Here is a 72,089-nt window from a genome sequence, read left to right as displayed (position 1 = left end):
AAAAGAATGCTCGAAGGTCTTTAAATGACATGGTAAGAGGGTGGATGTTTTCGGTGTGGAGAAGGTTAAGTAGTCTAGGTAGTGTACATGATGACATTTGCTCGCCATATGTTGTTTTGTATTTTTGTAGCATCCAGTACTCCGTGTTACGGGTGGGATATGCGGTCATTTTTGGTGTTAGGGACACAAGTTCCAGAAATTTATGAGCATTTTTTTCTACGTGTGATTTATAGGTTATACACAGTCGATATTGATGGAGACATGTTACAGGCATCAGACTCAGGCTTTTAAAAAGAGGCGCACTAGGATGGTCATATGGAACATTACAAATGTTTCTTAAAAACTTTTTTTGAAGGACAAGTATTTTATTTAAATTAGCATCTGTTGTATTTCCCCAGACTAGATGGCAATAGTCCACATGAGAAAGAAATAATTAATTATATAAACTAGTAATTTTACATGTTTTGGCAAAATATGGCGGTGACGGTATATCGCGCCAACCACGCGTGACAGCTTTACCAATACATAATTCACATGCTCGTCCCATCTCATTCGATCTGTGAAAATGACACCAAGCGTTTTGAAACTAGAAATAACTTCTATTATTTATGAATTTAGGATAATATCGCTGGTAATATTATTATTCTTATTTCTTGGACGAAATAAGATTGCTTTTGTTTTGCTCTCATTAATTTTTAAGGAATTAGAACTACTCCAGGTAACCAGGTCCTTGAGAGTTTTATTTGCTTTAATTACTAATTCGTCGCAGCAGTTGCCTGAAAAAATAAGCTCGTGTCGTCAGCATAGATTATATATTTAATATCTGGGTTTACGTTTACAATATCATTCACATACAGGTTAAACAAAAAAGGTCCCAAGATGCTCCCCTGCGGAACACCGGATAAGATTGGTTTTATATCAGAACAGAAGCCGTTAATGTGAACATATTGTTTTCGATGCGATAGGTATGACGTAATTAAAGTTGAGGCATAACCACGAAATCCGTATAATTCCAGCTTTCTGATTAATAGATTGTGATTTAAATGATCGAATGCTTTGCTGAAGTCGATGAAAATTCCGAGTGTCATCTTTTTATCTTCAAAACTGCGCAAAATGTAATATTTTTGTTCTAAAAGTGCAAGTTCCGTGGATCGGTTTTTGCGAAATCCAAATTGTGACGAAGTGATTATATCATGCTTATCAAAAAAATTCACTAGGCGTGAATGCAGAATTTTTTCTAGTCCTTTCGAAAAGACTGATAATATTGAAATCGGCCTGTAGTTGCCTATGTCATTCCTATCACCCTTTTTAAACAAAACACTGACCTTTGCAATCTGCATTCTTTTAGGAAATACCCCGTGCTGTAAGCACAAATTAAAGATATGGGTCAAAACGGGAGATATGAGATCTATAACATATTTTATGGGACTTATCTGCAGGTCGTCGGGGTCGCAACTTGTACTGTTTTTTAGCGATTGAAATGTCCTCGTCACTTCCATTTCTACAGCAGGCTCAAGAAAGATCGAGCTCACATTTCCACGCTGAATATATGCGCAAGCGTTTTCGTTAGGGGTTTCTCTAACTAAGTTTACGAAATAATCATTAAAGGCATTTGCTAGTGGTCGTTCTGTTAATTCTATGCCATTAAGATAAAGTTTTTCAATTTGCTTTGTACCGTGGGAACGGTTTAAAACATTGTTTAGTTTTTTCCATGTCACGTCAGTTCGCATTACAGAAGACATAAAGTAATTGCTAAAATACCTTGCTCTAGCATTCTTTAGTTCTTTTGTAAGTCTATTACGGTATATTTTAAAAGTTTTAAGGTTTTCAGGGTCCCTTGTTACAATGAATAGTTTATATAAAGCATTTTTTTTATTAATTTTTATTCGAAGTTCCTGAGATACCCAGGGCTTACGACTCTTTTTCGACGACCTAACAGGCTTATTGGGAAAACACATTGGTTCCTCGTAGTTTTGGCTTTTTTTTTTCTCCACAGAAAGAAATATACCCTGATGGTCACTGACGTCCGTGCTAATTATCCCCGATTTTAGATTAGCTAAGTCAAAATTTGTTATAAATAAGTCGAGTAATGTTGAGGATTCTGTCGTGATTCGCGTAGGCGATGTAATTACGTTTATACAACCACTACTGTTTAGTAACAGTTCTAGTTTTATTTTATTAGGTGTATCCTGCAGCATGTTAAGATTAAGATCTCCCCCCAAAATAACATCATATCCATTCTCGGTTGCAGATCTAAAGTAAGTTTCTAAAAAATGAAAGAAAGATACCACGTTTCCATCCGGCGGCCTATAGATTACGGAGATAATAATTTTATCAACCAGCAAGGACAGCACTTCGTAATCTTGACTGACACATGAGCCAAGGAGCCCAGAAAACCTTCCGGACTATTGCGTTGTCTGGAGATGGTCGTTGGCCTTCGCCCATAGTGACAAAGCCCCGAACAGTTATGCGAGGGCTGCGGAGACAATCGGCGCATTCCATTTCTCAGTCTGCGAACAACAGATGAGAATGAAAACTTCGCAATACCTGCCGGTTTTCGATAAATCGCATAATATGCTATTGTTGCCAGTTGCCCTGTTTTACGCGAAGAAATCTGTGATTTTGTGATTGAATCTCCGTTCTTCCCACTCTCTTTGCTGATACGAAACATATATGTCGGCTGTCGAGTTTTCAGCTACATTTGTTGACAGAAACTAACTGAAAGTTTGGCCACAAAGAACATGTTTCAAAGGCTGAAGATACATGAAATGTACCTTAAACCGATGCACTTTTTATCAAAGTTTGTTCTTTACTCTTCTTAGTTGCTTCAACGATGCGGCCCTTACTCTAGAAAACACGTGTAGTACGAACATGTATATTATGCGCAAGAAATGGTCCGGCTGTGTTTATTACGATACATGAATAAGTTGTTAAAATGCAACTCATTGTACATGCTTCGCCCTCTTACTGCAATATTTTCGACTTGTATTTACTCATGATGATTGCTTCGAACAAGACAACTAAATATCGATACAATCACTCTTCAGCGGGCCGTTGTTAGAACGACCGAGTTTCAGCTTTCTGGGTAGAGCTCAAAGTTCAGAAAAAAATATTCACCTTTTTCGTCTTCTGCTGCGATGTACAGGTTCTGTTCACTCAAGACAAATATGCGGTGTTGTAGCGTATATGGCCGCCTGCGGAAATATGTGAGTGTGTTTTAGAGCTAAAGAAAAAGAGCAAAAAAGAAACAAAATTACGGGAGAAAAGCAAGCTAGTCTCTAGCCGCCCCCCTTCCCAGCTCATATTCCGCGTGCGTAACTAATCCATTGTTATTTGGGATTTAAGCAGAGAACCTTGAAGGGTTACAAATATTTTGTCCGGGGTCCGGTATGCCAATTAGCTCTCGTGCGAGAAGGACGTGAAAAGCTAGGAGGAAAAAAAAAGAGGAGGAAAGGGGAGGAAGAAAAGAGGAGGAATTTTCTGCCACGTTGAAAATATTTTTGAGCGCCCCCCTTTAAACGAGAGTGTGAACAAAGTTGACGATCGACAGCTCGCCAACCTCCTTCCAATTTCCGCGCACGACTTGCGTGAAAGACTTCAAGAGGTGACTCTTCGGGAAGCGGTTTGTGCCGCGTCTCGAGGTTCCCACTCGTTTTTCACCGTCAACGTAGAGATGGCGCTGTTCCGAGACGAACGGGTAGTGTGCCTGGATTTCAGAGTGTCTCCAACTGATCGATCGGGGTCATCCCGTGGTTGATGGGCCACGTCTGCAACACGAGCGGCGAGAAGGGGACGAAAGCGTCGATCGTCTGGAAGCGACTCCGCCTCTCCGCGCGCTTTTCCCTTCGCTACGATATATGTACGCATGCATGCGCACTTGCGACCACTTTACGCAGGACGTGTCGACCATCAAATTGCAAGCGCCCACCTGGGTTTGAGTTGCTGCCTCTCTTAAATCTAGGCTCACCACGAAGGGCGCTGCACTCATATTTTATTATCGCGTGAAGTTAAAACAAAATTTCAAAAAAGGACTCCGTTTACGGATCGCGGTCTGCGATGCATCATCAGCAAGTGTCATTTCCCCATGCCACGTGTCACTTTTGTTTTCTGCTCATGGGACCTTCCCGTACACATATCCTTGGCTGTCTGTCGCAGTAAACGGTCAGTGACCTCAGTCCGCTCGTCCTGCGAGAGATTTATCTGTTTCCACGGTTCAGCATGTGTTTGTTTCAGAGTCCCTGGGGCACGGCTGTCGTTTGTTTCGCTCGTTAACTCTCTCCATCCAACCTCCCGCTGAACATTGCTGCATCGTCGTGCGCCTGCGGTCGTATGTCTCTCATGGAAACCCGTCAAACACGCAGTTACTAAAACCGCGTCGCGCGTGCGGCTCCAACTATTAATTCCCATTAAAAAAAAAGAAAAGAGACGAAAGTAGAGGTCTTTCTTTCCGCTACAGATTCAACCGCAGTGTAGCGGTGTCGTTACATCCGCCAACGGGCAGTATCACATAAACGTTCAAAGACATATACGCTACGCTGATGATGTCAGAAAGAACGCGCGCGTTAAGACACCGGGTTTCACCGAAGACCAATACTGCATAGATAATATAAAAGAACCGAGGTTTTGCCCAGAGGAAAGACACCCCACTTCTACGGAACTGATTCAGATTTAAAGCCTACACGTCATCGCATTAATGTCCGTGTGATCTAGCTTCCAGCCAAGGAACTTTAGGACATGCACACAATAAACTACGCTTTGGCGTGCAAAGCAGCGACAAACCACTCCTGTTTGGAGTTCGCGAATCACCGAACGTCCAACCCGTTTGTGTCGAGGCTAATATACACGAGGAGTCACCATTTCTAATTCGAAGAAGAGAATGCAGCCGGCTTTGCCCGGAGGACCATTTGCAAAGTGTGGTGCGCCGTCCGAGGCACCGAAAGGATTCCCGGGAATTACCTGTACAGAACCGACTGCGGCAGAAGAACAAGCCGAACTTAAAGGAGACGAATGATGCGCAAACTACTTTATAAGGAGAATACACTGTAATCCGCTCAATTGAATTAGACAGCGCGCCCACAGCCCCAATTATTTCCCAAATTGTTTTGAAACCCCGCCCCCGACAGAGCGCATGGGCATCATGCTATGCATATTGTCCAACAAGGTAGAGAGGCTTAGAGCGATAAACTGGTATCCCGTTCAGCAGGCAAAAGTGACCCCCAACACTGGCTGCCGCCATGTTGTGCAATTTTGACCACTACTTGCGTGACCATACCTGCCCTGAGGGTTTTACGCAAAATTGAGCCGAGGTTTGTATTGCGATCGCTTTAAAACACGATAAAATATTTTTCAATACTGTTAGCCCTGACATCAGTGTCTAGCTCCGATAAAAACTCAAAATACAGCACCGCGGCTGACACCATCTAGCGGAGCCACTGCGAAGCTGTCCGAGTGTTTGTCCTGAAAGCACATTTTGGACCTAAACCAAGCGAAGCATAAATTATTTAGTCGGTACTGTTATTAAAGATCAATAAGCAAATATTTGCGCGGTACTTTCTTAAAATCTAGACGTAAAACTATAAGGTCACGTGTCCAGTCGTCAAGAATGTGCAACATGGCGGCGGCCGGGTGGGGGTCACTTTCAGCTGCCAGTTTATCGCTCTAAGCCCCTCTACCTCATTGATCCTGTCGCACCTTCGTGCTGCGCCGTGGGAAAAGACTGTCGCCGGGCGCACCCAGATGCCGGATTGGCCAGGACGGGTTTTTAACTTCCCTCGACGATAGTTGGTGGCCGCTGCCCCTGCCAATACAAAAGGGGAACCCCCACAGATTCGCGCTTCCAGTCATTCCAATCACCCAAACGCTGTCCAAGCGACGGCTACTGAATATTCGAGGGTTAAGATGTACTTTCCAGTAAAGTAATTGAATGCGCAGGCGAGTCATTGTGCTGTGCTACATATATCTCACTCTCTTCACTGTCACGTGACAGATGCTGCGAGACCGAGGAGGAGTGTACTGGACGTTCGCGTAACACGCGATGCGCTTCACGCGGAGCATGTCGCTACTTTTGCCAAATGGTAAATTTATCATAATTGTTTTAATCCAGCAATTGATATTTATCTCAAAGCCCGAACCAACATGATTTCCGCAAAACATTGTCATGTTAAAACTAAACTTTTTTTCTGCGGATTATATTGCTCAGGATATTCTTTCTTTATTTCTAAAATAAAGAAAGAATATCCTGAGTTCTTTATTTCTTCTATAAAAACGTTTCTTTATTTTTTCTAAAATAAGGAACCTTAAAGAACAACTCCGCTGAATTCCAAAACTTTCGAGATAAGTTATTTCGCATAAAAAAGCCCTAGTAAAAGACACCACGTCGTTTACTTCGCGAAAAATGAGATACATATTTTTAAATTTCATTTTTAACACGAGCGGAAATCGAAACCGAAACTTCGGCTCTGTCCGGCAACATTGGCCTCGGGCCGTCAAGAACATGGCCATCACGTGGTACCAGATGTCACGTGATCCTCTACGCAACGACGGGCGGGCGGGAGGGGAGAAGGAGGGATGAGGAGGAGGAGAGGAGGGAGGGGAGAAGGAGAGGAGAGGATTAGCTTCAATGAGGAGAGGAGGAGGAGGAGGAGGAAGAGGAGGGAGGAGGAGTATCAGGTAAGATGAGAAGGTTAGTAGGAGGGAGGAGGGGTATACCCGCCCCTCAGTACCCTTCCCTCCTCCTCAAGAGCTGCGCCCTAATTCGGCGTTACAGGGAGTTGTAAACGGCTTTCATTTTTGAGTTCCGATTGTTCTACGCATCGAAAGTTCTACGCCGAATGATCCGGAAACCCACGAGGGTACACAAGGGACTCCGCAAGGCGAGCGGGGTCAGTCTCGCCACAGCGTGCGATCCTGCTGTTACGCCGTCATCGACGCCCTCGACGCTCTACTGTTATCTTCTGTTTCATTTTTGTTTTGGGCACAAGTTCGCCCCATTAAACGTTTAGTTTCTTCAGTTACCATCGCCTCATCAATTGTCATTCGTGACAACATCGCCGAACTGATCGTCGAAGTTGCCGCTGATGTCACCCATACGCGAGTGGACGGCGTGCAGCAGGCCGGCCCCGTCCATGCTCACTTCGTTGACAAACACGAGTCGCACCAGGGGAAGATGCGTTACGATACGATTGGATGATCTCGCGTGAAAGGGGGGGTTAGGTATTCTGGAAATGGCGATTCTGAATGGCGAGTGGATAGTTGTACCACCCATCGCCACAACCGCCGCCTTTCCCATTGACAAGTTGGTTTTGCATTCATGTGCCTGTGTGATTCAGTTCACTATCTGCTTGGTTAAATTGAGCGTAAACGTCTTTCCGCTGCCTGCCACACCAGTTAGGAAGACCTGGAGTCGATACTCGCGGCTGGTAATCCAGTAACGCCTCTAGCAGTGTAAGCGAGAAATCGCCTTGCTGTGGGTTCGCGAGGCGGATGCGGCGGCAGAATTCCTCGGCGCTGAGGGCATCGGTACGTCGTCGTACAACAGTGGACATCTGGTCAAACTGTGATATCTCGATGTCGTGATTGCTGGCAGCAACTGTAACTTGTGCTAGTACTGTGCGGTCTTTCGCGTGAATCCACGACCTTTCTCTGTTCGTGGATATCAGCGCACAGCACGTTGTACTCGGCAATGTGTTTGTTTCTACCGACCACTGTGTACTCGGCGAATTTTGCCATAGTAACTTCTCGATGTTCGCCATAGAGCTGGACGAAACGCATGCAATCGCTCATATCGGTGTGCTCGCATCTGAAGGGAAGAAAGAGCATAACCATTCCGCGGCTGTAGTGGAACAACTTCCCGTTCATATCGTAATTAGTATACATGAGAACAGCCGCGCGCGAGCGTGCCGTCGATAGGTAGTACACGTTCGAGGCGTGCCGCGGTCACGAACAACAATGTACGGTACTGCATGCAGAATCGGCTAGGCGAAAGTCGTCTTTGTGCTGCAAGCGCTGTTCATATTTGTAGCACATTGAGTGTCTAGATGTCCGTAGACTGGGCGTCGAAACCGTCGGTGTCCATCTGCTCTAGTTTCTTGTGGCTCTTGATTCGATCGCTGGCCTACATGGTTGGCACAAGCACGACCTCGCGTCTTGCCTCCGACATTGGTTGACGTAGCAGACACCAGGGAACCTCCTGCATATTAAGAGAAATACGCCGCATATATGTTTGCCGCGAACCGACGTGCGTAGGAAGCCGAAGTGTTTGTTCGCCGCGAAGCAAATTTTCAAAAATCGCAAGCAGGAGCGGGAATGGGAAGGCAATAATTACCTGACAAGATATCTCGAAGGAGTTGAGCATATTAATGCAGACACTCTTCATTAGTCCGATGAAGTCGAATTCTGGATAGTCCGCCTGCAGCTGCACGAGCTGGGGATGGAGGTCCCTCAGGCCGCGATTGCTTTTGGTTACATACTCGACAACGTGTGCCGCGGAGGTGTACTCGTCGATGATGAATTGTAGAGTCATGTTGGAGTCGAGCACAGTGGCAATCCATGGATTGAAGGTGTTCGACCACAACACAGTCATGGTGCACTTGAGGATTCTACGGAACTGCCAGGGAAGTGATTTCCTCTTTCCTTGTAGTTTCTCGGTCCATGCCGACCAGCGTAGACAGGCGGCCACCAACATTTACGGATTTTGTGGCGCTTCACTGTATTCACTGGCCTCAGGGTTCCACGGAACTGGCACGGAGTAGTTTTGGGTGTAGTTTCTTGGTTTTGCAGGATTCAGTACGCTAAGAAACAACTGGCGTTGTCACGAAGCTCTTGAGAAAAAAACGCAAGTCTCAAGAATCAAAAGATACGGAGACAGTTCATTAGTGTAGAGAGCGAGCGGAATGACTTGACTCGTACAAGCTTGATAGATCGCACGCCATTATTTTGGAACGGACGATCGCGACGGACGTTTGACCGCTTCTAACGCTGGGCGAAACAGGCACAAGCTGCTCATGTGCTGATATTTATGACATCTGACGTCACATAAAGATGGCGAACTAGTAAAGTTTCAGGTTAGTTTCGGTCTCGGTTTGATCGCGTTTACACGATTAAAAATTATTTTAACAGTTTTGGGAAAAGTTACTTGCTACTCTAGGCTCAGTTCCTCGTGCTTTTTCACAGAACATATTTAGTTGAAAACGGTTAAATGGACGCCGTAGCTCCACTTTCAGAAAAAGCTTAACTCTGAACGATGGCATCTTTGAACTAAAAACGGTCTTTGCTAAACTTTCAATTCAAACTTCCTTTAAAATTGTATTTATATTTCTTCATATTTTGTGTTTGTTGTAATGGTTGACTCGAAAAAATATTCTACCAGGCTTAGCAGTTTCTAGCAATTGCAATGAAATAGTGTCTAACTCCTTTTTGGCCATATTAACCTATCGGCAATTCCTTTTCTCACTTGGGTGCGGAGTACTTATTACTTCTTTTTTTTTATGTTTTCGACAACAAGAATTACAAGCGCTGCATTATCCTTGGGATTGACCATACTTGAAACTGTCTGTGAGGATAAACACATCTAACATTTACGGTTTTACATCCATACGAAATTTCAGTTACGTTTCCTATATTTTTTTCCATCTTTCTTGACAAAACATTTACCACCCTAGTAACAAAAATAGAACCCCGATGCCCGTAACCGACATAATCAGAAAACCACGACTTCCTACATTCTTCATCCCAAGAGTTGAACTTAACACCGTTAATACCATGCCTTCATTCGACATACCCCAGTCGGTTAAAGTGGACCAGTTTGATGTTGTTCCTATGGTTCTGCTCTTTGTGACGCTTGAAATCCCATCCCAGGAGGAGAACCGACAGTCTGCTACACGTGCTGCGGATCTTGTAAATCCGACGACATTGAGGCTTTTATGTACGCTTTGAGGATCTTCTTCTTGGTGTTCCATGGGACTCCAGATACAGAAAGATGATTGAACCTTTCCAGGGCAACGACGTTTTTCCAAGGGCAGATGCCGAAAAATGTAACCGATCGGCCTCTTGCTCCTCCAGACGGTGTCCTAACTTGTCCAGCGTAGGGAGCCTTCATGTGCGCTTTGCTAGGGTGCTGCCACCCTTTGTAATACCACTCGCCGACAAACCAGCAGCCATTTTGTTCCTCGGCGATAATCCGTGGGGCTTATAACCCTCCCGGAAACAAGCACCTTATCTCAGAAGTTCGGAGCAGCGTTGTGGAACCCACGGAGGGAGGGGTAGCATTTTCCCCCTCGGATGGGATTACCGATGGACACAAAGGTCACTTTCCGGCGCACGGGGAAATAATGAGAGCAACAAAATGGCGGTGGAAGAGAGTGTGGGAAAGGGAAACAGGCAGTTGGCATCACTCTATGCGAAGCGCACATGAAGGCACTCTAGTCCAGCGCGGCGAAAACTTGAAAAAGTAATGCGGTTGATGTGATTGATGATGTCTTTGTAAGAATGAGTTTGTTTTGGCTGTCCGTTCGTTAGTTAAGCTCGTCTAGTAAGGGTCAAGGGGCGAAGTGCTGGGTATACCTTGCAGCTTTGTTGATGTGTCACGTTTAAAAGCATTGTGTTTGTAAACTTGTAAACTCTTGAGCGAGAAGCACAACAGGCTAAAAGTTTTGTCTTCTGTAAGGTGGGTTGCGCTTTATTATTTATTTTCGTTTTTGTTTTGTGTGTAGGTATGGGTTCTGCGCGTGTCCTTAAAACAGTATGTTGATTTAACGACGTTGCTTGATTTTTTTTTACACTGTCAAATTTGTTTTTCTCCTTCTTCTATCCAGTCTCGGGTTAAAGTCATAATGGTGAAATTTAACCAGTTGGTGTGCGCACCGAGAGTATCTGTAAATTCACGATTTATCTCTGGTTGGATTTATTCCTCATTTATCGTATTCAATATTAGGAGTACCGCTCTAGAACACATAAAGGCAAGCGAACATTTTTCCATGGGTATTGCGGCCAGAATTGATGGAAGCGCAAGTATTCTGTTCAAGCGAGGACGCTCATGCTGCGAAGAAAAAAAAAGAAACGAAAGAAAAAACACACAAATTCCTGACACACGCTGCTGACATTTGGCAACATCGAGAATCACTACAGTCATTCAGTTTCATATCGCCTGGATGATATCCGCTGCAATTTGTTTTAACAGCTGCAGAGGAATGGTGAGTACGAGTCATTTCATTTTTGCAAGCCCTTCGATAAAGCGCGACGCGCCATTCGAGGGCACGTTAACAGACTCGGCAGACAAATCACCTTGCTTTGTCTGGCGACATGATCGAGATGGAGCACGACCTTCACTCAAGTACCGAGGCAAGTCCAACTAACGTCTCAGTGAGAAAAAAAAAGTGTTTAAGAAGGCACTAAATTGTTTTCTAACATATATTCTTCATGTTTTTAACTCAGGCCATGACCTCTAAGCAGCCTAACGAAAAAAAAAAAAGAAGAAAATATCAGATTGATACGCATCCAATTTTCCTATTAAGGACAGAATCAAAGATCGTTACACGCCCGTTTTTCTTGGATTCGGCACAGAAAGCAGAGACGCCATCGAACGTGCGACAGTCAACCGCGAGCGATCGCTTTCCTCGTAGCGACGGGGCCGACCAATGATGGACTGATTGGGGAAATTTTCCGATTGACGAGAGTGACGTCATCGCTCGCGATTGGCTGTCGCACGTCAGATGGTGCCCTCTGCTTTCTGCGAAGAATTGAAAAAAAAAAAAAAAAAAAAAAAACTACAACAACAGAAATGTTGCGAATTAATATCTTTGTCTTAAAGGGATACTTCAACGAAATTTGAAATATTCCCGTCGTGTTCAAAAATAGGTTGAATATGATCCACAATATCCGTAAATGACAATCGCACGTTTGTATTTTGATCCTGGTGGCTGTATTTTTCGTTATAAACGGCCCCCTCTGGCAAGCGCTCGGAGAAGGCCCAGCTTAGAGCACGTGACATCCAACGCAATCGTGACGTAGGTCGTCTCAAGACGATCAAAGCTACGGCAAGGCTGACGTCAAGAGGATGGCCTAGTCGTTCCAGCAACAGAAGCGGCTGCTTTTGTACGAATTTTGAGTGACGGGTTAATCTTCTATAATCTTCTAGGGGGACAATAGCGACTTCTGCGACACACAAAAGGGATTCTCGGGAAGAGGGGAGTTCCTCCTTCCCCCCTTCTCTCGTTGTGGCCGGAGACGAGACAACCTCCGTCACTAGCTGTCAAGGTTCCTAGACGGGCATTACGAGCGAGGCGTTAGCGACATCCACCAGGTGCTCTTTGCTAATCGTTTAATTCGTTTTAAAATTCCTTTTCGAGACATTTTTAACAAGATATTGGTATGTCCCATGTGATACTGCTCTTTTGAACACATATAGACCAAAAAATGAGCGCCGAAATTTCGTTGTAGTATCCCTTTAATTGGCAATAGGACGCGTTTCGACGGAATAATCGGTACTCCACAATATTTAGGGGCCGTAGATTGATTTATGACCATAAATAACGATATCAGAAACCAGTTTTGTGTAAGGCGAATTTTTGCTACTCACTGTTTTGCCTCGAAATTGGTTTAAAAATAACTAACACACCTACAGAAAGGTGTTCCACAAGGTAGGAGTCTTCTTGCCACCCTTCTCATATCCCCCTCTCGGGGGATATGGGAAGGGTGGATAGTCCGGGATAAGATCCCCGGCTTATCCTGCCCCAAAATACAGGAACAAAAGTGTCCCCCTTCCCCCCGTCAAGATACCAGCGCGAGAGGGGGAAATTAGAAGGGAGACGAGGAAAATGATTCTTTAAACGGAAAATGATTCGGACTTTAAAAGGACGCTGCGAGGAAAACAGATTAATGGGACACGTTTTGTTTAAATAACTTTTTCACGAGAACAATTTTTCTTTTGCGCAATTTTTACGCCGTTAGACGCAATCTAGGTGGAGGTCGAAGCCCACTCTAAGCCCCGCCCACAGATCAGTGGCCCCGCCTACTACCAAGAGACTGGCTTGGCTGCTCGACGGAACAGGCTAAGAAGCGTAGTGTCTCCTTTTCGCGTCATCCGACTAGAAGTCTAAGAGCGCCTGCTACTCGTGCGAGCAGACGAGTGGCAGCCTCCGGCATCCTCTGCTATTTTACCGCCCTCTATTGTGGTGTGCAATGCCTTGAGACGCAGACGCGTAAGCTGCGCGTCGGCGTCCGTTTTCGCCTGCGACCGTCTGCTATTCGTCCCCCGGCTAAAAACTTTTGCAACGCTCAGAAGACGCGACTATGAAAGCGGCGTTGTAGCGTTCCATCATGCACGAGCCACGGTCCAATACAAGCGTCTGTCAGCGTCTATCGATGTGCGTAATAAGTAACCGAGAGAGCTAAAAAATCAACAAAATAAATATGCCCTTTTTCTAGCTTTACTGTTCCCATGATGTTTTTCACGTGGCATTCGGGAGCAAGATGAATGACCGTCATGACCCGAAATCAAAACGCGACGTAAAAATATTCGCTTAAGTAGGCCAGGCGCACTGCAAAAACGCTTGCCTTTCGAGGCGGAATGACGGGAACATACCTAACAAACTTGATGCGAACCGAGCTCCCAATTGCCTCCAACCTTATGGCTCGCAAATTCTTGCCTGTGTAGGTATCTTCTCAGCATTGAAACCATGGTCATGTACGCGACGGTTGCATAGTCCACAGAGCAACGGTGCCGCTTTTGCCGAAACGAGCATCCTTATTAAGCATCAACTCGCGCAAAGAAAGAAATCAAGCCAGATTGATCAAAATATTTGATCTGGGACGCTATACTTCGTTTCAGCTTAGGTCCGACCGCGGCAGATGTTATGAGCCGAAGGGCCAATCAGACAGCGAAAGAGGCACAACGTCATGGTGTGCTCTATGCAGTTGATAGGACAAGCCGGTATTCGGCGTTTCTCTGTGCGTGCTCCTCTGCCGGCTAGTTCTATAAAGCGCAGATAGTACTCCATGACTGTGCGCTTTTTGCGCTGTATGATTGGCCCTTCGGCTCGTAGCATAGGCCGTGCTCGGACCTAAGCTGAAACGAAGTATAGGCTTAGATCCTTCCTGCTACGACAACAAGCATTCGCACAGCACTTCCGGAGGCGCGTACTGGCGGCAGTTGTTTGATGTGAACTACGACGGTTGAGGAGATCTTCCTCTAAATACCTGTGAATCCAAAACCACTCACGCTCATAAAAAGTGACGAGCTCCTTCAGTGTCGCTCGTTTAGCTATGATGCCTGGAGCGGGTCTTCGACTGGTGTGTTTAGCGTCCTAGTCTGCCCACACATCAAAGGTGGTCTCAACGAATGACGTCACAGACGTCGAAGTGTCATGCTGTTGCATGTCGCGATCTTCGCGGTTGGTCGTAGAAATGCTCACGGGAGCTGCGAGTAGCACAACCGAACGCGAGTGTCGCTGTCGACACGACGCCCTAACTTCTGGCTGCCGACGCTTTCGTGGACTGCCACACTGGAGAGCGACCTGCACCAGAACAGGTGTCTGCCACATACTCCCAAAACAGGCGTTTCAACAGGTGTGGTGTGTGACATACAACACAGCTATCCGGACGTTGCGAGGATCGCGACTGGTGACAGCGTGACACTACTATGACGTCATCAGTCGGAAATGGAGGGTCCACATTTTTAGACTTGATTTGAAACTTGACTTGACCAAAGACTTGTCTTGAGAGTACAAAAAAAAGAAAAAGAGTACTTGCCTCAACGAGCATCTCGCCGTTCGCCCCAACGGCAGACGCACCGAGTACCTCATGACCGAGACCGTACTTAGCGGGCCTCCCGAGTGCCATCACAGCAAGGGACTCATCGGGGTTCTCATAACCGTGAAAATTCGGACAAATGACTGCTTCAACGGGCCTTCTGCCGTCCGTCTCAAACTCAACGGCGGGCGCGATGAGTGCCTCATATGACCGAGAACGTTTTTAGCGAGCCTCTCACATGCTTGTGGTGCAAGCCGTTCTCTTCTCCTGATGGGCCGAAGGCGGCTGCGACGGCTGGACCTTCAGGAGCGCGTTCTCCACTTTTTCGACGAATAGCTGGCGTCTACCACCGTCGGCTCCTGCCGTTTCCCTGCATCCATGTTTGGAGATGTTCGCTGCACACTCAATGGGCGTTTCTTGGTTGTCCGCACCGGTAAAAGCGAAGCCAGGCTTGGATTTGCGCGCTCGTGTGGCAAACTTTTCAAGACTGGTATGCGCAAGGATCAAGTACTCGGGGAGCGGTATCGTCAACCGATTCGTAAAACTCCATTCTGGTTTTCCCATTCCTCAAGGCACCCAGACCGCGCGAAGGATGGTACAAGGGCTTTGCTTCTTAATAGAGGAGGCCGATACCGGAGCTCAGTAAAAAGGTCCGCTTGAGTCGCCGTTGCAGCCTTTACCATCTCGTCCAGATCCCCAAGACTCTACGCCCCGTGAGATGTGGGAGGAAGCGTGGGTGGCTTTGTCGGATAGCCCATGCTACTTTTTCTGCATTTGAGGCCGCCGCGTCAGCAAGGTCCTACATCCTCTGGAAGGCCCCTACGAAGTCTATGAGCGGCTCCTTCGGGTATTCCGTGAGGGCACGGTGCTCGTCCTGCATCCGAATTTTGTAATCCGGTGGCAGGAACGCCCGTCTAAATCGCGAGACAAAATCCGCCATACCCAGGAAACTTGTTTTATCCTTCTCCAGAGCGCTGTGGTATCCGTCAACGCGACCGGAAAAAGACGAGTGAGCACAGTTTCATTGTCAGTTCCCGAGGCAGCTTCGTTGTCTGAGAGTTCAGAGACGTACATCGCCACTGACGTCTTGTCTGCATACCCCGAAACAACTGGAACGCCCATCGAAAGCCGTAGGTAATCCTTCGGGGGCGAGGTTCTACCATCATCGGGGCTTGACCGCGGTCATCTGCTCCCATTGTAACTGAAGAAACATGGCAAGGCCATTCCTACTTATGCTAGACACCCGTCTGATGCTGCGCCTACTAGAACTGAGACTGCAGGCTAAGCTTGTGGTTTCTTGTCCCTGGCGGCGCTATCCCCAAGTGCACCGAGTGTCACATCGTCGTCATCACTCACACAAACGTGAGTGGTGGTCAAAGAAGTTTCAAATGGTCGAAGAAGTTTAGGCTTGGGTGACGAAGGCTCGTCTATACCCTTCGCTGTGAGACGCGCGAGTTGTTCATGAGGGCCGCCGGATTCGTCACCGCTGCCTCTCCTTCACCGGAATAACTTTTAACAAACCTAACAAACCGAAGGTAAGCGCGGAAATAGAGAGCTCAGTTCGCTCGAGTGACTTCGAAGAGACAAATCTTCGCAAATGCGCGCAAACTTAGAAACGCCAATTGACTATGTAAAAGGCAAAAAGGAACCAGTTCGCGCCCCTTCTCCCAGACGAGCAGCATATCACGGTTGGGCGCCACTGTAGAACTTTTCTAGCTGCTATACCCGTCTTGGAGAAGGACACAACGCACTGGTTCAAAAACACGTCGTCATTTATTGCACTTGCGATCCCAAGGGCCCCGCGTATGCTTCTCCGCCGGCCTTTTGTCAGCGGCGGAGCGTCGCTCCCCTGGTCGATTACAATTCGCCACGTCGTGGTGGAAATCACGAGAGGCGATTTAACGTGCGGGCAACCTGGTCGAGCGCCGTCGATGACCAGACTGCCTACGAGATGCGCGAGAGCGGAGATTTCGAAAACTCTGGATATGGCGTCACGTTCCGGGGAGGAGGGTCGTCAGCGGTACTTTGAAAATGATTTCTTGCACTCTCCGTGCACCAAATTGAAGAATAATCTTGATATGCGTGACCCTTGAGGCAAAACGGAGACGGTTTAAGCGTTTGTTTTTTTCAAATACAGAACCGTTTCGGTTTCCCTTTAATAAAGTGGGAAAACCTGAAAAACGCCGCAGTTCCAGCTCAAACCGCGTTATCGACACGCCGACCCGCGTGGTCATCGTATAGTTGCAGCTGAATCCCACCCTACGGTAGGGCCTCCTCCTTTCCGGTCGGAGAAAACTGTTTGTGGATGTTGCATCTTGATAATCTGCCGCCGGCTCATATTTCTCGACGCCATCCGAGTTCACAGCCGCCGTGGAGTGGCGTCTCAGTTACGCGTACAGAACTGATATTTTTTAACCGGATTAACAGAACACCAGGGTCAAAGTTTTAGAAGTTGTCGTAGGGTTGGTTCTATTGTATTTAGCTTACGTGGATGGTATACAATTATATATATTAACTTTGCGTCAAGCGTACCTGCCAAAATGACTGAATTTCATTTGGCAGCAGGGTAGACGCAAAAGGACAAGGTGCCGTGGACGAGTGATCACCACACATCTTTCAACGCGTGTACATCATAACCATTTTTTTAATCAGATCTAGTTTTCTTCAATAGAAATATGGACTTTGTAGCTGGGTAATTTTGGCTATAATCCTTAGCAGGACACTTCCCCGGCTCATACTTGGGCCATTTTGGCGCAAGCCTGTGCCAGGCTTGAACCAAGTTGGTTCTCGTTCGCGCCATTCCAGCCCAAGCCTGGGCCGAGGAAGCCTGCTACTTGGAATAAAGTTTTTACGGTAGGAGTATTAAATACCTTGTTCTTTTTTTAATATTTTTGTACATCCTTTTTGTGATTTAAACTCACTACAAGTAGCGATACTGCATGAGTGTTGATCAAGTCATATATATTTTTTGATTGGCTGAGCTGCTTGATGAGGCAGTTCTCGTAATATTTCAGCTCAATTAAAAAAAACAATTCGAACCAAATGAATTTATGTCCGGACTTGTGGGTGAGAGTTTGTCCAGAGTCTACAGAAAAGACTAGGAGATCCACAGCAAACGCTCACCTACAACGGCCGTCTTCGTAAAAAAAACTGTCTTTTTGCAGCAAGCCCAAGCTGGGTTCGTCTGGGGTACGTACTCAGCAGTTGCAGCTGGTGTTCTCACATTCGTCGTTCTCCTATGGCTTCGCCAAAAGTTTGGCAAGAAGCAAACCTTGCCACCAGGACCCAGGGGTCTGCCTCTCCTCGGATACTTACCGTTCCTCGAGAAGAATCTCCACGTGAAACTGCGAGACCTTTCGCGGGAGTACGGGCCTGTCTTTGGGTGAGTCTCAAAGGTGTATGTTTCATCCACACAACTAGCGTCCCGGATCATAAGAGAATAGAACGGTCCGACGCCAGAGCTTCGAAGCTCTTTATATGTTTCGTTTTCCAAGTTGAGACGAGTGTGCCAGTTAAGGACGTGCGCTTTTGGCGCTCCAGACTCGTCAGACACATAGTTGGAGTCGACAGCTCGCGTGAAACGCCGACTGGACTTCGGCAACAAAAATGTGACATCATCGTCGCGAACGTCCAAAAAGCACCCGCTCCGCTAACTTTAGTTCCAGCTATCTGTTTGACGAGTCTAGGACCACTGGGGCGGTTTGCTCATCTCGTGGCCGCGGTTGCGGCCAAGAGGGAATTATACGCCACGTGACGAGCTCCATAGGGGCATGGAAGTACCTCGTCCCTGCCTAATGGTAGAGGTGTCCGTGTCGCTTCGAGTACAAAAGTTTCATTTCGCTCGCAGAAACTGATCGCAGAGGCTTTCAACTGGAATCCGATTAACCGCCTTTTTATACTCAAAAAGCGGCAGGCAAGTTACGTACAAAGACGGTAAATAAGAGCCTAAATAAAAGAGAAATCGCGCGAGATAAAAGCGGTGGCAGTATATTTATATATCTGCGCCAGCGATCCGCCTCAAACCGTGTGCTGTAGTCGAGCAAAAAGAACAGCCGGGATTGTCGCACCGCAAAAGTTCCGGGTTCACGTCGGGTCATACTGCTTTTGTTTTTATAAATTTATATTTTTTGTGTGTGTTTATTTTTTGACGTTTTTATTTTTTTTTAATGGACAGAACTGTGGTGTGTATCAGTACTAAATAGGCGCTTTTTGTTACTGAAAAGACTCCTAGAAAGCCCGCTGCATATAAAAAAAAACACATAAAATTGTATATAATATAGTAAGGGTGCAGGCGAGCTGGTGAATGTTAACCATGTTGAATAACCTGAGACTGGGGCAGAAGAGAACAAATAAGTCGAAGGAACAGAAACGGACAAGACGACGTCTCAAACTCAGCTATCAGGTTTATTTAGTCCTACTCCTTATATAGCCCGCAATCAGCCACCACCAACACACAAGTGGCAACCTCTAAACACTTCAAACGCCAAACCCTCTAATCAGCCACAACCTACACAAAGGGACAACCTCTAAGCAGTCCAAATGCCAAAGCCTCCAATACACAAAGTAGTACTATGGCCGTACATAGTACTACTTTGTGGCTTTGGCATTTGGACTGCGTTGCATACTAAGTGTAAAACGGAGTATAGATACTGGGAAAGTAGCAACATTTCCTTCCCTACCTACTAGCCGGACACAAACAGATACTAACATATGAACAACCGAAACCTCGCAAAGCGATTGGCTAATCTGTCTGCGTTGCCATGGAAATCGACATCTCCGTCCATTCAAATCTTATTAGCTTTCAGAGGGTAGTTCTAAACCAGTCGCACCAAGATCACGATAGAGCATCATCGTTCTGGAAGCGTTCCTCGCCAATGTAAGCGTCTTTGGCCCTGTGGATGCAATGAACTTATCAATCATGCCAATCTCTACTGCTCTCTTACAATTATATTGTTCTTTTTGCATATTTTAAAACGGTAAACTTATTTTTTGCGCCTCCAAGCACCGACACCGCACGTGGTGGTGGTACGAATATGTACGCTTGTTTCGCCGGTGTGTGGATAGCAAAGTCTCGGTATACAAGAAACGTCTCCATTAAGCTACCCGTCACCAGCGAATTTAGATCGGCTCCTCAAGAACGGAGGGGTCAAAAGGAAATTGCTCATTTCACGGACCAAGATGGCGACCATACGGGGAGCTTGGCGCTACTTTCCCAGGATCCAGTCACTTTAGGCCCAACGAGTGGTACAAACTTAGGCGTGTCTAACAGGCACGGCTTTGAGCTGAGACTGCAGCCAAAGCTACAAGCGCAAGTAAGCCCGCGCTTCAGGCTTAGGTACATGCATTTCTAGTGCGAGCGCTTGTTCTGCGGAAAAACGCTTCAATGCAGCGACGTGCTTGCTAAAAAAAAAAAAAAAAAATATTGGGTTGCGTATATGTTCATACAGAGGACTTGGCCTCCCTCAACGGGCGACGAGTCTCCCAGCTGTAGATGAGCAATTTAGCCAGTGCAGTACAACCGCTAGCCTGGGGTCTTTAACGTGGATCACGCAGTCGTGATACACGACCGCACGCCGGTACGATGCTTATTCGCACCGAAATTGGCAGGGGCGTGGATTGAACCTTAAAAGCGATCACAAATAAAAAAAAAAAAAAAAAAATACAGAAACGTTTGACTGCGTTGCGGCTGCGAGAAACCAGGACATCTGTGCTTCTTATATTGCGTGCCAAGCTATTCGCTGAATTGGATTCCACGCTTCATACGAAGCACAGATGTGCCGGTTATACCCGTGCCACACGGGCTACTGGAATGCCATTTACAGTAGGGTGCCTCAATGTCCTTCTGTTTAGGGTGATGCCACCCTTTGTAGTACCACATGCCGACAGCACGCGCTCACGGGGAAAATACAAAGAAATCGACGAAAACAAAATGTCGCCGTAGCACAGTCAGCGCCACAAGCGCGTGCAGGGACACGCTCTTTCACGCGCTTCTGAACAAAAAATAAAAATAAACGTGTGTGACAAAATGGCGAGATGCCACCACCCTAAGCAGAGCGCACATGAAGGCACCCTAATTTACAGCGAATGACGTTTGAACGATCGGCCAATCAGCGCGCGACACTCCGAGCGTGGGGCGTTCCACGCGCGACAGATCGCGAGCCGATTCGTCGATCACACGAATGTCATTCGTTGTAAATGGCATTTGAGTTGCCCGTGTGGCACGGGTTTTACTCGCTTTCGTTTCTCGACACAATGCAGTCAAACGCTCTCAAACGCTGATGTGCGTAGGGGCCTTTAGAGCGTGAGCCACAAGAGGCGCCCTTCAATGAAGTTGAAAGCGGAAAAAAAAAGAAGAAAGAGTTGCGTTGCGATGCCAGATCTTCTGACATTGCCACCAAGAGTAGGGTGCCTACATGTCTGTCTGTCTCAGGGTGAAGACATCCATTGTTGCCCTGAATGTGCCAGCGCGTGACGCTCTCGCGCACTCGGTGCGTGACTTGGGCGGCAAAATGGCGTCTATGCATTAGCCAAAGCTACGCGCTCGAGCTGAGTGACACCGGATTGTGCGCGCTTCAAGATGCATAAAAAAATATTTAAAAAAACGATTGGGCGGAAAAATGGCTGAGATGTCAAAAGCGCGCGTGTGTATGTAGGCACTCTAACCAAAAGTGGAGTTCCTGTATAGGCTCCCTACCCAACCTAACCAAAAGATAGGAGAAGCGTACCTTAGCGGTGGTGGTATGAATCTCGTATTTTCGATTGTTTTACGGCGTTGAATTCAACCAATTTTCTACGTCGAGAGTTTTTTTTCCTTTACTTAGCACTACGTAGAAGGAGAAAAGATCAGCGATTGCGCCACAAGTAGTGCGAGGTCAAATCAGGTGTCCTACCCCGAGAGGGGGCACCGCATTTTATTCAAAGCTTCAGCGCGGGAGGCCTATAGGGCTGTCTCTCTCGACAGGGGGCTGTAAGTGCATCCATATGACGCGACCATGTAACATTTGCATCGAGCACAAAACGGCACTGCAGCGTTCGATTATGCACGACCCACAGTCCTTTTCAGGCATATGTCAGCGTCTCTTTACACGCAGATGCAGCGTCTGGAATCGCTTTTAGTGTCCTATAAAACGGATAAGAATACTTTTCTGTTATCTTTTAGATTGTTGTTATTTTCTTTCAAAAATTTATATCCACCTCTGTGTATTGTTCCAGCTTAGCAGCCGTGATCCAGGGAAAAAAAACATAATGACTCAAAACCGAAACGCGACTCAGGATATTTTAGGTTTTGCTCTGGAGAGGCGCTGACCAATCTTGAGAGCTACAAGCCTTTTCCAACTGTGCCTCGAGACAAAGGAGTCTGCCCACTAATTATTCCCTCCAGATATTGGTGCTCCGACATGCCCGGCCAATATCTGTTCCTCGTCTATCCGTATAAACTAATTCAAATCCAATCAGGTTGAAGGTTGGAGCTGCGAACATCGTTGTACTGAACGACTTCGAGTCCATCAAGGAGGGTCTCTGCAAGAAAGAGCTCCTGTCCAGACTTCAAAACGTGGCACGGCACGCCGGGGTCGATGGTAAGAGTACTTTCCTGCTCATTAAAAAAAAAAAAAGATAAATAAACTATTCGAAGTTTATTGAGACTACCGTCGAGGTATACAGTTGTCTGGGGGACCATAAAAAAAGCCATTGACATGCCTGACAAGATGACCCCCCCCCCCCCCTCCCCCTTCATGGCCAGACCATCGAGCATGCCCGGACAAAATGAATGTCTGACAGAGGACGAAAATCAACTTGATCAGGATAAATCTAAACAACGACGCATAAGCAGTAAATAAACACTGCATAAGAAGTAAAAACCAAGAATATAAATCCCAATTGTCCCCCACGCCGTAACAAATAAACAACGACGCACATTAATATTTTATGTCTTCACAAATACGCCAAACAATGCGGCCACACGCAACAAGCAAAGAAAATTGACATCGGCAAGGTGCATCTCTACAGAAAAAAAAAGAAAAAAAGAGACATAAACGATGCACCAAAAAGACAGCACCTGAGCACGGAAAACAAAACAAAAAACAACACTTTTTTACTTTCAAGGTGACGATAGATACACATTTATGTTTTTCTTTTAAAGCTTGCACATAAATACCTCCGTGAATAATGACCATGAGATCAAAGTTATCATTTAGAAGTCCGGGCATTTGATAATGTAATTTCTGTACGTTATAGTTTGTGCGTATTTTTTGCTTTGTGTAGCTCGTGTGCCGAAAATTGTATCGATGATCTTTCCAAATATACTTTTGAAAAAGGTAGTTGGTTCTAGTTTGATTTGATTATAAATCAAAGATACATTTTTTCTTTATAACATTTTAAATAGTTAATATTCGGTGCCTTCTATAAAGTGGAGCAGAGTGACTCCGGTACGGGGCATTTTCGGATAATCGCGGGGCCTTTTTCTGGAGTATGTGCAGGGTTTTCTAAATTTGTTTTTGTTGTGGTCCTCCCATACAAGAAAGACAGCTGTGAAGACGTGAATAAACTAAGGTATAATATAGCTGTTTTTTGACCCAGTGAGGCAGGAATGGTGAACTCTATAAACAATTGCAAGCATGGCACCTCACTGGTGCTCCATGCGTGCAAGCATGTGCAGTGTGCGCGTGAACGTAGCTTGGGCCAGGAGTCCTGCTCGCAGTCGTCTGTGCATAATCGCTTCTTATTCTCTGCACATGAAAAGATCAATCTAGAGTTTCATAAAATAGAACACCTAGGAACCTATGTGATATAACACGTTCGATGCTCTCGCTTTGAAATTGAATTCGAATTTCCGGCTGAAAACATTTACACCGTAGCCAAAGTATATTGAACTTTTTAGTGTGCGTTTAATTGAAGATGATTTGCTCTCAGACACGATGATAAGTTTTCAAGCCATGCGCTGGTTTCGCGTTCCAGTACTTCTAGACGTATTTCAGAAAAATAAGAAGTTTAAGTTACCGAATTTACTCGAGCTATAGGCGCACGTTATATGAAGAGAACCTGAGGGTTCGTTTTTCCGCGGAGCACGCAGATTGCCAATCACCGCGATCGACAGCATGATTCCAGCGGTTTACAGGACAGAGATAACGTCTTCGCGCGAAGATACCATCTGTGAAAATTGCATCTTCTGTATGAAGACTCGTGTTGTCGAACTCGTGATTCGCTGCGATATTTATGCGAAACTCTATGAGTTTATGCGAAACCCCAAAAAGTGCATCGTCACGGCGTGCGTCGTTTTCGTGCGCGCTTGCTCTCACCAGCCACATCTATCGCGCGCAGTGAATGCACCGTGACACAGGCGCTTTCTCGTTCGGCATGATCGGTTTTGGGCGGTGATAGCAAACTTAACAAAAACTAAAGAAAAATCACGAGCCATCCCACTCTGTGAAGATAGATGACCAGCGAAGCTGTTTAGCAGCCGACACAGACGTGACACATAATTTTGAACAAAGAACACTTTTATTGCCTCTATCGGTGGTCATCGTGACGAAAGGTACGCACACACACGCCGAGGACTATCGCCGCCCCGAGGAGCCGGAGGAAACTAGACACGCGCAACGGGACCGCCACCCGGCGGAAGGAAAGGAAACTAGGCACGCAAGTGCTTGTCATGACGACAAAGGGAGGGCGTTGCGAGCCCTCTCTGAGTTTTTGTTTACGCACACGATAAATCCACGCAACCCTAGTCATAAACAACTTCGCTGCAAAAAACAAAAAAACAAAAAAAAAAAAACGAAAGATTAGGGACAGAGATTTTTTTTTTTGTTTTTTGGCGTTGCTGTAAACCAACTCATGTTTACAAACAAACCGGAGCGCCCCTAGCGGACGCCATCGGCGCCGCGCATGCGCGATGGGGGTGTGGGCAAGAAGCTCGCCGTCGCCCATAAAGAAACCATTGATATGCGATGTTGTCGGCGTCGGTGTCAGTCCCCGCGCTCTTTCTGGCGTTGGAATTGTTGATTCTACGTCCTCTTAACGATGTCTGACTACTTGAGCATCGTCAGCGAAATTACCGAGGCTCGTTACACCACAAAACTTCGCGTGAATCATCTGACATGCGGCGATTCATTCCGCGTGGACGCCGCAGAATGTACGCTAAAGCCTGATTCACATGATGAGATTTCGCTCGCAATTTTCAGAGCGACGTCGCTCGGACTGCAAAAGTGTGAACCGTAGCTGAGATGTCGACGTGGATACTGAAAATCGCAAGCAGAATCTAACCAAGTGAATCAGGCATAACAAGTCGGTGATGGCCACTGGTAACAATGATCAACATCTCCTTGTATCTACTGTTTACGTCCAGCCTGCTTACCAACCTTCAAACTTAAGTCTTTTGAGGTCTGCACTTACTTCTTATCGCAAGTACCGGGCCCACGTTTGGTCTACGGGCCGGTGTCCTCTAAGAGAGCAGACGACAAGCAGAAACGTTTGAAAGAGCAGACGACAATTCGAACAATCAGGTGGCCGTTTGAACTTGAAGACGCACTGAACGTAGTCCGCAGGTGGTCCGTACAACTTGACGGTTTTCCGGCATTCATGTTGGAACAAAACAAATAAATTTGATAACCAGAAGTATCCGTGAATTCAACCCGAAATGCTTCCCGCCCAAGCAATTGTGGTCCGACGGCGTCTGGTTTTCCCTTTTCTCGGCACATATCCAGATTCTCGGACGAGCCGAGCGCATGAAAACTGACCTTCAAATCTTTCTCGACACTTTTGGTACAGCCCCAGTCGCAGCATTTTGATGAGAAGGAAGGTTTTTGTCTGGTTCCTTTCAAAACCACGCAGGAATACACGTCTCACATGGGCACTTCCGCCCAGAGCCCCGGACCGGAAGTGGGTCCGACGCGCCACCACCGCGGCGTGACGTAACAGACAACTTTTCTTGGCAGTGGAAGGTACGTCCCGCGTCCCCTCTCCCATTTTGAGTGTACGCAGGCTCTCCTCCTCCCCCATTGCCGGGGAGAGGAGGAGAGCCCGCGCACACTCAAAATGGCAGAGGGGACGCGGGCCTGTACCTTCCACTGCATTGCCAAGAAAAGCTGTCGCGGAGTATAGTTTGAATCCATCGGTTCGTATAGTGTTAGCTGCGTTCAGACTTGTTTTCGCCGACAGCGACAGAAACGCGTTGCTCATCACGTTGACGCTTTTCTTACTGCGGTATTCCTCCTCCGGCGTTCTCCTCGGCTCATACGCACCGGTTTCATTGACTGCGGAGAGATAATTCGATGCTATAGAGGGGCATGCCACGTAGTGCGTCTCCAAAAGCTGTCGGTGAATATGGTCGCTTTGCACACCCGCCAGGTTGCAGCCGCCATTGCTGACGTTCTCTTCTCTTGCCGAGATATTGAGTCCCAGAAGCGGGCGTTGACCAGCCTCCACAAAGGCTCGTCCACGCTGGGGACGATGATGCGTTGGAATCTAAAATCTGGGCCTTCCGGCCTACGACTCCGTTTTTATCTCGCTAATGGTGATTTTCGGCCCTGTGCCTAGCGCCGCCGCGCAGGAAAAACACGCTCGAGCCAATTTTTTATTTTTTTTTTAAATTTCAGTCTTTTGTGACGATTGGAATGGCCAGAGGAGAGCTTTGACCGCCAAGAAGTTTGGAGGTCCTCCTCCGATCCATAGAGTTGTTCTAATGTAGGCTAGAGGTCCAGCTGGTGCTAGTGTGCGGTTTCAAATTGAAGCATAAGGCAAACATTCCCAAATTGACACCCGGTAATGTTTTTTAAAGGGAAAAGGTTGGTGTATTTTTTTTTCCGCGTTGGATAAAAAAAGCAAATATTACGAAGCCTTTTTTTTTGTAATAGATAGCTTGTAACGTTTTTCAGTCATGTAGATGAAATATTGGTCAGTTAACGTTTCTTTTTAAATTAAGGAATTTAAATACCGGGCAAATAATTGGTTTATGTACGCATTTATGTCAATAGTCCGACAAGCGCAAAGAGGGCACCCGCGCTTTTCTGCAGGGGAGTTTACGTGCCTAAGTACTGGAGGCCATCTCGAAAATCAAGAGAGATGATAAGAACTAGGCGCACTAACACAGTATCAGAACCTACCCGTGCACGTTTACGGCCAGAATAAAGGGCAAGTGAAGTAATGAGTGCGATTTGCAATAAATAACATTAACATCAAAAGAAATGGCTTATTTTCCCGTTCAACAAAAAATGAGGGGAGACCGAAGTTTCATTCACTGTGCCGCTCATGTATGGGTGCAAAGGCAGGTTTGTTCTAGCGTTCAAAATATCATATCTGCATGCTCATAAACTTTGGATTTGGGGTAAAGCCGGAAACCTCTGTTCTCCGGATATAATCAACCCAATAATAATAAAGAAAAAACCTTTAATTGTCCGCGTAGTTTTTACGTTTACACGTTTTAACCTCTCGTGAATCGAGGTCATATTAATGGCATATAATTTTCGCCGATTATCAATTATGGCGTCATTGAGAAATTCCTGCGTTCTTTCCAACTCTTACACTTGCAATGATTCCTCACTTGTATCTACATACTTGCTGTGGAACATAGGATATGATACGAAATACTGTGAAGCTATACAGGACACGATTTCACTTTTGTAATGTTATTAAAGTGATCCACTATTTGCTGCGAAGAGACAAAATGCACGCGCGTTTTCGTACAGGGAAGCACAGGAGCACCGCAAAAGTGGACTGGTTATTGTCTGCTCCAGTTTGAAACCGGAAGTCTCATAGACACTAGCGTCAGTTGAGCCTCTCGCGGACATTAATATAATTCCACGCTCTGAGCTACTATTGGACCCGATAGTTGCGTCACGTCAGCATTCGGCGAGGATTCGGATCCAATTACACGCTTCGTATCAAAAGAATGGCGACCGCCAAAGTTGCTCGAAGAACTTTTGAAAATTGTCCATTCCGCGCATGACTGGGATCGGCTTTCTGCGCACGCCTTTTACTACGCTACATGGGCAAACGTTTTAGATATGACGCAACCGTAAAATACCAGCAAACACCCGAAGATGTCAAAAGTAAGCTGGAAATAGACACTTTCCGAAATACAGTCTGGCAACTTTGATCACCATCATCTCAGTGCATGGCATATACACGTCAAGCTAATGAAGGTTTTCTTGAGGTTGAGGAAGGAAGGAGTTCAAGGTACGACCATGCGGAGTAAATATGAGGCGTGCACTTTCGACGAGTGAGTACAACACGACACACGAATTAGATGCAGCGGCTGCGTAAGCGTCTATTTCAGAGTTTGGTTCATGCAATTTCTTGGAACAAGTTTTACTCTAAAACCTATGAAGGGCAGATATTTAATTAATGATCTTATTACTCGCCCCTTTCCACTGGTCATTTACCGCGTTCACACCATTGACACTGGAACAAATCAAGGAAGAAATATAAGCTGATCGAAGAGCCGTCCGTGTCGTCCGTGTCGTTCTGTGTTTTGTCCCTTGTCCGTATCCCCAGTCTCGGGTTTACAACTGTGCAATTTACACCAGCTAGCCTGCACCCTCACCATTGCTTCATGGCCGATTCTCATCTGTTATTGACGCGCGAAGGCGACGGTGCCCGATGAAATAAACTTTCCTACCCGCCGTTGGTTTGTTTAAAGTGAAACTGCTTTTTGAGCCAGCAGATGGCACTGAATTTTGAAGACAAACTAAAGTCGCCATAATCGCTACCAATATCACGCGCCCTGGTTGCTGCCTGCAGGGATGACGACGCTGAACGGCAAGCGATGGTCGGACAACCGAAAATTCGCCCTCCACATGCTGCGTGACGCCGGTCTGGGAAAGAAGGCTGCTGAGGAACACGTCATGGTAAGCCTGTTTGCGGCTTACACCTTCCTAATATCTGCCTGCATACACAACGCAATCAGAGCCTCTTGAGTGTGCACCCTCGTGGGTAAAACTCAAACACGCGTGTCGGGTTGGGCATTTTAGATTTGCCTCAAAAAATATGTATAATAGCGCCAGCGGCTACAACAAAGCCGCTGTTAATTGTTTTTAGAATTTAGTTCTTTCCACAAACATTTTTAAGTGGAGCAAAAAAGTTATACTACACTTTGGCTGCTTCATTTCTGTACAGAGTTATTTTTTTTGGTTGTTTTTTTTGTTATAAATAGGTAAAAACAAAACCACTCATATCAATATGTTTCTATAATAGTAGTATTATGCACGTGTTTTTTTGTTTTTTTGTCTAAACTAAACATTTTCAGCATTTGTAATACTAAAATTACAAACCTCGTGCTTTGACGCTTTGATGAAATATTTGTAGCCTTGTATCATAGGTGTCATCCCATATGTTGCTTACTAAATACTCTATACCGACATTTTAGTGCATCTGCTGTTGGCTGTAGCACTTCGGTTTATAATAATAATAATAATAATGCCTTTATTTTTCATCCGGGCGATGTGGGAGGTTGGGGAAAAAAGCTGAATGAATCAGCTTGACGAGCTCCCTCCTCCCCAGAAATTATACAATGTAGAAAATAAAAATAAAGCAGCCAGTACAGCACATCGCGCAGAAACACTTTGTATAAATCATACCAACAAGCTTTTTTTTTTTATGAGATTTTCTTTAAACATTTCACAACCATAACATTGCGATACTCACAACTTCACACTCGTGTTAGAAAAGAAAAACTTCAGATCTTTTTTTGATGTAGATTCTAGTTGTATGTCGCAATTATTGCAGAAATTGAGCAATTTTGGGAGTTTGCGTTGCATCATTTGTTCTCCATAACTCGTTTTACACGCATAAATGTTCCATATGTCGATGCTACGTGTGGGATATGTGATTGTTTTTTTACATAAACAAGCTAACTGAGTAAGAAAATTCATGTTGTTTTTGCTTCCTGTTTATAGGTTATACTTAAACGAAATGCATACATATTATGAATGTTCACTATGCCATGTTTTTCAAAAAGCGGTGCAGAAGGGTGATCATACGGAACGTTATCGATATTTCTTAGCATTTTCTTCTGCAGTAAATAAACCTTCTGCAAATTTTGAAGGGTCGTGTTTCCCCATACTAGATGACAATAATTTATATGCGAATAAAATAATGTGTTATGTACGAGAAGTTTCACTCTAGTAGGTAAAATTTGGCGATGAATATAAGTTAAACCTATGATACTCGATAATTTTGGTACGACGTAATTTGTATGTTCTTCCCAAGTCATGCGTTCCGTAAAAACTACTCCAAGGGTTTCGAAGGCGCTGACTAATTCTATTTTTGAATCAAACAAATTAATATCTTCATAAACGCGTATATTTTTGTTTTTTGGGCGAAATAGGACAGCTTTAGTTTTACTTGTATTTATTTTTAGCGCGTTACTCAGAGTCCATCTTTCCAATTTTACAAGGGTAGCATTTGCTCGGGAAATTAGTTCAGAGGGTCTTTTTTCGGAAAACAACAATGTAGTATCATCTGCAAAAATAACAAATTTTGCGACGTTATCGATGTTTACTATATCGTTCAAGTATATGTTAAATAAAAACGGACCCAGGATACTCCCTTGCGGTACACCTGATAAAATTGGTTTTATATCGGAGGAGTGACCATCAAGTTGTACAAATTGCTTTCGACTCCCTAGATACGATGTTAACAGCGCTAAACCGTTTCCACGAAAACCATAAATTTCCAGCTTTTTTAATAGTAAGTCATGATTCAAATAATCGAAGGCTTTTGTAAAATCGACAAAAATTGCAAGTGATAATGTTTTGTTTTCAAAACAATTTAGGATGAATTCTTTCTGTTCTAAAAGGGCGAGTTCTGTTGACCGACGTTTTCTGAACCCGAATTGCGCGTCATTCAGTATAGAATGCTTATCGCAGAAATTAGACATTCTAGATAAAATAATCTTTTCTAGTCCCTTCGAAAAAACAGGCAATATTGATATAGGCCGATAGTTCCCCATATCGTTTTTGTTCCCTTTTTTATACAAGACGGTGACTCTTGCTATTTGCATTTTTTTAGGAAATACGCCTTCAAGTAGGCAAAGGTTAAAATATAAGCTAGATATGGCGATATTAAATCTAAAACATGCTTTACGGGCTTAATTTTGATACCATCTGCATCGCAGCTTCCACTGTTATTTAGTCCTAGAAATACAGATGTCACTTCAGTTTCTATTACAGGGCTTAGGAAAAAAGACTTATTATTTGGTCCTGACATATAATTTAAAGCATCACTGTCAAAATTGCCTCTGTTGAGGTTGACAAAGAAGTTATTAAATTCATTAGCTAAGCAGCTTCCCCTCCATTCTTGATTGTTCAGACAAATTTTCGCGATTGGTTTTGGTTTACACGAGCGATTCAGTACTGTGTTCAATTTTCTCCACGTTGCATCCGCCTTATTTGCGCACTTGGAGAAAATGTCGCCAAAATAGTTTGCTTTTGCACTTCTAATCTCTTTTGTTAGCTTGTTGCGATATTGTTTGAACGGTTTGAGGAAATCACGATCACGCGTTTTCAAGAACTTTTCATATAATCTATATTTCACTTGAATTTTGTCCAGCAACTCTGGGGTGATCCAAGGTTTCCGGATTTTTTTTGACAACCGGAGAAGCCTATAGGGAAAGCATTCACTATACAGTTTTTGAAACTTAGCTAACAATATATTATAGGCACGATCTGCGTCTGTTTCTTGAAATATGTCACTCCAATCAAGGGAGAGCACTTTTTGCCTGAAGGTGTTTAAGTTGTTCAATGAAATATCTTGAAAATATACTGACTCAGCTCCTTTACCGTTCAACGTGTTTTTTCTTAAACAAAAATAGATACCATGGTGGTCGCTTATGTCTGTACTTATTACTCCTGCCAAAAAATGAGACGGGTGTAGGTTAGTTATAAACAAATCAAGTAATGTAGAACATGTAGGAGTAATCCGGGTAGGTGAGGGGATCACGTTCACACATCCAAATTGTTGTAAAAGCTGTTCCAGGTTTCTTTTCGCAGGGGTGTCTGCAAGCATGTTAATATTAAAATCGCCGCCCATAATCAAGTTGTATTTATTTTCATTTGCAAAACTCAAAATTGACTCAAGAAAATCAAAAAAGGTTTGAAGTTTCCCTTGTGGAGGCCGATACACAACGGCTACCACATTTCGATTTATGCACAAAGACAGAATTTCATAATCTTGGTTTACACACGAGTAATTAGACAGTATTTCGCATGAAAAATTCTGTTTTACCATCAAAGACACACCACCGCCCCGACCGGAGGTTCGATTTAGAACAAAATTGTTGTATAACGGTAGATTAAACATATGATTATCTTCGACATACCAAGTCTCGGTTAACATAATCACGTCGAACGACAACTTGAATTCACTAAAAAGCACTTCAAGCTCGGATATCTTGTTTTTCACGGATTGTGTATTTATGTGAAAGAATTTTAATGATTCAGCATATTCTCTTCCACATACACTCTCAAAATCTGATGGCACAATGTAAACCGGAGTTGCCATGATCGGGGTTTAAATAATATACTGACAGGTGTCAGCAGAATTTACACAATCTCATCCAGGTCACTTTCACTTCGCACAATGATGGCTCTTTCTCCGTCTTTCTGTCGAATGTATATCTTTCCATTCTTGTGCCAGACATATTTGTAATCATGATTTCGAGCCCAGTCCTTGGTTGCCGTGAGTAGAACTTTGTTTCGCTTTGTTAAATTTTCCAGAATAAAGCAATAAATCTTCAACCTGTTCAGTTCACTTTTCTTTGCAAGAAATGCATCTTTCACTGATTGCCTTGCAAAACGAACAATGATACCCGGCACCTTATCTCTGGCTGCAGGCAGCCTGTGTATCGAAACAACGTCAGTCACGCTAAGTTCCGGAACATTTATTTTTGAGGCCACGTCATTGACCTTCGAGAGAAGATCTTCATTTTCAGATACGGGAATTCCATGAAACTCGAGATTTAATTTTCTGCTCTGCCATTCAAGCTCATTAACGTCCTGCATAAGTTTAATTTATTTCAATGAAAATATTTATATATGCATTTTAAATATTATGACAAATTCAATTTGGAGAGTTTTAAAGCCCGTTTTATTAAATGATGCCATAATTTGTTACTTTCTTAGATTGTCCGTTTATTCGCAAATATGTTGACTTTCTATTCCCTTAATCAAAGTTTGTGCTTTTTATGCTTTATTTTTAGTGGAAGTGGTTAAACTCACATCAATGGACCCAAATCCCGAAAACGGGAGTTTCGCAGGTTGGCTTTGCTGCGAGGCGATTTTGGCCTAAAATGCTAAAGGAGTGGCGTTGCATGCGTTTAGGAGGTAACGGGGTGGCGGGAGCTAGCGCTGGAGAGGGGAGGGAGAGGAGAGGCTTTTGTGAAGGTGCCGCCATTAGAAGACAAAATGTCTGCGCCCGCGACCGCTCCCCCCCCCCCCTTTTTTTTTTCTTTTTCGTCTGGCTGCGTTTTTTTTTTCCGTTTAATTTGAGTTAGGGCACTTGAGTCGGGGCTCATATTGTTGTTTATCTCAGATTAGTATCTAAAATATTTTGGTATCACTTATTTTGTTTCCGTTTTTCTGCTTGTCGTGTTCTTTCGCTCCCGAAGAGTGCACGACTGGATCCTAACGGCCGTTGAAAACCGGAAGATGAGATCTACAACTCGTAGGCCTGGTGTTGCAGCTAGCATTCCACACCCCTGCTTGAGCGTTTAGGTTCGAAGTTGCTTGTGTCAAGTTTTCTCAATGGCTGACATTCACAGACTTGGTGGAATCTTTTTATCCTTATAAAAATTATTATTTATTTATTGACTTTGATACCCCCAGGGCCCAGGGGGCGTTACAAGTTTTTAAAAAATACACAAACAAAACGTACAATAAAAAATAATTAACGTAGTGCAGGAGTAGAAAGGTGTTAAGATATGGCGGTTTAGAAGAATGAGCTGTCTTCAATAGTAGCGATCGAGTGGGGAACGCGGTTACAATCTGAGCTGGTCTCGGGCAGGAACGAATCAAGAATCATATTTGTGCTGCAATAGGGATTGGCATTTTAGACTGGTTATCAATGCGCAGTAGAAAATGTGTGAAGGCTGTGAAAGAAGTTTGTGCTGCAATGATGAGTTATAAAATGCATTTTTATAGAAAAGGGGAAGACGCGGTATCTTTTTTTTTTTTTCGAAATTGTGGTTCAGACACCCCAAGATTCATTAGTGAAATGCAAGCGAGCCGAAAATAATTAGAGAGGATGAAATGCGATGATCAATTCTGGACGAATTCTATGGCATCAATAAGAGTACCATGAGCCGGGTTCCACATAGCGGACTGGTATTCGAGTTGGGGCGAATGAGTGGGCGATATAAAACAACTTCAGACGAACGCGCTTCAAAAAAATTGCGACTTAAGTAGCCGAGGGCGCGGTAAGCGTTGCTTCTGACGTAGGTGACGTGGGTATGTCATGATAAGTTATTAGTTTCGTGAGCACCGAAGTACTTGTACGAGGTGACATGCTCTAGTGGGACACCGTTAATGTTTTAGACAGAGGGTTCGGGGGCGATTAAAATACGGAAATGTGTCATACACTTACATTAACTAAAAGTAATAATCGTTAACCATGTAATACACCATGTAAAGAAATTGTCGAGGTCAGGTTCGAGAAGTGAGGGATGACATTGGTCGATTATTTCCCGGTAAAGAACACAGTCGTCAGCAAATAACTTTATTGGTGACTGAATGTCAACGAGAAGGTCGTTATTATAGAGTGAAGAAAGCAAAGGGCCTAAAACAGCACCCTGAAGGACGCCAGACTTCACAGGAAAAGGAGATCTGGCACAATTATTATCTCTCACAAATCGTGTGCGGTTAGTCAAAAAGCAATCAATTACTTTGATGACGTGAGGGTTAATATTTAATGTGCTGATTTTAAGGAGGAGTAATTGATGGGGTACATTGTCAAACGCTTTTGCGAAGTTGAGAAAGATGCACCCAGAAAACGATCCACGGTCAAGACCTGAGGCTACATGAGGAGTAAAATAGAGAAGCTGCGTTTCACAAGAATAATGTCTCCGAAAACCGTGCTCAAATAGTCTAAAATAAAAATTAGACTCGAGCAATGACACAAGATTTTATTATATGACATTATCTAACATTTTTTTTTCTGTTACCTGTGAAGAGGAACCACCTTGCCCACCTTGGAATCATATGCCACTGTGGAGCACTGAATAGACTGCGTGAATATGTGCGATAAAAGGACAGATAAATTGACTTCAGAGTTTTTGAGAAACTTCGAGTTTATTTCATCTGCTCCACAACAAGAGGAAAGCTTGAACTTTTTGATTTAATTTAAAATTACCACAAAATCAATAACACTATTATTCATTAGAAAGAACTCGAGGTAACGTACTTGTGCCACTGCGTGTACACAAGGATCTAAAAATGACTTTGAAAGAGCGTGGTTTAGCACAGCTCAACATTCTTTACCGCGCATGATGTGATCACTTGAATCCACAAGAAATTGTTTTCTTAGAAGGTTTTATAATCGTACTAAGGTGTGACGGGTTACAAGCGAGAATCGATAGAAGGATATTGTTAAGAAAAAATGTGCTTAGCCTTTTTGATGGCAATGCAATAACGGACAAACTTTCTGGGTTTGCGCACCAGCGCGTGGGAATGTTTGAGCGTTTGGCCAAACTGAGTAGCCTTTTTTTTTTAGCAACCTTTTTTTGGGCTGTCGCGAACCCCGGGGAAATTTTTATTGTCGAAAATTGTACAATCTGCTAATCAAGGACGCTATATTCATATTTTTTTTAAATATTCTCCAGTTATGCTTAACTGTGCTATCTGAAAAACCAGGACTTTGACTTCCAGCAAATAATTCAAGTTCTTTGTTTATTAGAGTGCAATCTCCTTTTTTCTAACCTCCGATTGTCTGCGACTTAGGGATTTGATGGGCAACCCACCCGGTTGGTTACTAGGATGTGCATGAAGAAATGGAAAATTATGACAGTAAGTGAACAAGGTCAGGTGCCGTCGTAAGCACTAAGTCTAATACATTTGTCGATGTTGGACCATATATATCTGGTGGGTTCAGAGACAAGCTGAGTGAAGTTAAAATCTAAGCAGAGGATTGCAAAAGATATCTCGACTGACGTTGCACAGAGAGTACGACCGGTAGCAAAACAATTTATTTCAGAATGATTGAAGGAAGCCAGACAAAATAACGGAGAAAATGGGAGCCCTCATACTAAGCTACTAAAGACATCATGTAATTGGTCACATGTTTCGCTCGGTTGGGGGTAATATACCCAAAGTAGTATATTTTGGCAAGCGAGCTGAACACTAACACAAACAAGTATCATAGGGAACCTGAGAACAACCATATTAGATGCCAGGTCTCTAGTTATTGCAATTAAGTCACCTCGCCTCCAGTTTGGACATCCCGATCATAGCGGTAAATAGTGTAATTCTTATTGCAGCAGTCGAAAAGTTCAGCATCTCCTATTTTCGCAGAAAGCCAAGTTTCTGTCAGAACAACAACGTCAGCCGAACAATCATCAAGATTAATCAGTAATGCATCACGTTTATTAACGATACTCCTGATATTATTGAATGGAAGTGAGAAGTCACGGCCAACGTTGTTACAGTAAGCGGTCTTTGTTAAGGTAAAGTCTATCAGCACCTGCAAGCGCGGAATCAGAGGAGGTTTCAGCTCTTGCTGCGCACTTTGACTCAAGTTAACATATGGAGTCTGTAGCCGACGAATAAACGTAGCATTTTAATGCGAAAGCATAAACTGGTCCCATGAAGCGAGCCGACGTCATCAGTTTGAAGCGCGCCAAACGGCACCTTAAATCCTTTCTCCAAGTGAAGCTCCCAGCTATGAAACCACGCAAAAAGCCTAGACAACGGCACCTAGTTTCCCCGATCCCGAAGGAGCGGAGTAAAGGTGATGGATTTCAGCTTCGGTCCCATTGGCTGGCGCGCGTCGACGAGGCTCCCATTGGCCGCTGCGCGTCAGTTTCAACGACCGCCGCCCCATGGCGCTGCGTGACCGTGCCGCGAGCGCGCATGTAACACGAAGCGTCCAAGGTCAGAGCTGCGAGGAGAGCTGGGAAAGCGCTCGCACGGCCGACGCAAATGCGCCGCAAACGAAACACGCGAGCGGAAGAACGGCACGCATGCTTTCGCATTCACAACTCATAAGAAGTGCTCAGGTGTACCTCGAGCCTTTTACTGTTCATATATCATTTATTATAACGTATGATTAACTGTTGGGCGCTCTTTTCCAAATTCAAACAATTTTTTCCGCGAGGTTCTGGTCGCCCTACAAAAGTCTTCGTTCACGAATGCCCCTGATTTTCTTAGTGTTTTTTTATGCCAGACCAGATTGCTTTCCCTAAGTTGAAACAAACAATAACTGGCCTACATTTCACAGGATCAAATCTTCCTAGTCTCTGCGCGCGGAAAAACCGTCCTTACTATAGTTTACCAGTGTAAATTTAGGGCGGCATTCAGGGTCGCACAAATTTTGTCTTCGGACCCTGCCCTCTCTTGAAGGCACTGTCGGAAATACCATCCAAAATTAGAAGTCGTTTATTATTATTTTTTTTTGCGTGAGCGATATTTATAGTCGCCAAGGCGTCGGTCCAAGACCGCTACTGGTTGGCTATGACTCGCACCCGATTACCCTTGAGACGAGCGAACACTTCTTTCTGCTTCGTAAAGACTGCGTAGGCGATCTGCTGGCGAGGAGAAAATTTTGCAAATTTTACTTCGTCGAGGGATGTCATAATTTGTTCGTGTTTCACATTCAACTAAGCACGCAATGACCTTATTAAAGAAAGCTGCTCATTGTATTATTTCCCAAAGTCCTCTGTAGGGGGCCGGGATTCAATTCTATGTGACCAGACATAAAGAGCAGCTTCATTGCATGAACAAACGCGCAGGTCAAAGAAAACGTGTGGGCGCAAAAGTAAGAACGCGTAAACATTACTTGGCCGTTTGCAATAAAGGAAAAAGGCTGAATCGAACTGCACCACAGAACGGTAACGTTTTATGTGACCGTTGTGAGTTTTTTTTAAATTCCCGCGCGAGGTCATGTGGCTGTGACGTCATAACCCTATCGACCAATCAGGATTTTCCCGTCACGCCACCGACGCGGGATTTTCTGCAACGCGAGCTCCTCAACGCTACGCGTTAAAATTGAAAAATAAAGTAGTTTGTGTAGAGCGGCACGAGAAGCTAAGGTTCAGGTTGAGTGTTGCCGCTCATACTTTCTCACACTCCGATTCCCGCAGGAAGAAAGCCGGCAGCTGCTGGAGCGGATCTCCGATACCGGAGGCGCCGCCCTGAACGTGCAGGAGTACGTGCTGCCCAGCATGTCCAACAACGTGGCGGCGCTGGTGTTCGGCAGTGGTCTCCCCTACGACGACCCGAGGCGCAAGCGTCTGGACTACGTGCTCAGCGAGGCCGTGGCTGCCTTGGCCGCGGGCTCCTTCGTTACCGTGCTCCCGGCCCTGCTGGACAGGATGGCCGGGAGATTGCCCTTCACGCGCCTTGGGACGATCCGAAGGACACTGCGACAGCTGCTGGACTTCATCAGGTTAGGGAGTAGCTCCATAGAGGGCTGAAAGTGTGTTTCAGATTTTATGAAATAACCTATTTACGACATAACCGAAATACAAAATAAAGCATAAACATTTTCTATAGGCTTCTTCTCACGTGAGTCGTTCAGCAAGGGTCACTCGACCCTGACGACACCGTAAAATTACTGTTGTAGGAGAGGGGTGGCCAAACTGAGGCTCGCTAGCCGCATGTGGCTCTTCGCATGTCCAAGTAAGGCTCGCGGCTCCTTGGCAAGCGTACCGCCCCTCTCCCCATCCCGAAAAAATCGTGAGGAGAAAAATGCAGAATTAAAGACAGGTTGCGTTATATTCGAGACAACATGACAGATGCTAAGCCCGAGTCGGACCCGCCTAGATCAAACGACAAAGAATATCTTGCCAAGCTTCAAGTACTTGGGATAGATTCCTTGCCTCTGCTTAAAGGTATGCGAGAACTTATGTCACGTTTCGCGTTTCTGACCAATAATATTGTGGTTGACGTGTGAACAGGTGGTTTTCCAGCAATCAAAAACATTTTACTACATCTAGGAGTGCTCGAAGTACAGGGTGTCTCAAATAGCGGCCAGGCTCTTTAAATCGTTCGCAAAAATCGATTTCCTAACCTATCGCGCTACAATTTCGCGCAACGTTGCACACAGGTGATGCATCTTTTCTATAAAATTTGCAAAGAGCAAATTTGTTACCTGAGGAAAAAGTAAAAAAAAAGAAAAAGGCTTAACTCCTATGGAAATGCGGCGAAGCCACCACTCTTCAAACAATAGAAGGCCTTTGGCACGGGAGGCAAGAGATGGCGCAAGCGGTTGCGACGCCAACTGCCGCCAACGAACGAGCGTACGGCACCGAGAGCCGGCGCCATTAGCAGGCGGTCTTTTCGACTGAAAAGCGGCGCGCGTTCCGCAGGCGGCGACAGTCTCAGAACCAAGAACAGGCGCGGTCACGACAGGGAACTGCAAATCAAACGACATAAGTAGCCCCCCCCCCCCCAAAAAAAAAAAAAATAAATAAATAAAAAAAAAATAAACTGACAAACTCATTTTTTAGTCGATTATGTGTCCATTCAATGTGTTTTATTAGTAAGGATGATAGAATCATGCATTGGCAAGTGACATTGAAAAAGCTCGCGCCGCTTTTGAGTCGAAAATATCGTCTGCTATTTGACGCCGGCTCTCTGCACCACTCGCCCGTTGCGGCAGTTGGCGTCGCGACCACTTGCGCCATCTCTTGTTTCCCGTGCCAAACAGCACCCTATTGTTTTAAAAAAAGTGGCTTCGCTGCGTTTCGATAGAAGTTAAGCCATTTTTCTTTTTTTTTTTTTTTTTACTTTTTCCTTAGTTCCGTTCGCTCTTTGCAAATTTTATAGAAAAAACGCACCACCTGTGGGCAAGGCTGCACAAAATCGTAGCGCGATAGGTTAAAAAATCAATTTTTTGCGGTCGATTTAAAAAACCTGGCCGCAATTTGAGACACCCAGAACTACAGAGTGTCTCCCCCAAAAAATGTACAGATTGTTTTGTTATGCATATTTACCGCAAAAGTAAACTACACATTGCTAAACGCTCATTCTCCACCCAAATGTGGCGTTATATTATTAAAAGGTTATGAGTGAGTTCATTCAATTTTTATGCAAAAATGGTGGTCGAATACACATAGCTGAATAAAGCAATTTACCAAGAACGCCGGGCCCCATTTTTGTACTGAAATGCTTAGAATATAAGTTAACTTTTGAATAAGGAAACGGTTAGTACTGAAACTTTTGCATCGGGTTTGGACCGCCAGCAATACCCCTTGGAAAATTTGGATAACGTAATTACACTGTCGAAAGTGTCATACAAGCGCATCGTAGCATGTCATATTATGTAACAAAACATAACGGGTAGGGTGACGTAAGTATAGTGAATCCATGATGAATCGTGATAGATGGGATGACGTACTCAGGATGGATCCATGATGGATCCACCATGCTTACGTCACCTACCCAGATATGACTTGTCCATTGTACGATATGTTACGATATTCTTCCATGTAGCTTTCTCCATCATAATTATGTTATCCAGATTTTCTTACAGTGTACAATTGGGCAGACGCTAAGCGTTAGACGATGTGTGGTTTAATTTTGCGGTGAAAAAAAAACAAAAACAACGTAAATATTTTTTGGACACGCGTATGCTGTGCTTGAACCCCCAAAAGACGAAGGGCTGAAAATGTTCATTCGGTCTCAGGAAGCTCCAAGGATCTGGCAGCAGGTTTCAAAAGCAACGTGTCAATACTGAACGAGAAACATCCGTCGATGTTCAGACCAACGTACTGCTGGAATACTGATTAGACAAGAAAGGCGCTAAAGTCAACAGAGCTTGCGACCGTGACGGACGAACACCTAACTGAAGGTGAAACCTAAAGCGGGTTTAGAACTCGATGCCACTGCTTTAGGACTGGTCTTTAACTTATTCCAATGTTTCACAGTCTGTATCTACAGAGGCATAAAACATCTGATTTTCCCCAATTATGTCGAAAACAGATGGTTTGTTTTATACTGCTGATGTGCAGTGCTCCACACTGTAAGCACAAAAATAATTTTGAAATTTAAAAGCGCCCAAAAAAGACAGGAGATAAGAGGAAGGATTGTGCCTTGTGTTGTACTACCTCTTCGTCTACAGTCCTTGTTTTTTTGTGAGACTTTTACATTTCAAAACAATGAACAAACTGGCTCATTTATCTACTTTGCCACGAACAAGGTCATTGGTGTATTGAGTGACACTAAATGTTATAGCTTAAATTATTTCCCCAATTGAGATCTTTACGGAACTCTGTTGATTTTTATGGCAGTTGTTCAGTTTTAAGAGTAAAAGAGGAGAAAAGTGGCGATCGCTTGTTTCCGCTAGCAGTGTCGCAATGTGTGCCTCTCTTGCTTGAGCCCCCTCGCAGACTGCAGTGTTGTTAAATATTACTAAAGAAGGCAATTTTGTGCAATCTTAACCGCGGAAATAGTTCCCATTTTCGGCAGCTGACGCCATTTATTTGCATGTATTCACATTCCTTTCCCGCGATTTGCTCATGTTGCCACTACCTTAATGCTCCCCAGTGTCTGAATGCTTTCCGACCCAGAACATGTAAATACGTGTTTCATCACAAACTAAAGGAGAAATATTGAGGTCAGAAAGCGTCTTTTTTTCAACGTACTTTTCTCAATTTCTGCCATTCAGCTTCGCCGTTTCTGAGTTTGCAGTGTATCTGTCTTTCCCTAACTTAAACGGTTATTTATACCTAGCCTTGGCAAAAACTGTGTTTGCGTGTGAGTGCTGCACGTGCGTGCGCGCGTGTGTGTGGGCATGTGCGAGTGCATGCTCGTGTACGTGAGTGTGTTGGTCTGTAAGGGCAGGTGTGCATTTCATACTTTTTTATATTCAACCACCATGGCTTTTTGACCTGCATGCCACTACATTATTTGCTTTCGCGGGCCACACTCAGCACGCAGGTCGAGGAACACCTAGCAAGCGGAGATGAACAGAAAGATCGAGACTTTATCAATGGGTACCTCGAGAAGATTAAGGAACATCAGGATGAACCCAATTCCAGTTTTAACAGTAAGTGTACAGAACATTACTACCGGTGCATCTTTGTTAATATTGCGCCATCCTAAGTTTTCTCTCTGCACGGAAAACACTGATCATCCCTTTAGCCTGTTTCTTGTGCTACCATATAGGGCTAAATCACTCACCCTTTCCAAGAATCTCGTCAGTCTCAGAGAGACAAGCAACGAACAATGTTCCCAGATACGCCATCTAGATATTGTCAAAAAGATTTCTTACTCGACATGAACTCTGACAAAAAAAAAAAAATGCGGAGTGAAAACCTTTTACCTTACCATAAAAATATATTTTTTGTCAACGAACAAAAACACAGTGTCCGTAGACTCTGTGAAACTGACCTACAAAAACAGTCTTGTACTACACAGTCTAAAATCTGTCCAAGTGCAGGCTACCCTGCTGTGCATGACCACAACATACTAGAACGCAATTCGCGGCGAGAAGTTTCGGTATCGCCGCCTGGTAGAATTTTTTCCCAACCCAGAGTGAGGACGTTTCAGCTTCCTTCACTGGTGCGACCACGTGCAGTGAAAATTCACTATGAAAATTAAAACGTAACACCTTGGGTACGACGTGCAGTACCCATATAGTGAGAAGAACAGAAGCAGCCCTAGCGAGCTTCTTACCGCGAATGCATAGTAAACTAAGTGTACTCCGCTTCAGCAGAGCACACTGGAGAAATTGTTGCTCAATATCAAATAACACCTAGTCACTTTGGAGCTACGGGCCTCACTTTGACACCAGCAATTCAACGCCTTGCAGCGAACGAGACTCTCTGGAGGGTCGTAATCTACGACATTTATGTAGGCAATGGACCTTTTGTAGAAATACGCGGTGCGCATGCGCGGAGTATTTGATGCGCCTGGGTTCGAGAGTATCTAGTTCTAAACAATCCGCCATCTTGCTTTTCTCGCCTTTGCGCGCCTTGGAGACCATCGAGACTCAAGTTTTGATGTTGCGAACAAGGTGAACACGAGCCATCGTACTGACGACGCTTGTTCTAGATTACGACGTGCACCGCAATCATGCCGGTGAACTGTGTAGCCTTCGGCTGTCGGAACTATTATCGCCCGGGTTGTGGAACTAGCTTTTTTCGCTTCCCGTGTGCTAAGCGTCATCCCGTTAAGCGGGCAGCCTGGATTCGTGCCGTCAGGAGAGTTGACAAGTCCGACCCCTTGAAGAACTGAAAGCCGAGTCAGCTGTCTAGACTATGTATTTTATTACAGGTAAGTTGACTTGTAATTTTTGCAAGCGATAGAGCTTTGCGAAGTGCGGCGATGATCACAGCCGGCGTTAGACAAGGCACACCCGGACCATGTTCCTACACTGTTTAGCTACTCGCGTCCACGGCCGGCAGCCCTCGGTCGGTATCAACGCTGGTCCTCCAGATCATCAACCCAAGGTGAGAACCTTTTGTTGGCAATCAGGTCAGCTGAACACGAAGAAAGAAGGACACGAAGGAAAGAACTGGACAAAGACAACGCTGACTATCAACTGAATTTTACTTTGTCTTCTTCCCTTTTTTTCTTACTTTTTCTTCGTCTAACGGAAGAATAAACACTTATAAAAACCTTTTACCCTAGTATTCAACGGGGTGTGGCAGACCGCAATCTTCTCCTTTTTCTTCGATGGCCAAGGCCTCCAGCACTTCACGCGCGAAGTTCTTGTTCCTTTGAAGGACGGTTATGCTGGTGAGCTCGGCATCGCATCCACAAGTCCGGCAATGAGCTGACAAATGTCCTGCTGATGTGCTTCTCACCGAGGCTGCGTGCTCCCTTGCTCTATCATTTATACATCGGCCAGTTTGGCCGATGTATAAATGCGAGCAGCGAAAGAAAACTAAGAGCAGCAAAAAGAAAACGAACCGGTACCACACAAGAAGCCTAACGTGGACGTTGTTTTCTCTACAAATACTCTCCAACCCAGTGCGCCTCAGGTTCGTCCCATAGGTGGCAGCACATATTCGCCAAAAGGTCCATTTATATTCCGCTGAATTGGTCGTGGTAGTGTGGCATGACTGAATCGCCGAATTGCTGTACAAAGACGACAAGCGCCGTGACGATGCGCTTTTGATTTTAGGGCTGTCTGATTGGCACCATAGGATAGTGACGTCGGCTGCGCTCGAAATTAAAGTGAACCCGAGTTTATAATGTCAGCCCTGCCTCTAGCGGGCGGCGCATCCGTCCCGACGGCACGCGTGAGCAGCCACCTGGCCATAGCGACAACACATGTCGCTCTTGATGGACGCCGCGGTCCGATTCTATGTGCACAAACCATGCGAAGCCCAAGTTCGTCTGCTTTTCTTTTTTTTTTTTTTTTGCAGGGGCTGTGGTGTCGTCACAACGACGCCGAGCTCTGATTGACTCTGATTAAAGGTTAGTGGGTAGACCTCAAAGCCAGCTGCCTTGAGGTATCCAAAATAATGGGGTCGCTGCCGAGCACAATGAGCACGAAATCAGAAACATATGGTTGTGGTACTCGAAAAAAATACGAAGACAGGAAGGTATGCACGACGTTTTGGGCTGAGGCCCGAAACGTCATGTAGGCCTTGAGATCTGCTCACTATCCCTCCTTCAGAACCAATCAGAGCTCGGCGTCGTTCTGACGTCATAAGAAGCAGACGAACTTGAGCTCCGCATTGCTCCGATATCCACCGAAACAAAACAAAAACGGGCGTGCGCCTTTTCGGTGCGTCGCTGCCGACCGAGTCGAAAGGCCGTAGAACTTCCCGAAGGCTATATTTTGCCGATTAAATTCCGATTAGTCCCAAAGTAGCAAACTCTTGCAGCAAATGTTCGTACGCTTCTATTCAATAAAGGGAGTTATTCTTGGAACGTCGCCGCTTCTGTTCAGCTTTCTCTTCTTCAGTTCGTTCCATTCACCTGCGAGGCATTGTAAACACTGCGGCACATCCAGTGAGCACCTCGTTCCACGACCCACGCATACGCCCTATAGAAAGAGGAGAACGTAACATACAAACTATCGCTTCGCAAGTCTCCCCCTCAGCATTGGGGTCAAGCGTCCTGCTCGACATGTTGGCGCCGTGGATTCAAATTATCCTCGAGGAACGTTCGGAATTTTGTTCTCTCTTTTTACAAGGGCGTACCATATTGATTTACAATTTTTGTTTACCAAAGATACCTGTCACTTAGAGGTCTCTACATGTGCCCATTTTCTCGCCAGCCTCCCTCTGTATCCGAATGCATTTGTACCACCGGTCTGGCAGCCTCTCCATGGCCTGCTGGAACCCCTTTTTGGGAGTGCCTCACTCCCGCACTTAGACATCTGCTTCCAGCTTATCAGTGACCGCGAAATGGCTTCCTCGCAGATGTTTTTTCGTTGCCCCAATAGGCGATAACCACTGGCGGCCAGGTCAGGTCATACTCATGCGTAACCCAACGTCCGATAGGTCGAACAACGTGTCATAAAGACGGCCGAAACCGATCAGGAGCCAGTAAATCACTGCGCCGCGTGCATTCACGTGTGATGACCGGCGACTGGTGAGGTTCGGCCGTCTTTTTCGCACGTTATAAGACCAGTCAAATGCATAGTAACGCACGGGTATAACCCGACCGGGCCTCCAGTAGTTATCACATGTTGTATGGTATGCAGAAGCACCCTGCGAGGACGAACTTTTGTGGTCGTTCATAAGCTGGAACGCTTCAGGTGTGAGTGCGATGCACTCCAATAAAGTGGTTCCAGCAGGGCATGAAGAGGCTGCCACACAGGCGGTGCACAGCATTCGGCTACAGGGGGAGTATGTCGAGATGGTGGAAATGTGAGCCGACCACTGTGTGACCGGCTTCTTCAGCATAAACAAAATAAAATGTAAATCAATATGGTGCGCTCCCGGTGATGTATACCTTTATCACTCTCCCGTGCGTGTGGACGTGTTTTGTGTTACTGACTCGAATTTTCAATGCAGGCTTCTGAAAAAATGCCCGCCCCTGGAACCTCTTTTCACACCTTTGTCACACGAAAGAGTGAAATGCCCGTACCATCGAATGACTTTATCCGACTGGCCAGTCAGCGCCCTCGACTCCACCGCGGTGCACGCACGACGCTCGCAGGGTTGCGAGCGGGTTGAACATGCGATAAAACTGACTATAAGCTTTACCGTGTGGCAGGGCTACAAGTAGGCAGAGTTTTTCAAGAATGACCGAAGTACTGCTGCAAAATATTCTCTTGTAAACTTTATAGCCCTTATTAAACCGGCGGTGTTTCGAGCTATCCAAACTAAAACTCATTTTCGTAATACCCTGGCTCTACTCTTCCCGGCATGCTATATACAATGTTTTAATCCGAAATAGCTATAAATAAAACACCAAATAAAGATGAAGGCAGCACCAGCGTTAAAAGTTTCCCGCGTTCTCCAGTTGGGTGACGCCACACGTTGTGTACATTTTTAAGTCGAGCAGGCAGTTTAAGATACACTGCATTTGTGTGCATTTTCGCATCGTTTTGCTGCCATTTGCCTCCCCTACTTTAAGTTCAAACCACCAAACTTCTCGTAATCCGTCGGAACCAAGCAGTACTGCCCCTAAGCTACATCTCGCGTAAAAATTTCGCTGTTGCCAGTATATCTTGTCAGCCTTGCAGACCAAAATTAGAAATGTATAACCTTTTTGAAGAAAACAGCCAACATGATTGCGACTTGTAATTTGGGTTATAGTTCAGATGTGTCTAGATTGATGTATTGAACCGATTTTGAGAGAAATCATTGACTCAGAATTTACAGGTCAGGGATTATCGGACGCTCCAAAATCAAGGATATTGTATTTTCAGTGGAGCACCTGATCGGAACCGTGCTGAACTTCTTCGGTGCCGGTTCGAACACGGTTGCCCTGAGCGTCCACTGGCACATGTTGAACTGCGCCATGAACGCGGACACAGTGCAGTCCCGGATCCAGAAGGAGATCGACGACGTGGTCGGTTCCGAGAGGCGGCCCAGCTGGGCGGACCGGACACGGATGCCCTTCACAATGGCCACCATCTGGGAGATGTACCGCTGGAGGACCATCAGCCCTTTGGGCATCCCACGGGGGTGAGGACCGCGATGCGAGGCGGAACTTTAGCGACGGTGCACCGCAATGCCTTACGAATGGCGCCTGCAAAATTCTGTTGCGGGTTAGTTTAGACAGCATGAAGTCATTCAGCCCCAATGGACGTCTGGTTTCACGGCTGTACGTGAGACATTTTGCCAGCGCTGGACGACTGCTAGTCTGGGGTCTTTAACGTACATCATGCAGGAGAGATACACGACCGCACGACGGCAGGATGCTCTTTATTGGGGCTGAAAGTTGGACACTTGGAGAGAAAGTTGATGAAATCGCGAACCGCAGCCGTGCTGCAATTGGCCAGCGTCGAGGTCAATCGCGGCGCCGTCCAATCGCGGTAGTCGGTGATCTCGCCGACTTTTTTGTCGAGTGTTCACCTTAGAGTCTCACGCTAAAACGCTCAGAAGTGAGCATTGAACAAAGGATTCCGGCCTGGTCCGTGCTAGCTGCGGTAGCACACTCGCGGCTGTTCATCCCCCCTATAGGAAAGGAGCGGACATCACTCGAGTTCCGACCAGGGTGCCCCTAGCGGCAAAGAGATCGTTTTCATCGGTAGGACTTATATAGTCGCTGCACTCAGGTTACGCTCGCTCAATTTTTGCGTCGAGCAAAAAGCTTGCGGAGTTTGTAAGAGACTGTAATCACGTCGTAATAATGACGCGCACACTAGTCCCGTGCAATTCGTCACCACTGCTTCCCTACGAGTAGACGGCGACAACCGCTAAGTGGCAGCAAACATGTCAGAGAGCCAGTATTACGGGGGATATCCAACAGCTCGATCAGGTCACGTGGTTTATGAACCGCGTTTGCAATACGAGGTGCAGGCGACGAACGCGTCGGTCGTCCGTGAGCGTCTCTGCCTTTCTGCCTTTTTTCCTCCTAGCCATGCGATAACGCAGCGCATGCGCACTCGCAGCCAATCTCCGATGGAGGCGTCCGCCATAAAACTGCAAACGTTCCCCATGGTTTCAGTGGACCCTCTCTACAATCTAGGCTCTCTACGAACAACAGGGGACAGAGGCGACACCGCCGGCCTGCTCCTTTCCTATGGAGTCCGGCAAATTCCGTGTTTAAGTAGGGTTTGGGCAACGGAAGTGGAGATTCTTTGATTTTTCATTTATTTACTCCTTCTCGCGTTGTTGAGGCTGTAGCAGGAGTGGTACGAACACAAAACACAATAATAAAGATGTGCCATCAGACAAACACAACAGTCTTGGCAACGCTCTGCTGAACCGTGATGTAGTCAAATATTTTTCAGTGAAGCGAGGATGCTGGGTCATCAGCATCGCCAGACAACGACAGCAGCAAAATACCATCAGCAAGATGACTTGGAAATCACAGCAAAATAAAACCAGTCACACCACTAAACCAAAAAAAAAAAAAACGACAAAACGGCAAAAGGATTTGAGAGTAAAATGTATTATTTGTAGCAGAAAACTCTCTAGTTGACAGATAATGTGATCTTGTTCGTTGTCATTTCAGGGATTTTCATTAAAAGTGCTGGCAAATTAATCTCGGGGGTTGAATAGACTTTTACCTTTTCAATGAGGTTTTTAACCAAGAATTTCTGAAGACTTGAAACTCTAAATAATGATTTCCATATCAAGGAATGAAACTTTTGGGCGAGGCTTGCAAATGCAATAAGCCCGTCCTGTCTGTCATCTCAGAGCGTTTATTGGTTGCTTTCTTCTAGGGCCACAGAAGACACTCACATCCGGGGCTTTTCGGTTCCCAAGGGAACAGTGGTCATTGCCAACCTGTGGGCAGTCCACATGGACCCCAAACTTTGGACGAAACCCGATGAATTTGATCCGACGCGGTTCATGGACGAAGAAGGTTGGGGCATCCTCGCCAAGCCTGAATACCTCATCCCTTTTTCTATCGGTAAAGATCAGCGTACTACTTTCCACAAATAACCAAACACTAGTGGATATGTTTTTATTCTGCCTCTGTGTCGGGGTAGCAATTCTTAGGAAACCAAATCCTCTGGCGCAGTCAGGTGTCTTGCATTCAATATACGCGAGAAGTAAACCTGTAAACCTTACTTTTGAGCAAACAATTAACTATAAATTATAATGCAATTAAATGCAAAGGTGCAAGCAAGCTTGACAAGAATGACTTTCGTCATTCTTGTCAAGCTCGCTTGCACCTTTGCATTTAATTGCATTATAATTATAACCTTAAATTGCAAGCTTCACCCTTGTTGGTGTTAGACTGGTGGCAGCTGATAAAACCCGTTTGCTCTACTGACGTCTAACCCCTGGTTAGCTCAGTTGGTAGAGCGCTCCACCTGTAATGGGGAGGTCCCGGGTTCGATACCCGGACCAGGCGGATTTTTTCGGTCGCTCACCAGTCACCTAGCTGTGTTTGGAGATTTATGTTTGCCCTTTGTCCCTCTTGTTCCCCTTCTCCAGGGTTTACTTTCGTCAATTAACTATAAGTTTTTTTTTTTTTTTTTTTTTGGGGGGGGGGGGGGGCGGCGCTGTAAAGCGGTTATGTCTCTTTATATTGACCCTGAAATCCTTATGCCGGCTTATTGGAGCTACCTTCTATTACCTCCGTGATTTGCCTGGGCTTCCAATCAGCGTAAAAAGTTAGCACTGTCGGCAGGGTTACCGAGCAATGAATATTTTTATTCCTCAGTCTTAGGCGAGGCGAGCTATTCCGTAGTTTCCACGGAAAACAAACGATAGCGGCATAATATCCATCGCCGGACTTTGTTTTCTCATGGGGATTTCTGACTCGAAGAATCACGTGGATTGTTTTGCATCGCAATGCAGCTCGGAATCATTTAGGCCGTAGTTACAGAGCTCCACGATTAGACAGGAGACACGTTGTTCGCTGCAGACATAATAGGCAGTTTTGGAGAACCGTTTTCGGCACATCCGATACATTGGGCCCTCAGGTACGAACTGCGCAAATGAGCCTTCTCAGGCAGCGCATGCGCAGTCGGTACCGGAGGGCCCATCGTACCGTATCGGATGTGCAAAACGGTTCCTGTTGCCTCAAACTCCCTACCGACACTAGTATCTGAGGATAGGCATCAATCATGTTCGAATCATGCTTATTTCTTACCTATGTCTGCGTCGAACATTTCTGCAGATAGTTTTTGTATGGCCAATATGACATAATGCAAAAAAGAGGCACTCCTGATACACGGTCTCCAGACTGTCTTTCGTATGATCAATACGCGGAGTGACCGCTGCTTTGGAAAGCAATAAGAAACGATACGCCTTTCTTTCACGTAGGTAAACGCATGTGCCCCGGAGAAACTCTGGCCACCGTCGAGATCTTTGTGTACCTGACGAGCTTGCTGCAGAAATTCAGGGTCCTTCCCGAAGAGGGCCACAACGTTTGCCTGGACACCGAGACGACGTCCTTCAACATCCCCAGACCTCAGAAACTGCGATTTCTTACCCGACATTAATTAGGAAAGGGGGAAAAAATGTGATGGGTAACTAACTAAGCTTGTTGGTGATCGTTAAACATGATGACAGAAAGTGCACGAAAGGAAACAACTATAAGAATAAACGCGATAAAAACAGACGCTGGCTCACAACTGACATATTTGAGCGTCTGGAACGTATCCTCGCACCGTAAAACGAGCCGTAAAAATCGGCGCCTGCTAGAGAAGTTCTCAAATTGCACCGAATATGAATTTATACTCGTGCCACACGGGCAACTCGAATGCCATTTACAACGAATGACATTCGTGTTATCGACGAATCGGCTCGCGATCTGTCGCGCGTGGAATGCCCCACGCTGGAGTGTCGCGCGCTGATTGGCCGATCGTTCAAATGTCATTCGTTGTAAACGGCATTCGAGTTGCCCCTGTGGCACGGGCATTATTAGACTGTGCATTCTATTTGGAGAAATCATAAAGCAGAGCTCACTTCCTTTGAAATTTAAGAGTCACACACTTTCCAGGGTCAATGGTGGTCGTGTTTGCAGACGAACAAGTTAGCGATGGCTGCAACTAGTAGCGCCATCTACCGATAGGAGCTGCGAGCGGACGGAAGAGTGTGTCATCTGCTCGCTGAGCCTATTGGGAGATGGCGCCAGAAGTTACAGCCATCGCTAACTTGGTCGTCTGCAGACCGTACCGCCAATGGCCCTGATAAAATTGTTGCTCGATTTTTTTTTTTTGTTTTACACGAAGGCAACAGCGCTTTAAAATTTGACCGGGCAAAATGCAGGGTTCGGGCAAATTTTGACCTTTTTACGTCGATATTCACCATCTTTTGCCGCTCGTTTCATAGTACCAAAATATAGCTCATAAAAACTAATTAATGAACTTTTTAGTGCAAAGAATCTTACGGTTCCAATTAGAAACAAGCTGATCAGTGTCATCGAAAACACCCAGATCAGTCAATTTTGGGTATGAGGATGCGCTATGCACCAACCAGCGTCCCTGGCGTCATGCCGCTGAGGTGGCGCTGCTATCGGCACACCCTAAGTAAAAATTGCGTCATCAAACACGTTTTTGTCGCATATACTACACCCCAAAACTTCAGTTTGTCGTACAGCCCACTGACGTCGAACAGACGACCCCAACTTTTTCGAGGGGCTTGATAACGGTGCGATATGACTTATTAAACTGCTAAAATACGTATCAAAGAATAAAAAAAAAAAAACACTTGGTTATTGCAGTAGGGCTAAGAAATCTGTGATTATATGCTCGTATTAAGTAACAGGTGCCTTATCTATTTTAATAAGTCGTACTACTTGAATGTCAAGCCGCTCGTGAAAGTGGGTACCGTCGGTTCGACGTCATTACGTTGCACGTCGAACGGAAGTTTCGGGGTGTCTTATACGGGACAAGGGGTGTATGAACAAACACTTCGATTTTTTTCTGAGAATGCAGGGCGCGTTCACAGACGCTCCACTTTATATGAATCCTTCGCACGTGCATTTCCCCCACCTCGTGTAGGCTCGTTTGCACACAAAGACGTTGGCCCATAGGTACCACTCGTGTAGAAAGCGCAATGCTGGGAATGCGACAACGCGAATGGAAGAATATCATCCACATTTTTTACATTCCGGAAAATCGTTTCTTTTTTCTCGACCTTCTAGGAATTTTTAAACGTCGCCGTTGAGGCACTTGGTATATCAGTTGGAGTCAGTGTCAGAGTCATATATAGAGAGAGTTTGGCCATTCATTGGTAAGTATAGGGGCAAATGAGGAGGCGCCATTGGCCGAAAGGGGGCTCGGCGTGTTCAAGGGCGTATTCACAAACTCGAATGCGGCGAGGCAGAAGCCGCGAACCCTGGCGGTGGTCGCGAGAAACAAAATTAATAAGTGCGCCAAAGTAACTCTCGATGACTGAAAGATATGGTGTAGGTGATTTGTCGATCATGGTCATGCAAAATGAAAATTTCTAGCAGAACGATCGACGTGATCGAAACAGAGCTTTAGCGGCACATTATTTTCTTGCAAGTTTTTGCATGATCATAATCGAAATATCATGTGTAGCGTATTTTCAACCACAAAGAGTTACTATATTTTCCCCCTATGCCCTTATTAAGACTGTTTATTGCTAGCACCGATAGGGAATTCTTTTCGATTTCTGGCTGTTTGTTTGGGTTGCTCCGCGAGGTTCATTGTTATTGGTTCAGAGAATGCTCAGATAACAAGCTCTTATTGGTTGTTGGCTGCGGTCGGCTGCCGTTTCAACGCAACGGTGCGTACAAACTTCGCGCGTAAGCGCTGCGCAGCACTCCGCAACACCTTTAAGCCTGTTTCATGTGGAGCGCGAAAAAAATCGGTGCGGCAGCCGACGCAGCGACTGCGATCGCAATGTTTGGTTTCACATGCTCCAACAACCGCGCGATTTCTTTCGGCGCGGCCTGCTCTTTGAAGACGAAGAGCCGGCGCGTCCGTCTCGGAAAAAACAACAAAAACGTCTTAAATCACACAAATGTTTGACGAGTACAAAATGTAACTAGAAATTTCTAATAATTAAGCATGAAACCAAAAGCTTTTAGGTGTCTAAATATATTTTCGAATACGCAGCTATCACGAATAAAAGCTGGCTAATAAACGGCTGGTTGACGAGAAAGCGATCGCACCCACTCTGCGACAAAACACCAACTTGGTGGAAACCAGTCGCAGAGCTGCTGCGACAGTACGACTGCGATTTTAATCGCACATTTACTGGAAATCGCACCGATTTCGGACGAGAATCGCAGCATGTGAAACAGCCTTTACGTTACGGAACGCACCGCGTTCCGCCGCGTTTCGTCCTTCAGCCCGTAGTCACGCAGCCCATTTTTTGTCTACGTCAACCGAACTGGTTAATAGTTAGACGAGCAGATGGCGAACAGTAGAAGTTAGAAGTTAGAGATTTGTGTATAAACCTTAATCCTAAATTCGTTTAAAGATCTATATAGACAATAAGAAAGCAGGCCACAAGTTTAAAAGAAATTGCATGTTTTCTTCATTTATGTAATTGAAGGCAGCAAACCAAACTTTTATTTGAATACGTGCCATCCTTCACGCCGATTGAAGCTCATTTTCCGATGAGGGACGCATTGCTTGCCACTGTCTATGTTGTGCTGAAAGACATCGTAACAAGATATAACAAAACCACAACTTCCGGTCCCAGTCCTTTTGGCAAACTATTTGCTCGATGATACGTGCATGTCCGGCATTAAATACGCTTACATTATGCAGCTTTATTACATCTGTCCAACATCCATCGCCAGCCAGCGAGGAAAAAAATCAAAGATGGCGAAAGCACCGAGAACGTGCCGCAGTACTCTCACATTCTACATTCTACAGACGCCACGAGCATTGGAGGACATTCTACTTTTATACTAGTAAATACACGAGCGTTTTTAGGCAGCTAATGTAATACTGTCAATCATGATGATAGCAATAGTATAGGTAAAGCCAACGCATGGTTTCGACAGTACCATTTATTAAGGTTAACCAAAGATTTATATTGCATTTTGATATTCGTCATTTGTTTCTTCTTCCTTCTGTCCAATTAGCTCGGTGTAAACCAGGGTGGAAAAAATCTCAGGATATTTTAAATATAATAAATCAAATCTCGTTGATTTAAATTGTATATTTAATTTCAGTCACACTTCTTTGATTTAAAACAGGTTAATTTTATTAAAATCGGCGTAGCTAGATAAAAAGTATTTATTTATCGATAAATATATATTATACATATCTGGTTTATTTGATTGACCAATCCATCAGATTATTGAAAGCGAGGAAGACGAAATAATGAATGTACATTTAACGTTCACTTTATTTAACGACTTTTTTTTTTATTTAAGTCACACCATACTGAAACATAAGCGGCTTGACTTTTTTAGTGAATAAAAAAGTTTTAAAAGCGATTTTCACATGTTTTTTTGTGCAATATGATGGCACTGCTTTTATATTTTCCGATTTATTTGTGAGCGTTATGATATGCTTGTAGTAAAACAACCCGTGACTGATTAACGATGTAGACGGTAGACACTCAACGTTCCGATTTGCTCAGATGCGTTTTTGCCCTATTCAGCCTGCTAGTCTTTCTTTCTTGATGATTATTTTATTAAGATAGAAAACAAATGCACATGAAAATCCCTAAAAAGAGAGCAGGGTAAAAAGAAATAATTATGTTGACAAAAAAAAGATTTATTTTATTTGAGGCACATTTATTTAATTTAAATCCGACTATTTTGATTCAAATCAGACTAATATCATACATAACACTGTAGGTATAAAATAGTTTTCAATCGCTAAATTAATTGTTAAACATGGCAGATGGATTGATCAGTTGGTCGGATCATTAAAAACAATGCGGAAGAAAGAATTACTGTATATTTAAACTGTCGTTTGACAGAGAGAGAGAGAAAACGTCGTTTTTTAATGCCATGCATGGCTGCTCTTGCTTTAAAGGAATACTGAACGAAACAATTTAATGTTTATAATAAGTGTCGCACACTCTAAAAAAAGCCCGTGCGTCTACTTTTCCGCACAACACTCGGAGAGCCAATCACCGCAACTTATGGAGGCAGCTCAGCGAATGACGATGCCGAAACATATGTTTAGACCAAAAAGCACAGTATGAGTTGTGACATTAGGCAATGCAAGCGTGACGTTTTGCAATTGTGACACCAGACACAATCGCAAGGATTCCAGTCGGCAGTCCGAGGATATCGATCACAGGTAAGCAAATGGCGGTCGCCGTACCTGAATACCGGATGCTAGGAGGAATAACTGGTCACCGCCAACAGCTGACCAGTGCGTTGAGTGCCCCCTAACAGTGGTCAGCGAAGCCGTATCATAGACCGTTATCCTCGTACCAGTAGCCATGTCCGCATGGAAGAGACGTGCATAACATGATGGCGGACAGTATGTAAATACCTGTGTCGAAAATAGACCTTCGTACAGCGGTGTATTCTCGCTTTTTTTAGTCTTTTTTTTAGTAGAGTTGTTTCGGCATTTCGCTTCCTTTCAGCGCAAACGCAAGTCGTTTTATTAAAGTCTGCACTTACCCCTTAAGCTCACTTAGCTTGACCAGTTTCGTATGAGCGCCGACACACTCCTGGAAAACGTTCGAAAAGGACAAAAGCAGTAAGTTGCACATCATGGTATTGCAACAAAATATAGAATGCTATTGTACGAACCAGTCGCTTCACCGGCCTTTAAAGCTAAATCCGATTTTCGCTATTATGAAGTGTATGAAATCTAACAAGCAACCGTTTTTGAAAACCACTACGCCGGATCTCCTTTACACACGAACGGTAACCGATGCTGATGATAATGAACCGCTCGATAAGGCCAGCGCCACATGGCGGACACCAACCGAAGCACTCGAAGCTGGAAGAAAGTGATCTTTCAGATTTGGATCACAAACCCACCTCTCTTGTTGTATTTTGGGAAGCATATTCTTTGTGGCGTCGACGGCCTGGCACGGTTGCCGTCATTAAATTTCTACAGGGTGTCCCAAATAATTTGCACCAGACATTAAAAACAAATCGTACCATGGAGGCATACGATGAGAAAAAAAAAAACTCCCTAAACATTTGTTCAGTGAATGCAGAAAGCACGAGCACGCGTGATATGTCTCAAAACTGCTATTACATTTCGGACAAGACACTTACAGTATAGCTGCTCTACATTAACTTACTATTGTCTGAGCTACACATTTCAGAGACAGCTTTTTCAAACAATAAACACGTGCATAATGTATTAGTTGAGAATACTAATCAAAAAGCGAGCAGTTTTCATGGGTCGTCCGGTTACAATAAGTGCATCTATGACGACCGGAACGGTTAATGCAACTCCCCGTCTTCCTCCCGAGATGCGCGCCAGCAATGTCGCTCCGACTCACCTGAAACATCTCGAAGATAGCAATGAGTGGAGTCTCCTCGGTTACACCAGACATTTCCACAATCTGAAAATATCTGCCGCTGTATTTCGATCCAGGGATTGAACCGCCATGAGCATAACTGCGTTTTACGAGAAGTGCAATCGATGCAAAAGTGCAAAACTCGACATGCCAAGTTCACGGACCCACGCGGCACCCACCAACCTTAAGTTAGATGTCGTAAAACGCCATTCTTCATTAAAAATTAAGCATGTCTTTATGTGGTCCGATGAACTCCGAGACGCACAGAATGTGTCGAGAATGACCGAGGCACACGCTGTGTACATCTGACGTCACGAGACATTATGAAATCACGTGACTCTGCGGCGCCAGGGTGTCACGCGAGGCAAGGGCGTCCCGTGTCACCTCAACGGCAAGGCTTTATAAGTAACATACTCTATATCAGGATATACGAGGCAGAGTCGTAAAGTAACAGCATATTAGTTCTAAAAAATTAAAAATCTTGCGAGAGACTGCTGTGCTTCACACATTTTTGGCCCTTCACTAAAGTTAGCTGTGCACGCCGGTCCAGCGGCCTGCTAGAAAACGTCACGGAACCACAGCACACTCGAAATAACCGCGCCCTTCAAAGTGTGCAGCACCATTGAGGTCCAGCGCACATTAATTTGGTTTTAGGGTGCATAGGAAGAACAGTCCGCAGATACACATCGCAGGATGTTGAAGCAGTATGGGGGCCCCTCTACGTCACTTCGGCACGTGTACAAGGTGTACAAACATTTTCTAAACGTAGAGTCAAGTCAGACTGATGAACCTCGCTACGGCCGGGCTCATATTTTGACCACGCAGCACTCATAGATTAGAAGTTCAACGGCTTGTACGCGAAAACCGCTGCATCCCTCTCAATGAAATGGCCGAAGAATTTAAAAAAAAAATTGGGTTGTGTGTGTGTTTATACAGCCTAGAACTTGGTCTGCCTCAGAGGGGCGACGAGTCTCCCAGCTGTAGATGAGAAATTTAGCCAGTGCGGTACAGCCGCTAGCCTGGGGTCTTTAACGTGCATCACGCAGTAGTGATACACGACCGCACGCCGGTACGATGCTCATCCAGATCGAAACGGGCAGGGGTGGGGCTCGAACCCAGGATCCCTGGGTTCCGCAGCGCGAGCTTTCGCTCCACGTGCTCCGAGCTGGTGTGCGCTAGACCACTCGGCCACCGATCCCCTCCCGAAGAATTTAACATTAGCCACGGCTTGGTGCACCACATGATTCGTGATATTTTGCAGTAACATAAAGTGTACGCCAGGTGGGTGCCAAGACAACTTACGCCAGACACTAAGGTGCGCATTGTGCAAAAGTGAGAGACGCTGCTCCGACGCTATGAGGCTGGAGAGGATGATCATTTTAACGCATTGTCACTGGGGAGGAATGTTAAATTCACTATGTGCAGCCATAGGCCTAGTGAGCACGCAAAAAGTCCCCACACTTTGACGCCAAGATCAAAGAAGTTCCCGGCAGTTCCGGCACAGAGACAAGTTATACTCGCGGTCTTCTGGGACCACAGTGAACCAATAGTTCCTTTTCTTTTGTCCTGCTTTCGTGACGTGTACACTGTTAGAGCCGATTTCTCCTGCATTCTTCCCACATTTTCCTCTCTGCCTCTTTCACCCCCTTTTCCACCGAAGCAGTCTGCTTAGCCCCATCACCAGTGTGTAGGCATTTAAATGTAAGCTCTCGGGTTGGGTTTGCTCATTTTGTGTTTAAACGTTTTATGTATGAATACTTGAATACCTTACGTGCTCACCGCGTATAATCCATTTCGGTCAACCTTTGTTCAAATTTTAACTTACTAATTGGCTCCCTGCTCTCAAAAGACGACCAGCCCATGTCCCCCCTACTCCCTCATTGGCTGTTTGTCCATGTGCACATTGCTGTTACTTTTTCTCTCAGCCTCGTACACTGATTGCACGACCTTGACCTATTTATCGGCCGAGTGTAACGCTCGAGCGTAAGGTGTCGCTTTTTTTTCCAATGGAGCCCACACCTATAACAGGTTTTGTGTTTAAAGAAAGGCAGGCACTTCTTCAGCAGCAGTTACACTGCTCTCACACGAAAGACACTCTGCACACATCGCCTTTGGCCTGTCTCTTCCTTGCGTGGCAGCCCTATCGCATAAATAATATCTCTCTACAGACATGGCCGAAACATACACAACCGGAAAGCAACCATGGTTGCGGACATGCTTGAGACATGACCGCATATACTTCTGTCATGTTGTCTGCAGCGAGTGCCATGTTTGAGGTTTAAAGTACCAGCGGTTCGGGGACTTGGGAGAGTCGGTGAAGGCTAGGGTTCCCTCATATGCGCTTTGTTTTGGTTAGTGACGAACCATTTTGCTCTCGACGTGGTTTAGTGTTTTTCGGAGCAGGTAATAAAGCGTTTTCGGGTGTACGAGCTCTTGCCGAGTATTGTGCCACGGCGGCAATTTGCTGCCGGCTGTTGCTTTCGAAAGTCCTTGGGAGAGCGTGCAAGCGGCATCGGGTGCTAGAAGATATGACGTCGCTCTAAACGAAGAAGCATTCAAACAATATTTGTAAAACATTTTGCGAGACAGCGTTCCCGTGCCCAGTTTCACAGGCATTTTTCGAGGCGTGTCGCACGTGCTGGTCCTCACGGTCGCAACCGGTATACACCGCACATGGGTCTCCGCACCCGCATCAAATAATCAACGATATTGAGATACGACGTCCGATGCGATGTGCTCTATTGTTGCTCCCGCCTTCTTTCTCTTTTACATACGCAACATTTCGCTGTCCAACAAAGTAAACGTAGCCATTCTTGTTCTCATTTCTCGATAGTGAGGAAGACTACTCGAATCAAAGCAATGTATTCTAAACTAGTTTGTTTAGTGTTGTGCTCTAGTCCATGGAGCCTAGATAACAGGCTCGTCCATTCTCGATTGCATTAACTAAAATAAACTGTTACGTGGCGATTATCCTCGGTAATATTATCTAAGTATCCATACAATTAAAGTGACGTCACGACAGGTAAGAAATATCGCAAACCATAACTTGGTTGCAATCCGCATGCTTCAATTCGAAAGTTCTCTCCCCTACGAGGCGTGAACAAAAGGAAATGCTATTCTTCGTTTCAAGAGAAGTCCATAGGCAGCCGACGCTACGAGCTCATGGGACGAATGTGACATCGCCGAAAGCGCGCCATGTCGTCATGTTCCTGTTTTATCATCGCTGAGTCGATCATTACTAAAAAAAGGCCTTGCTTTCGACGCAGGTTGAATGGTTTCCTTACCCCGCAGCGTCGGCTGCGTCTGCACTTTAGTTGAAAAGAACGATACAAACCCAAGAAGGAGGGCTTACCTTTCCTTTGACGTCATCCTTACCTAGTAAGCAGGTTCCCAGCCCGACAATCTGAAATAGATGTGCACGCGGAATTTAATTCGCGAAAACTTTCGGAATGAACTGGCTTTACAACTGAGAGTTCACGCAGCTTGACCTTAGGACTACGTGCGTTGCATTTGAGTTTTCCCCTCTTTCTTCTCTCGCTGACATAGCTCTCGCATATTTTTTTGTTTCGCTTTGTTTTTATACTTTGCTAACGGTGCTGCAAACTGCACTCTTCAAAAGTAATTACTTTAATGGAACCAAAATGCCCTGCATTAAGTCGCTCGCTTCGTTTTTTCTCCATTTGATTATTTATTTATTTTATCGTAATTCAGGCAAACCAGAGAACGGAATACTAGCGTTAGCAGAAATACAATACTCCCATCGAAGGTCGTTTTAGGTAAGTAAATATGAAACACGAAAGTACTTAGACAAAACTTAACGGGTAATTGCAAAAAAAAGATATATCTTTAAACTAGACATTTCTTACCATCCCAACGATAGGGAATTCTGATTGACACCGCCCCAATCAATCAGAGCCCGTAAACAGGCTCTAGCTTTACGTAGAGTCTTCACACTCGAACGCTACCAACCCAGCGATTGGGCCCGAACCCGTTGCCGATCACGCCACGGCTGTTACACGAGGCCCAGCTGAACGTCGACGCAGCGCTCCTGTCTCTAATCTTTTGTCTGCGCTCCATCTCACTGCGATGACGTCGAAATCCTATGCGGAGGGCAAGCTCGTCTGCATCTCGCGCAGGGGGTAGCGGTGACGTCAGAACGCCGAGCCCTGATTGGCTGATCGCGACCCCCTCTCTGAGCGTCGTCTGCTCGCAACGTCGTCTGCGTCTGTCTTACCTTTCCTGCGACTTTCGGAAGTGCAGAGGCCAGATTCACGAGACGATCTTACGCCAAAAATGTGCGTAAAACAAAACTTAAGAACAAATTCGTATTCACGAAACGAAATTTTCGTAAGTTCTGCACAGCTTACGACGAAATCCTACGACAGCTCCGAAGCTGTGTTACGCATTTACGATCAAATCAGCATGGCTGACAGCGTCGCGGTCGCGGCGACCCACGGACGTTTATTTTTCTACGTGCGCTTCTCACGCGTCCCGACTTCAAGCAGCAAGAAACAAGTAAAAAGTACTTGAAACAGGCCACGACGAACAAGAGCGCTGGATCCACAAACACCCGGGAAAAGCTCCAACGGCCACGATTCCACCGAACGCGACCAAGCGAGCTCGGCAGTTAGGCCTAGCAGGCACTCCGCGACTCGGCGACTGTCTGCCGGCTGGCGTGCTGAAGGGAATATGCCCGCGCGACCCTTGTGAACCCTTCCCGTATTATACTTTGATCGCTGACCTCAATTTTAGATTAAGAGGTCAATTTCTTCCTCTTGTTATCTCCTTGTTTCCCGAGGCAACGGTGACTCTCGCCGGTGAAAAAGCGGTGAATCTCCGACAGACGCAGGAAAGGTAAAGCAGCCATCGCTTTGACTAGCAGAAGTAAAGCAGACGACGTTAACTGCGCCGACCCGCCGACGCCGTTGGGGTATTCACACGAGGGAGAAATCTCGGGGATTTCTCGCCTTCACGCGCATCCCACGACGAAAACGTCAGACTTTGCGATGTGCAAAAGCCTCGCGTTTTCATCTCGTGATTCGCGTGTGCCGGGGAGAAATCCCCGGGATTTCTCCCTCGTGTGAATACCCCTTAAAGAGTGAGGGGTCTCGCCGCACACGAATGGAGGGAAAGAGTATTTGGGAGGGAACTTGCGGACATTAACACGCTCACCTCTCGGTTCTTAGCAAACAAACCTCGGCGGCTCGGGACACCTCGCCAGTGAGTCCTTTGGCTTCCCTCCTTGATGCGCGTCTGCTAGTTGTTAGACAAAAAGAACGTACCGCTCGAGTTATTTCGTCTGCCCTCTCTGAAAGGCGAAGTCAAGTTCGCTCGTAAAGACCTGCACTTCCGAAAGTCGCAGGAGAGGTAAGACGGACGCAGACGATGTTGCGAGCAGACGACGTTGCAAAGGAGCAGACGACGCTCAGATAGGGGGTCGCGATCAGCCAATCAGGGCTCGGCGTTCTGACGTCACCGCTACTTCCTTTCTCATGCGCAGAAGACGAAAATGAGCCCACTTGCGAGGCGTATATTCCGTTCACGCTACGGCGCCACGGAGGTCATCAAGCAGCAACAGGAAAGTGTCGTCACGGCTCTCATCCCACCTGTGCCTTTACCGGGGAAAAGCAATCACGCAGAGTGAATGCGTCACGATCCTGGTTCTATGGTCAAAGCGAAACGGAGTATAGGGCAGGAGGTTCGATTATCCTAGGAAGTTCCGCCCAAATTGAGTGAAGCCATAGGTTGGGAGAGGCTGATAAAATATTCTGAGGACACCTAAGCCCTTCTTATGAGTTGTGAATGCGAAAGCAATATTGCCCAATGGAACGCCGCCAGAAGCGGCCGCAGCGCCGGCGGGAAGTGCGGCGGTGCGCCGCGCAGACCGCGCCGGCTCGCTGGTGACCGCTGGGTGAGGCAGCGGCGGGAGTGCGAAGCTCCGTCGATGACATCAGGCTCCCCCCGCCGCCTCCACGGCTTCCGTGATGATGCATCTGCGTTGCCGCGCTTTTCTTTGTGTTTTCTTTGACCTTGAGCGCCCCGCTGGCTTCCGTGACGAAGCATCGACGTTGCTGTGCTTTTGGGCAATGGGATGCGGTTTCGCACAGCCAATGGAAATTTAGTTGCCGTTTTTCGCTGCTACAGACGAAATTTATGTGCCGTTTTTCACGGTCACCGACAGCACCGGCTTCGCTCGATGATACCAGATAATGCTTTCGCATTAAAAAAAAAAATGCAGCTCGATGTTTAACAATGATGGACGTCATTTTTAATTTAGTTATCGACACGAGATGAAACGGGCGCGTGTTTTTACAGATCCTCGCGCAGTGTTCCATTATCGCGGTGTTTCATTCGAAATGACCATGGTCGGGATACGTTTGCGCAATGTACAGTTATCTGCATTATGTAACTATATACGACGTTTTCAGCTAGCTTGCGCCAAGGCTGGAAAAATCTGGTGCACACTACGCGTATCGTACTTATGCAGCGCCGTTCATGGCCCAAATGAACGAGGAAAAAATATTTTTTTTTGATGTGCCAAACTGGTTAGTTACCAGAGAGAATTACTAGCCAAGTTTTCAGATTACTCTTTGTGCCCAAACCCTCCAATACGAAAATCTGCATAGTATTATTAAACATCGCATCGTGTCGTTTCCATCGAGGTAGACTCTGTGAGTTTATAGTAGGACTCGGTGAAAAGTTAAGAGGCCAGTAGTATATGGATTCATCCTCCAGAGCGCGCTCGGTGACTTCCGCTGGGCTTTTTTTCGATGCGCTTGCGACGAAATGTCCCCCAAAACAGGAAGATCGTGCTCGAGGCGGAGATTTCTGGTTTCTAGGTGTTTCATTAGTTTGAATATTCGTATTTTATTAATATAAATAAAAAATAACCGGATATGATCGCCAAATTAGTCCAACACGCATATGAAGAACCCAGCCGCGACCCGGGAAGGCGCCCATTTGAGACATTTTCGTGTCCGCGGTTTTTCATGGTTGCGACGTAGACGAAGTAGTCCTCCGCATAAACGTCACGATGAATCTGATACAAAGCCCTCGCGATTCATGCTCACGATCGACTCACTTCATTCATAAGGATCCTCGGGGAACATGTGAAGCTCAGTTACAACAGTGTATGTGGTTTGTCCACTGCCGCATTCTTTTAGAGCGCAGCTCTTAGGCGCCCGTTTTTAGATTTATTTATAGTGTTACACTGAACACTTAAATATACATCTGGAATGGACGCTGCATGCCCGCTAAAATGCCCTCTAAAATGGCTGTCGAAAATAGTACAGCCCGCGGTTAAAATCAAATGCCGAAATTGAAATTGCCAGAGCATAAGGTTGGAAGCCAATATAGAACGAGCCAAGGATTAAACTTGGAAATCAATATTAGTGGTAAGATCCACAACCAGTAGGGGTGTAATGATGGCTTAGGTATTGGTTAAATTGTGGCCCAACATTGACTTCAATGTTGGTTAAAAGGCGGTCCAACGGCTCCATGAATGATGGTTCATTGTTGGTTCATTATATTGGTTGAATAGTGGTCCAGAATTGACATTAGGGAATGGTCCAATATTGAATCGGGTAGCACATTCGAGAAAACCAACGTTAGGCAATACTGGAGCCAATTTTCACCAATGGTGGGCCGATGTTTGTCCAACCATGGTGTGCTGCTTGGGTATACAGTGATGTTTCTTTAATATGGACAGCTTCGATCCCCAATATATCGTTCAGTATGTGTTGCGTGCATAACAACGAGACAAATATTGACGGATTCACCCAATTTGTTCCTTGAAACGTTGTCTATAAAGCGGGGTATACATATTAACGGGATAGGCATTAACGAGACGTGGCTCTATTGCATGCTGACGAGGATCTTAGCCAAGAAATGGCAAAATCCAATTGGACATTAACGTTGCCCTTGCTAGCGTACTTACATATCCTGGTTTGCAAAACTTGTGTTCACCGAACTTTGCTTCGGTTTCATTCTTGCATTCGTCCACTTCCTGCTGTATATTTGGTGGCCACTGCAACGAGAACAACATAACACGTCGTTTAAAATTATCGTTTTGTCTGTAGTTTTTAGGTTGTAAGCGAAATGAATTGCCAGGCTGCATTTTACGATGTAAATTCTAAGATGGCGGCCACCAGGCGGTGCGGACCCAGGTATTTTGTACAATAAGCATTTCCAGGCACAAATTGTGTGAAAAGAAGGAGCCTGTTTACGCATATACAACAGGTCTAGCTCAGCTCTATTATTCAACGCTGAAACTAGTGATGACTCCACACTGCATTAGTCATACAACGCTGATACGCGAGGTCCTGCCTCATTTGTCAACCCGGCATAAAAGTTGTCTTTTTTCCGGTTGAGATGAAATGTTTCAGTTTTCGGGCCACTTTTCTCGTGGGTGTCAATAAGAGAGGTCTACTTCACACTAGCCCTTAGTCATAACCATTTATTAAATCGTTATTATATTTATCCTCTACCTTCCTCTCCTCTCACCACGAACGGCGTCCTCCATCATCTCCGCCGATTCACAAGGGGTCCACGAAACATCGATGGTTGAGAACCACTGACCTAGAGGGGCAAGGATGTGCGGGTCCCCGCGTTCTCATACGAATATTGCCAAACTTCTCCGTCCGACAAGGTGTGCTCTAAAAGGAAAACTTCAGCGACAACAACACGCTGTGGCTGTTGATGATCCCTTCCAGTTTTCGAGAAGAGATATTTTAAGCCTGCCACAATGACCCAACGGCGTGACACCTTGGCTACAGCAGGACTCTTGCCAAAATGCGCAAGAAGTACTACTGGCCCAAGCTTGCGAAGGCATTCCATCACTACACCTTATCTTGCCACGAGTGTCAGTGACGGAAGAAACTACGGACGAGACCGACATGACTTCTTCAGCCTATTGTGACGCCATCCGCCTCATTGCCGCAAATCGGGATGGATTTACTTGGACCGTTCCCACCATCGACGAAAGGAAACCGATGGATAGTCGTCGCGACCGATGATATCACACGGTACGCCGAAGCGAAAGCCCTTGCATCAGGTACGGCTGTTGAAGACGCCAAGTTTTTTTATCGAGTCCATCGTTCTCCGGCACGGTGCTTCCGAAGTCCTCATTACAGAACGTGGATCATCGTTCATGGCCTTGCTGATGCAAGCAATCCTTCGTCTCAGTAGCAACAGCCACCGCCTAACCACTGCGTACCATTCGAAGACAAATGGACTAACAGAACGGCTAAACAAAACTATTGCCGACATGATCTCCATGTATGTCGACGTAGAGCACAAGACTTGGGACGAGGTGTTGCCCTACTTGCTTAAAATACGGCGGTGCAAAAGACCAGAGGAGTAACACCGTTTCATCTTGTGCATGGCCGACAAGTAATGAACATGCTCGACGCGATACTGTCCACGAACCAGCTGACGATGGGAGCCAAGACGCCCGGGTGCTTGTTCAACGAACTGAAGTTCGCCAGCTAGCCCAACTCCAGATTAAAGATTAACAACGTGTCAACGCTACCCGGTACAACCTTCGTCAGATCGACGATCGCTTCAAACCCGGAGGCCGTGTGTGGGTCTTAACCCCAATATGACGACGCGGTGTCATCGAGAAACTCCTGAAACGCTACTTGGGGCCCTAGAAGGTACTTCGTCGCCTCGGGGAGCTGAACTACGAAGTGATGCCCGACGGAACAAGAACATCGTCACGCCGCCCACCACGACTTGAAGTCGACCAAGTAGTGCGCCTCAAACCGTACTACGCGCGATAAGACAGTGGACTGTGGTCACGTGCTACGCTTTATAGGGCTGTGTTTTAACAGCCTCCGTATTTTCCCATTCTTTTGTTTGTATAGCTCTGTTTTGTTTCCTTCTACGTTCCATCGAGCTGATGCTCTTGCTAAAGGGGGAGGAATTCGCATGCACATGTGTCAAATGTCGTTTGAGATACACCGAACCACGAACACCAATCTTTTCAATCGCGGGTTATGAGATCGCACCTTGCTGCGAACACACCAGTCGCCTAATATTATACCTTCCCCCTCCCCCAGATTCATTATCCTTGTGAACAATACAAATATTGTTCTTAATAAAACAAATGGCTAGTTTGCAAAACGTGCGGGGAAGATTCCAGATCCTTAGTTATGAATTGTTTCGGTGGTAGATTTGTACCTCCTTAGGTAACTTGAAAATGTTGTAAATGTTCTACAATAAAATTTAAGCCTGTCAGTGGCTTGCTAAAGAGACATTTAACTCACCTAAGAATTATCAAGTGTCCAGATAGGACACGTATGTCGCAAAACAAAACTTTCTGTGAAAACAAAACAATTTTAGTAGTTTATTTGCGTCACAATACTGATTTTCAGTTGGCGCCATTCCCAACCAAGTTTTTAATGTGTTTTAAGACATCGATCCCAAAATAAAAGCATGTTCTTGAACCCTTCAAAGGACCGTGAACTTCCCATAGAATATATTGTACAATTACTAGGTTAGGAACACATATAACTAAACTTTCCGCCAAAAACATAGTGCAGCAGTTAAGTTACGAGAGCCATTTAACTGCACTTCCGAAAGGCGAGTCTACTTGAGCACTCCGACCCTGAAACGGATGCACGTTCTCGAAAGTTCAGGGTGTGACATGCGTGACCTTTCCAGTTACATCATTTCGCGTGTGTGTGTGTGTGTGTGTGTGTGTGTGTGTTTCTGTGTGTGTAAGGGCCCGGGGGGGTGGGCAGTTAGGCGCTTTTTCAAGTCTACTTCAAATTAAAAAAAAAAAAATGCAAGAAAATTTGTTTTGGAATGCAGCCTCGCGGAGGGTGAAACTTACCGGTTCGTCGCTCGGTTTGGTCCACTCGTGCGTTTTGGCGACTTCTTCACGGCACGTCTTGACGACTTTATCATCTACGTTCAAGAGAAAAGATGCACCGCCGTTAAGTAGGATCACGTAGGCCTATAGAAATTAAGCAAGCCGTTCTCAGAAAAGGCCGCACAACCGTACAGGGCTCAAACTAGAGCAACTAATAAAGAAGCTAAAGTAATAGTACCGGCGCCCCATTCACTGATGATCTTGTGGGCGCCGCTATGTCGGTGCTACGCGCTAACATTGTCGCACAGTCCCTGCGCGAAATTTGAAGCGCGATTACGACATCGGCGATTTTTGTTTTTCCTCTATTGCTTATCATGATCACTTTCCACCAGTCCGCTAGGTTCGATTAAAGATTTTATTACTATTAAATATTATTAGTACCGTTATTATTATTATTATTATTATTATTATTATTACTGTTATTATTATTATTATTAATATTGCGAGGGACGAAAAGTTATATAGTCATTGACCGAGTGAGAACAGCAGGTTGTGTCTGTCGAGCGCTATGCCTCCAGCACGCGCTCCAAGCCTCCCGACGTGCTTTAGCAGCTCACGCCATAGCCTCCTCTATACTCGCAAAGCCTGTCAGTTTGACGAAGGATTCATAGAGTATCCGTTGCAGGTTTGAAGCGCGAGAATCTGGTAGCACAGAGCATCAAGAAGCCACTTCTCGGGGAACCTAGACGTCAGCGCACACTCTTTTGCAGCAACGAGGACCCGAAACACACTTGTTCCTTCGGGAGAAGTGTGTTTCGGTGTCTCACCGCAGCGGGGCGCCAGTCACGTGGCTCTCGCCTCATCCGTTGTCTGCCGCTCGACCTTCTCCATTTCGGCGGTCACTTCTCGTGGCGATCTGCCAGGCTTTGTCAGTATATAGGAGGCTATGCTCACGCACACTCGATGTGCTCGACACACCGTAGCGTTGTCGATGGTACGACGCTCGCGAAAGAGGCGGGACAAGTGCAGCACCCCTTGCCGCTCTCACCTTGTCAGTGACCTTAGCTGGTGGCCATTACCAGTGTCGCGCTATGTACGTATACCATTGGCATTATAGTTTCAAATCAAGAGCATTCGCCTTCCGCAAATTGTCTACGGCACGATGGGGTTGGCGGGGCCATTGCACGTACGAATAGAATTCACTTTACAACGCAGCAAAAGGTACCGAGTGGGCAAAGGATCCAGCCTCTTAGGCCGCACCACTTGAAGAGGTTTTACCGTAATTCGCTCTAGGAACGACACGAGTCTCGATAATCGAATGATACAGGGACAGTTGAACCGTGTTGAGAGCGATCGCAATGAACCCAATATTAACGACCACAAATGTATCACTCCCTGAAGATTACATCGTTTCATTCGTGTCTTAAAGCGCCAATGTTACGAACGTCTAACGCCAAACTCACCTGCGAGTTCTTTTTTCTTTTCTCTTTCTGTTTTTTTTTTTTTTGGCAAACGCGCTTCATTGCTGCGTTTCCCTTCACGGCTACTCTGGTTCGAGGTAGAATGAACCGCAACGCTTGCTACGGCCTCTCTTGGCCTCTCAGGAAATCAAGGGCTGTCACGTGATCTTGGTCTCTACGTATCTCGGAGCCCAACCATATAGTGACATATTCAAAGCCTACTATTGGATCGAACGCGAGGACACGCCCACCATTGCTATCTTCGGGAAGATGCGGATGAGGGATAACAATATTAATTCGTTTATTTCCATCTAGATTGATGGTGGAGGTCGAGGGAAAAAGCTGTGAAATACAGCTTGACAAGGCCCTCATCCCCCTACATAGGCACAACAGGAGAGGTACAAAAAAATGCTATTTCATGCGAAAGTACAAAAACGCGTGAATAATATACGCACACAACACACAAATAAAAGAAGATAATCCTGGAAATATTAAACAAACCGCCAGATCACTTGTATTTTATCCATCTAGGTTACAACCTTGAGGCATCTTCGCGCTATCTCGCCTGGCTCGCCATGGAGGAGGGTTCACACACTTGCGCGAGTCCGACCGAGTAAGACTGCAACGGCTCGCTACGTTTTTGTGTTTGTTTCGTTGCGGGTTGCTATGGCAACGGGGTTTTAAGGCGCTTACGACCGCCATTGCTACTGCACGGTGCGGTCGTAATAAGAGGCTTACAAACCACTTCTGTCGGATAGGGTCGTAGTCGGTTGCACAAAGGCTCGTTCACACACTTGTAACCGAGTACGACCGAGAGAGACAAGACCGGTTTTTAATCCTCTTATGACGTCTTATGACCAGCTCCACAGCAGCGCATCTGGTCCTAAGACCTCGCAAGAGGCTTAGAAACCAGTCTCGTCTCTCTCGGTCGTACTCGGTTGCAAGAGTGTGGACGGACCTTAAAGCGCCGTTCACACACCCGCATCCGAGTAGGACGAAGATAGACAAGACCGGTTTCTAAGCCTCTTGCGAGGTCTTAGGACCGGATGCGCTGCTGCGGAGCAGGTCCTACGGCGTCGTAATCAAAGGCCTGTTCACACTCTTGCAACCGAGTACGACCGAGAGAGACGAGACCTGTTTTTAACGCTGCTGCGGAGCTGGTCCTATAAGACGTCGCGAAAGGCTTAAAAACCGGTTTGGTCTCTCTCGGTCTTACTCGGTCGCATATGTGTGAACGGCGCGTTAGAGCCTTAAAAAGCGGTTTTGTCTCTTTCAGTCGTACTCGGTTGCAGGTGTGTGAACGGCGCTTCTAGGCCCGTTCAGACTCTTGCGACCTCTTAAAACTGGGTTCCTTAAAACTTTTTACAACGAGAGGACACACTGGCGCCATGTATTGGATAGCAGTGTAAACTTGGCGGTCCGTGATTATTTCTATTTCTCTCGAGCATTATGCTTTCTTTCTTGGCTCGAAAAACGTTTGTCAAGGTTATAAACGAGCCTTTCTTATAGGTGTTACGCACATTTAACCTCAGAAATCCCGCAAAACCTTCGCTTTTGTGAAATGCAGTTCCAGAATCACCGCATAGATGGCGCCAGCTTGCCAGTGTGTTCTCTCGTCCTAAGAAATTTTATGAGGTTTTAACAAGTCTCGGTCTCTCTCGGTCGTACTCGATTGCAAGAGTGTGAACGGGCCTTTAGTACGAACTAGCCTTTAGATAGGAAGGGGCGTGTCAGATACCGGATTGAATGCGATTAACTTCAACGAGCGTTGGTTGGCGCAGGGAATGCCGTGGGTATCCTTCTGCTAGGTAGGCAAACCAGCCCTGCCTCTCGTGGCTTCATGGGGCCTGTTCATTCGCTTGCGTGTGCTATGGTTCAGAAAGAACCGATAAGGGTCAGTCATCCTTAATTTTATGATGACTCGGTTTGCGAAAATATCTTCTTCCTTATTGTGAACCAAAATTGTCAAAACAACTCGATGCTATAGAAACGAGTGAGCTTGTGTAAAGTTTTTGACTTCGTCAACTGATCTGGCTGAAAATACGAGCCGCCGCTACGGAAGGATTACAAACAAACGCTCAAAAAAGAATGACGTGTGTGTATGGGTGTGTGCCTACGCGTATCCTTTTCAGAAGGCAACGCGCGTGAGGATATTTGTGCATAGATTGCACGAGACGTTTATCAAGCGATCTTGCATGCCCTGGAGTCCATTTCACTATTGCATTCAGCTTTTTTTTTTTATCTATCTAAGCTTTATAAAAATAAAAAATGCAAAACGTTGCGTTACAATTCTTTTTTAGTGGATGTGTATCGAGGTGTTCCTGGAATAAAATATTGAACGTGTTCAAATACATTTCGTTTTGTTTAGTCGTTTTTGTGGGTCATTTAAGGCAGTCTTTGAAACCATCATACGATATTCAATGGATGTTGTCCCTTATGCCTTTGACTCCATTCATTGTACCATTTATGACGTGTGTTCCGGAAAGTCACAATATTTCTAAGTGTGTAAGAAACCGATTACACTCCGCCTTTAGGGTGTTACACTATTACTTCATATTTTTAGGGTGGTAAAAAATGACGACTTATATTCAAGGTGTCAGATCATAATAACCTTTTTCCGATCTTGTACGCGTTACTGAAAAGATTAACAGATTACATTTACAGTTTCTTTATTAAAAACTTTAATTGACTGCAGTAATCAATTACTAACAAAGCTTGAGTGGGGCCTAGTTGGTTGTTGATCATTAGTTTTAAACTGCCCTGCCAGGAGTACAAAGAGCAAGGCGAGACAAGGGAATAACGACACGAACACGAGAAGCGCAAACTAACAACTGTTCATTTCCTTCCATCCTAAAGGAGAGGAAAACACTTGCAAAGATAAAAAGTAAAAGAAGGGGTGAAAAACACCCCGGTTAAAAACAAAACAAAAAATATGAATAAACGATTACTAGCATGACTATAATTAATTCGTCACTGCGACACAGCTATCAACGCAGGCGTGAGTGCCTATCATGACGCCGCAAGGTGTTGAGCCATTCTATTTTTTTTTTCTTCGTCGCGATATGCTGGCGGATCGTTGACACACGCACCATGCTTTCCTGACCCCATGAAATAAGCTTCTATTATTTCGCGCTTCTGTTTTTCCGCCGAACTAGTCAAGATTGGGGCCGCTTCGAACTGCGCCCTACAATTGCATTTCAAGCAATGTGCTGCTGGGTTGCTTGTAACCTGAAGAAGGTCACACGCGTACTTATGCTCCCTAAACCTGTCGTCGAGGAACCTTTCCGTCTGCCCAATGTAGGATTTGCCACAAAATAAAGGTATTTTGTACACTAGATTTTCAGCACACTACACAAACTAATTCATGTGTCGAACCCTGCACTTAGCTTGGCCTCGATTGCCAACATCCCGCTTGCGCACTTTCCTCTGAAGTCCTTTAAGCTTGAAAGGGACTGAAAACACCACTCTG

At 45.5% G+C, this 72,089-nt stretch overlaps 1 protein-coding gene across 1 annotated transcript; it reads left to right on the top strand.

Moving 5' to 3' along the window:
• The first annotated feature begins 17,787 nt into the window (after positions 1–17,787).
• LOC115318000 (cytochrome P450 2F3) lies at positions 17,788–50,476 on the top strand. The gene is made up of 9 exons (XM_040212881.3): positions 17,788–17,811; positions 17,910–18,127; positions 22,201–22,322; positions 28,480–28,586; positions 38,027–38,331; positions 41,819–41,934; positions 46,723–46,981; positions 48,688–48,878; positions 50,243–50,476. The coding sequence occupies exons 1-9, from the start codon at positions 17,788–17,790 to the stop codon at positions 50,419–50,421; spliced, it is 1,521 nt and encodes a 506-aa protein (XP_040068815.1). The 3' UTR covers positions 50,422–50,476.
• Positions 50,477–72,089: the final 21,613 nt, after the last annotated feature.

Source organism: Ixodes scapularis, unplaced genomic scaffold (assembly GCF_016920785.2).
Source record: "Ixodes scapularis isolate PalLabHiFi unplaced genomic scaffold, ASM1692078v2 PGA_scaffold13__105_contigs__length_92229423, whole genome shotgun sequence".
Classification (NCBI taxonomy): domain Eukaryota; kingdom Metazoa; phylum Arthropoda; class Arachnida; order Ixodida; family Ixodidae; genus Ixodes; species Ixodes scapularis.
Note: the sequence above shows the minus strand (reverse complement) of the source record. Positions and strands in the feature narration are given on the sequence as shown.

Coding starts and splice junctions, on each gene's coding strand:
- LOC115318000 (XM_040212881.3), top strand. CDS start 17,788: ATGAATTTATGTCCGGACTTGTGG. Junction 17,812..17,909: donor ATTTATGTCCGGACTTGTGG/GTGAGAGTTTGT, acceptor GTCTTTTTGCAG/CAAGCCCAAGCTGGGTTCGT. Junction 18,128..22,200: donor GAGTACGGGCCTGTCTTTGG/GTGAGTCTCAAA, acceptor AAATCCAATCAG/GTTGAAGGTTGGAGCTGCGA.